The following is a 69,384-nucleotide window of genomic DNA, read 5'->3' as shown; positions in this document are numbered from 1 at the left end:
CACAGCTCCACTTCTGGGGTTTTTTTGATGATTAATTAGAGATGAGAGTCTCGTGGATTTTCCTTGCCAGACTGGCTCTAAACTACGATGCTCAGATCTCAACCTCCTGAGTAGCTGGGATTACAGGTGTGATCCACTGGTGCCTGGCTTTGAATTAAATTTTAACTAGAAGTCTCATATGCTGTGGGTCAACTTTAGTCCTGGCGGGGTGGTGTTGAGGGTTTCAGAAGCAGGGATGAGTGTAGGGAGTAGCTCAACAGAGGAACGGGCAGACCAAAGGCAGAAGGTTGAAAGTCGGGGTGCAGGGAGAGGATGGCTGGTGCTAAGTGGGTTTAGGGAGAAGTTAAGGCCAGTCTGGGAGGGGTTTGGGTTGGCAAATCAGAAGGTACAGATTCTGCTTCAGTTTTCAAATTGTATGAAGAAGAAACAGAATTTTCTAGTTTGATTTTTTCCTGCCTCGGTTTTTAGACTCCTCTTCCCTTAAAAAAAAAAAAAATTCAAGTCCAGCTCGTCATTTCTCACAGGCCATTGTCAAGTTCAATGGTTTGTTTCTTGTGTCTAGTTAGCTGTGTTGGAAATGCAGAGTACTGACCGGTTTTCAGTAAGGGAAAATATTGATGTTCTGTAGACCAGAATGACATATGTGCGTCTCACACAGCCCCGTCCCCTGCCCTGTATGGATCACCGAACCACGGGGCTGGATCAGGGTGGACTCACCTCCTTCGGCAGACGCATAGCCCGGCCCCCTCTGTATCATCAACAGGGCTGGGCTAAGGCTCCCCAGTCCTTCTGCCTATCACACCTGATAAGTCCCTGGAACGCCAGGGATTGCAAGTCCCTGTCCATCTCCTTGTTGTCACCAGTCCCCACCGCCATCTTCTCCGCCACACTGTAGCTGCTCATTAAACAGCATCCAGGTGACAGAAGGAGAGCCAGCCCTCCCCGGGGAGGGGTGGCACCAGAGCTGGGTTACAATGAGACTGGGCAACGTTGGCCCAGTTGTGTCCCTCTCTTGGCCTCTTTCCTCTGGCAGGCACTGACTTTTCCCTTGCTTCCCACAGGCCGTGCACAAGGCTGAGCTGAAGATGGACGAGAAGGGTACAGAGGGGGCTGCAGGCTCTGGAGTACAGACGCTGCCTATGGAGAAGCCTGAAAAAGTCAGGATGAACAGACCTTATGTGCTACTGATCTATGAGAATATCACCCCCTCCTTGATCTTCCTGGGAAAGATTGTTGACCCCAGACACTAATAAAGGGGAAATCTTTGCCTGGGCTGAAAACATGGCATCTACCACGGATAAGGCTTCAGGCTCATTCTGACCAAATCCTGCCCCATCCCCATCTCCCAAGGCTGGGGATGAACCACATAGCTGGTTCCCCTCCCCGTGGAGGAGGGATTTCCATGTGAGGTGCCACACTCCACCCACTTTCCAGTGTGCCCCGCTCCCGTGTCCTGCTCGCCAAATCTGCTGGTGGTGGTGAGCAATTCAGGGAAGGTATACGCCACAGCAAGTACCTGGCATGTGGAGTCACGGAGACCTGGAGACCTGGGCTCACATTCTAGAATCGGAAGGCTGCATGCCTCTCTTAGCCTGTTTCCTTGTTCTGAAAGGAGGACCCCCAGTCTACCCCCTGTGGTTCTAAGGAAGCCAACAACATTGCCTTAGAGAAGCAGGATGAACAGGCATTGCTCAGGGGGCCTGCCTGCGTTCTTAGCTCTGTGTTTTTCTGAGGCTCTTTGAACACATTATCTGACTCTGTGCTTTCGATGACTAGAAGCCAAATGGTCCAGTCCAGCCACTTGGCCTGCATCAGGAGGCCATCTTGGGGTGGGGTGTGGGTGGGAGGAGCTGAGAGCCACTGCAAGTTTTACTGATTGAAGCACGAGAGGATTCCGGGGCTCTTCCAGCTGGTCACTACATGAACCGTTAGCCAATGGGGTCCTTGCAACCCACCCCAGAAAACTGGCCTTGTAGTGTCCGTGTGTGAACACTAGAGGGCACCAGGGGCTCGCAGCGCCACTTACAGGTCACCAGTGTGGGCCAGCAGCTCCTTTTCCTCCGGCAGTGAGTTGGGATGAAGGCATCTGGATGTGTCTGGCCCCGAGAAGTCTGAGCCAGCCGCATTTATGACTCCTGGGTGTGCTCGGTGATCTATGGTTCACTTTGCCTTTGTGTTCTGGACACAACCTCCCTATGGGCAGCCAGAGCGTTCCCGTGACAACAGATGTGAGGCTCACAAGTGCATGGCTCCCTATGGCCACAGGAGCCACAGGCAGCAATGCGTGCATTCAACACTGACCCTGAGCTCAACTGCCCTCCGTGTGCCTTCAGCACGTGAGGCGTCCCCGGGGACCACCTGCTGCATCCTGGGCTCCCCAGGGCCCTGAAGGCCCAGCCCACTAACTGGTGGACAAGGAGGTTTGGGGAAGATTTCCCAGAGGACAACGCCATGTCCCAGACAGGGCACAGCTGCCCACTTCCTCATGCATCTGTCGGTGCCATCCCCGCCTGCTCAGAAGCTCTTCCTACAACCCCTCCTCGCCATTTCCTTCCAGAGCATGACTCAGCCTTCCAGGAAAAGTCAAGTCCTTCTAGAAACTGTCCTTGGCCACATGCTTGTGGACTGGCTGACCTTATGCATTAGTGAGCAAATGGATCAATGGGTTTTGTCCCATGCATTGAAATCATGTCCTGGAAACCTGACGGGAGCTCTTAGTAACCCTAAGGCCTTCCAGCCCCTGGCAGGGAGACCATCCCATGTTACTGATGAGGAAACCGGGGCTGAAGAAACCCACATGACCTGCCCAAAGGCTCACAGTTCATACAAAGAAAGAAAGACAATGGAGCTAGGGCCAAGCGCAAGTCCCCTGTGCACGCTTGGCTTTCATTTACCCAATCATCCATCTGCGTAGCCATTCGTGCATCCATCTTTCCACCCGTGGCACAGAGGCCAGGGATGGTTCTCGTAGCTTGAGATGCGTCAGCACACAGAATCAACCGAGATCCTCGCCCTTGCAGGGGTTTCACGCTACTGGAGAGGCAGGTAAAGAAACAAGAATGGGGCATGGCGCAGGTAGAGGCAGGTGGAAGTGCTGGTGGGAATCCAGGCTGATCACGCTGAGAAGGTGACACATAGCATCAAAACCGCAAACCATTTGGCTTCTAGTCATCGAAACCACGGAGTCAGATAATGTGTTCAAAGAGCCTCAGATAGAAAAATACAGAGCTAAGAACAAAGGCAGGCCCCCTGGGCAATGCCTGTTCATTGGTGTGAACTCAGGCATAGATGTGTATCCAGATCTGGGGAGAGAGGAGCACTGACTGTGCATGGCTGATATCAGGGAGAGGCCTTCTTAATAATTCCCGTGGCCCAACCACAAGCTTCAGAAAGCATTACCACAGTCCTGAGTGGGGGCCAGATGGGCTCTCTAAGTACATGTCTATTCTGGGTCAGCCTCGCCAGACCCCAGTCCCACCTAGGAGGCTCTGGAGAGCACTGCCCATGGCACAGTCCACATGGGGACTGTGGTCCCACCTGAGGAGGATTCTGGCTAAGATGGTACTCAGTTTCAGCCTTGATTCGTCTGGTCTGCTGTCAAGAGAAAGGTGCAGGCTAGAAACCCAGCCCAGATGTCAGAGGCCTTGCCTAGCCAAGCCCAAAGCCCTGGGTTCCATCTCAGGGGAAGAGGATAAGTAAAATGTAACAAGAAATATCAAGACACCAAAGAATTAAAGTGTAGCCAGATTTTAAAAAGGACATGGGTATGAAATCAGAAATGAAGCAAAAGCATAAAGATGTGTGTGGTTAGTAAAACAGTAGTAGGAAGAGAAAATTCTAGAAAGGCTAAGACCTGGCTGTGGCAGAAGAGACTGCACGGAGGGAGTAGACTTCATTGTGCTGAGTCTTGCATGAGCCCAGGGTAATTTGATTCTGGTTTTTGCTGCTCGAGCAGGATTGGACTTAGAGAGGAGGTAAAATGTCTGTGACTGGCTCCAGGCATTTATAAAGGGCATGAGACTCAGGAAGACAGGCAGTTTTGAGCTGGAACTAGTGGGAAGAAAAGGACACTGTCCAGGAAGGCAGGGGCATGGGGAAAGACAGTTCAGGCAGACTGAATGAGAACCACCATGCACAATCGTTGAGAATAGGATAACAAGAAATGACAGCGCTGCCTTTGTTTTACTCATTCATTGAGGGTTTTCTGTTTTGCTATAGTTTGCATAAAACCTATACAGTCTTTCTACTCATGTCTTCTTTTTTTTTCCTTTTTTCATACCACCACCAACCACCCATCAACAAGCCATTCTCTTTTTAACCTGGGATTCCAATTACAGATATGTTACACCACTTAATAGTTTCCTGTGGATCACTGGGCTTTTTTTTCCTTCCTTTGCGCCTCTCCCCGCCCCCCCCCAATGGCACTGGGGTTTGAACTCAGGGCTGCTTGTTAGGCAGATGCTCTACCACCGCTCCAAGCCCGGAGGTTATATCACCTCCTCAGTTTATATTATTGCTACTGATTCCTTTTCAAGACTATTCACCTGGGAGACATGAAGCCTGGGAAATCATGCTGTGAGCTTTGACCACAGCTGGCCCTATGTACTGAATTCCCCTCGGGTCCCTCCCACTCTGTGGATTACATTATTTATTATGATAAATAATATATACACAATCAATAAACAATGTACAGTAAATAATATATTATATATGGATGTTATCAATATATTATAATATCATATAGAATCAAGGGTGACTAGGGTCAGCAGCCACCACCTTGCCCTCCCCTCCGCCTCCTCACCTTCATCGGCACAGGACCCCACGGGCCCTGAAGCACAGTTCATGCATATTTGAGAGACCGGGAGCCAGGATCAGCCCTTGGGAAAACAATCCTTCCCATTTGCTGTGCTCACTTTCATCCTGGCTCCAGGAACCTGCCTGGCCAATATTGACCAGGAACCAGAGGTCCTCTGACTCCATTTCCCGGTGTCGGGAGGCCGCGCAGGCAGAGGAGCCCAGCCCAGCTCCGAGACTTCGCGCTGTGAGCACACACAGGCGCCTGAACTGAAGCCGGCTGCCAGCTCCTCCCCTCTCCTTCCTTCCATCTCTGTCGTCTCTGCCTCTGAGTCTGTCTCTGTCTCTCTCTGCTTTTAGAGGCGGAGATGGGGACAGTGAGCCCCTGAACAACATACTAAATATTGCCTCTGAGTCTTGCCATTGGAACTTCAAGTTTTCACAAACCTATTATGGGCATGCAATCCCAGCTCCCGAGTCTGGACTGCGGCCCTGGCCGGCCAGCCTGCTTTCTACAGTTGCGGTCCCAGCTCCCGAGTCTGGGCTGTGCCCCTGGCCAGTCAGTTTGCTTTTACTTCCCCAATAAATCCATCCTTTTATCATCTTTTTGCTGGAGACTGAGTGGTGGACTCTTGGAGGGATGGGGGACCCCCCCCCCGACCCCATTACATTGTGGTCCCCTCTTGGAGGGACTCCATTACATGTGGCACATTGGCCGGGAAGAGTCCTTAACCAACTTCTTTTTTTGGGGGGGGGGGCGTTGGAGGGGACAGAGACAGAAGATGCCTTGGTGAAGAAAAGAAACCTCCAGATGTGTAGAAGAAACTACCAACACTGAAATGACAATAACAAAATATTAAGATGGAATTGACATGCGACCAACAAGTGATTGACATGCGACAGACATGAGAGTGACATGCACCACACATGCGACGGACATGTGGCAGACGTGATGGACATGTGACTGGCATGTGGTGTACATGTGACTGACATGATCGACATGCGATGGACATGTGACTGACATGCGACAGATATGTGATGGGCATGTGACAGACATGCGACGGACATGCATCCAACATGTGACGGGCATATGACCAAAATGCAACCAGCATGTGATCGACATGTGACTGACATGTGACCAACATGTGACTGACATGCGACTGACATGTGGCCGACATGTGACCGAAATGTGACTGACATGTGACCGACATGTGACTGACATGTGATGGACATGTGACCGACATGCGATGGACATGTGACTGACATGTGATTGGCGTGTGATTGACATGTGACCGACATGTGACAGGCATGTGACCGACATGCGACTGACATGTGACTGACATGCGATTGGCATGTGACCGACATGTGACCGACATGTGATGGGTATGTGACTGACATGTGATGGACATGTGGCCGACATGTGACTGACATGTGGCTGACATGCGGTGGACATGTGACTGCCATGGAATAGCGATGTGATGGGCATGCAACTGGCATGTGACCGACATGTGACTGGCATGTGATGGACATGTGACTGACATGTGACGGACATGTGACCGACATGTGACCGACATGTGATGGACATGTGACCGACATGTGATGAACATGTGACCGACATGTGACTTACATGTGATGGACATGTTACTGACATGTGGCCGACATGTGATGGACATGTGACCGACATGTGATGGACATGTGACTGACATGCGATCGACATGTGATGGACATGTGACGGACATGTGACTGACATGTGATGGACATGTGATGGACGTGTGACTGTCATGCGATGGACATGTGACTGGCATGCGATGGACATGTGACCGACATGTGATGGACATGTGACTGACATGTGCTGGACATGTGATGACATATGACCGACATGTGACTTACAGGTGATGACATGTGACTGACATGTGACTTACATGTGATGGACATGTGACTGACATGCGATCGACATGTGATGGACATGTGACGGACATGTGACTGTCATGCGATGGACATGTGACCGACATGTGATGAACATGTGATGGACATGTGATGAGCATGTGATCGTCATGTGCTGGACATGTGACCGACATGTGACTTACATGTGATGGACATGTGACTGACATGCGATCGACATGTGATGGACATGTGACTTAGATGTGATGGACATGTGACTGACGTGTGACCGACATGTGATGGCCATGTGACTGACATGCGATCGACATGTGACTGACATGCGATCGACATGTGATGGGCACGTGACGGACATGTGATGGACATGTGATGGACATGTGACCGACATGTGACTGTCATGCGATGGACATGTGACTGACATGCGATGGGCATGTGACTGACATGCGACGGACATATGACTGACATGTGATGGACATGTGACTGACATGTCATGGACATGCGACTGACATGTGATGGACACGTGACTGACATGCGATGGACATGTGACTGACATGTGATGGGTATGTGACTGACACGTGACTGACATGTGATGGGCATGTGACTGACACGTGATGGATGTGTGGCCGACTTGCAATGGACATGTGACTGACATGCAATGGCGATGTGATGGGCATGCAACTGGCATGCGACCGACATGAGATGGGCATGTGATTGTCATGTGATGACATGTGACGGACAAGTGACTGACATGCGATGGGCATGTGACTGACATGTGATGGACATGTGACCGACATGTGATGGACATGTGACCGACATGTGACGGACATGTTACTGACATGTGACCGACATGTGATGGACACGTGGCTGACATGTGACTTACATGTGATGGACATGTGACTGACATGCGATGGGCATGTGACTGACATGTGATGGACATGTGACTGACATGTGATGGGCATGTGACCAACACGTGACTGACATGTGATGGGCATGTGACTGACACGTGTTAGACATGTGGTGGACATGTGACTGACATGCAATGGCTATGTGATGGGCATGCAACTGGCATGTGACCGACATGAGATGGGCATGTGATGGTCATGTGATGATATGTGACGGACAAGTGACTGACATGCGATGGACATGTGACTGACATGCAACAGGCATGTGAGTGACATGTAACAGACATTTGACTGACATGTGGCAGACATGTGATGGACATGTGACTGGCACATGGTGTACATGTGACTGACCTGTCATGGACATGACTGACATGCAATGGACATGTGGTCTACATGCAACGAACATGCGACTGACATGTGATGGTCCATGTGACAGACATGTGACTGGCATGTGACAGACATGCGACTGACATGAGAGTGACATGTGACCGACATGCAGTGGTCATGTGACTGACCTGCGATGGACTTGTGACCAAGATGTGTCTGACATCCGACCGATATGCGACTGACATGTGACCAACATGTGACTGTCATGTGACAGACATGTGATAGACATGCGATCAACATGTGATGGATATACGACTGACATGCGACCGGCATGTGGTAGACATGTGATGGACATGTACCAGAATTTGACCAACATATACAGACGTGATGGACAGACATGTGATGGGCAGACGGACATGTGACGGACGGACAGAGGGATGGATTCCCAGCCTGAATTTGCATCCTTCATTTGACTGAATGGCCGAAACTCTTGGATCTCTCATTTGAATAAAGGAGAGTGTCATGACTGGTGCATAAAAAAAAAAAAACAACCTTATTACGGAAAACTGGGCCTTAAGGAACTCGGAGAGAGGAAGTCAGAGTAATGCGAGCAAGAAGACAGAAAAATGGGAGTTGTACAACCCAAAGAAAAATGACAACATTTACTAGGAGTCCCCTTCCGTGAAGAGACACACTTAAAATTCACAGCCAGGGTTTGCATCCAACTCAGTCCCTTACCCACTGTGTGCCCTGACTCCGAGTCTCATCCTCCCCAAGACTGAAGGGATTTATAAGGATGAAGCAAAGATTTCTCCACAGAGGTGTCATCACACTTGGGCAGGGCTGCTCTTCGTGGGATGTGACTTTCCTAGGCGTTTCAAGAACTTCCATGTTTGAGCATCGCCTGGGGAGTGGTCATCACTGTGACCCCCAAACACCCCCACCCCTTCCCCCGCACCTGCCTACAGAGCATCGATGCAAGCCTCCCCCCCAACCCCAGCACTATAAACGACAAACAGAGCATTGTTCACAAGCAGTGCTCTTCATTTCCTTCTTTGATCTTTCTGGAAAAGGAGGTGAGATGATCCTTGCGTGAGGCCTTGGTAGGAGGGGAAGAAAACGTCCATTTTTTCACTGTGCCAGTGCTTTGTAGGTGACATGACATAGAATCCTCACCGGCCCACCCATTTCCCCTTGCGTTTTGTAAAAGGAGACATCGGTTCAAAAATAACAGCAACCAGTCGGCATCTTCTTCGGCAAGCAAACCCCTCTGCGAGTTAGGGTGCTGGCTGCCATGGGGCGGGCCCGTTTCTAAGTGGTTCTGGGTCTCGCACGTTTCCCATGCAGAGCAATCCCTGGCCCAGCCTGGAGCGAGGACGGGGCCTTGGCGAGGGGCCGGGTGCACTTTGCCCCGCTGGCGTGTTTCAACACAGCAGATACGGGGACAACGTTCATCCCCGTGGCAGCGGGCCTTCCCGGGTCGGCTCTGCGTCTCGGCGACCCCGGGGACCATAAGCCAACCTTCCGCAGCTGCCTGTGCCGCTGCCGCCGAGCTTGAAACCGAGCCGGAGGTCATTGATCGGGGCGAAAGGTACAAGAAGGGCTGAGGGTGCTGCTAACGTTTTCAGGAGGACAAGATAATGACAAGGGCCTGCGGCCACCGTGCCTGAGCACCGTGTGGAGCACGGAGCAGGAGGACAGCAGGGTCTGGGAGGACTCAGGCCACGGGGCGGCAGCAGGCTCCCCGTGGGCCACCAAACAGGAGACTGCAGGGGGGCTGGGTGGCGCTACCGCCGATGCCAGGGGCCCCTCTGCTCCCGCATCTTTGTGACATCAATGTGGGTGTGAGGGACTCGACGTTGGTGTGGAGGGGCTGCCTTACCAAGTGCCCCCCACGGTCGGGGGACAATTGACTCACAACCAAGGTGACTCCAGAGCTGATCTGCACCAACACTGGGGAGAAGAATCTGCTGAAGTGCGGCCCCCTGGCTTCAGAGGACTGCTGAGTTTGATCTCTGGCATTTCTTGATTTGTAGAAACGTGGTCTGTTCTTTCTCTTTATGTTTCTATTAACACATGGGTCTACTTTTAAAAAAGTCTTAACTAAATATACATGTAATGACCTTCTTTTCAAGCAAGATCAATTTTCAGGTCCTTAGGCTAGGAGTTCAGTTGATTAACTCGGAGCACACACAATTCAGCCTGTGCGGATGGGGTTTCCAGCTCACTGCGTCAGCGACGACAGAGGTTTCAGTCCTTACACAGGGGAGCGAGCGCCTGCCACAGGGGATAGCACCAGGTGTGGTAGTGCACCCCTGCCATCCCAGCACTTGGGATGCTGCGGATTCCAGACAAGCCTGGGCTGCATAGTGTGACTGACCCTGTCTCAGAGAAGGACGGATTGGCAGAGGTGGGATGGAGACAGAGGTGATCTCCCTCACTCCCCTCTCAGGATCCGTTAGCCCAGGTGTCCTCTTCTACGCAGTCTTTAAGGCCAATGACTGCCCATATCCCAGCTAACGAAATACCGAAAAGCAGAGGACACTCCTGTCTTGCTTAAGAAATAACTGGTATTTTAAAATATCATCCTCTTTCTTCTTCTATCTTTCCTCCCTCCTCCCTCCCTCCCTTCCTTCTTCTTTCTTTATTTTTGTTCCGGTGCTGAGGCTAGACTCCAAGGACTCACACACGATAGGCAAGTGTCCAAGTGTTCTAGCGCTGAGCTACCCCCTCAGTACCCCACCTCTTCCGTTCTCCATAGCCGTGGCTGGGTATCCAAGCATCACGTGTCACGGCATCCAGAACATTCGTTACCCAGCACTCTTCTCCACTTGCAACCCCATGCCTGTTTGTCCATTTCACTGTTACCTGCGGCCTCGGCCTGCGCTTAGGCTCTGCGGTCGGGAGTGACGTTTACTTCTTTTTCCCAGTTGGATGCTCAGGGCTCAGTTCGCTCCTTGAGCCAGACAGATCTTTGGATATTATGCACAATTGAGAGAGTGCTTGAGAAGAAGAAACAAGCAAGAAAACAGAAGGAAGGTGACAAGAAGGGAGGGGGAAGGAGAGAAGGAAGACAGGAGAGAGAGGAGGGAGGGAGGGAGGGAAGAGAGACTGGGCTTTTTACATAGCTCAGAGTCTTTTACTCTACATGTTCTATCACCATGTGGGGCAGATTAGAGGCCTCTGCTCTGATGAAAGCCTCGGACAAAGACTTCTACAGTCCTAACCACCCACCCGCGGGGAGGAAGAAGGTTATTTATGAAGGTGGATGAGTGTTTGCCATCTTGCTTTCAGAGAATGAGTCCAACATGGCCGTGGTTGCTGGGAGCCGGGATCCTGGCCTCTGTCCATTGTCAGCCTTTCCCTGCCCAGGGGGAGAAGAATCTGGGGCACCCCCCGACCCCCCAGCCTGACGCCTCGGAACCACTGCCTGCCTACCTCAAAGTCACACCCACCATCACCAGCTTTGCCTTGCGTTTGTACAAGCAGCTGGCGGCGGGCACCCCGGGAAACATCCTCTTCTCCCCCGTGAGCCTCTCCAGCACCTTGGCCCTGCTTTCCCTTGGGGCCCACGCGGACACCCCAACTCAGATCCTGGAGGGCCTGGGCTTCAACCTCACAGAGACCCCAGCTGCCGACATCCACCGAGGCTTCCAGAGCCTCCTGCGCACCCTGGACCTGCCCAACCCCAAACTGGAGCTGAACGTGGGAAACTCCTTGTTCCTCGACAAGGCCCTCAAGCCCCAGCGGCGCTTCCTGGACAGCAGCCAGGAGCTGTACGGGGCTGTCGCCTTTTCTGCCAACTTCACGGAGCCCGCCACCACGGGGAGGCAGATCAACGGCTTCGTGAGGAAGCAGACGTATGGGCGGGTCTCCGACTGCCTCCAGGAGTTCGGCCGAGACACCGTCCTGGTTCTTGTGAACTTCTTCTTCTTCAAAGGTGAGTGAGGGCCTCAGATGGCAGATTCGGCCAGTGATCGCCGGCAGGCCCTGCCCAGCCGCCTGGGACTCCGTGGGACTGGGGGGGATAAGTAACGCAGCGACACAGCTCAGGGAGGCCGTGATGCTCTTCTCTGTTCCTATGGGTGCCACGACACCCATCTGGGGTTGGGGAGCAAAGGAAAGGCTCCTGGTAACGGAGGCATCGACACGCTGAGTGAGGTGGACAAGCTCGGGCAAAGAGGCTGTGGAAGAGATGAGCGAGGAGGGCTGAGGCCGGGTGAAGGTCTATGAGAAAGAGACACCCTTGCGTGGAGAAAGAACTTGAAGCGATGTTAGTTGGATGGGACATACGACGCGCTAAAAGTTGCTTAGAGAGAATGTCAAGAGTTGAAATATGGGCACACCTAGGGGCCAGGCTGAGGATATCAACAGACCTAAAGAACTTCCCTGTAGACTTAAACCACAGCACGACAGCAGCACATCAACTTTAGAAGGATTGTCACGGTACAGCCTGTAATCTCAGCTACTCGAGGGGATGAATCCTGGACTTTAAACAAAACTATACAATATAGTGAAACCCTGGAGAGAGAGAGAGAGTGGGGGGGGAGGGCAGGGAGGAGATGGAGGGACAGACAAGGAAGGAAGGAAGGAAGGAAGGAAGGAAGGAAGGAAGGAAGGAAGGAAGGAAGGAAGGAAGGAAGGATGGAAGGAAGGAAGGAAAGGAGGGAGGGAGGGGAGGGAGGGAGGGGAGGGAGGGAGGGAGGGAGGAAGGAAGGAAGGAAGGAAGGAAGGAAGGAAGGAAGGAAGGAAGGAAGGAAGGAAGGAAGGAAGGAAGAAAAGGAGGGAGAGAGGGGGAAGGAAGGGAGGGAAGGAGGGAGGAAGGGAGGAAGGAAGGAAGAAAGGAAGTGAGGGAGGGAGGAAGGAAGGAAGGAAGGAAGGAAGGAAGGAAGGAAGGAAGGAAGGAAAGAAGGAAGGAAGGAAGGAAGGAAGGAAGGAAAGAAGGGAGAAAAATCACTCTGTTTACCATCTGGTTTTGAGGGGAGTGAAGGGGGAAAGAGGAGACAGGTTACAGTTTGCTCAAAGTGGTGTGCAAAGTAAGTATAATGGTAGCCCCGAGTGAACCTGAAGCATTTGTCCAGTTGTCTAGAGGTGTCTGGGCAAAGAGAATCTATCTAGCGAGGCTGCCAATATGCCTCAAATTGGGAGGCTGAAGCACATTCACAAAGACTCTATTCCCTCGTCTCTGGTAGGGAGACATGTTGCACAAAGACATGTCGCCTATTAATTTCTGTGACAAGCCAGACTTCATGGCTCACGAGGTGGATGGTTTAGCAGATGGAAATCCTTTCTGTGGCCTCTTATTCAGGAGTTAGTGCTTCCCAAATAGAACAAGTCTGTGGGCTCTGAGAGCTCTGGCCAGTCCCTCCCGGCTCTACCCACGTACTTCTTCCCCTCGTCTCGGAGTCCCCCTCCCCAGCGAGGCTGTTCCCGAGCTGCTCTCGGCCTGGGTGCTCACAGCCCTGTGGCTTCTGTGCCCTCAGCGAAGTGGAAGCATCCTTTCGATGGCTACCAGACCCGGAAGCAGGACAGCTTCCCCGTGGACGGGAAGCCCCCGCTCCGCGTGCCCATGATGCAGCAGAGGGAGATGCACAGGTTCCTCTACGACCAGGAGGTGGCGTGCACCGTCCTCCAGATAGAGTACAGCGGCCCGGCGCTGCTGCTGCTGGTCCTCCCCGACCCTGGGAAGATGCGGCAGGTGGAGGCCGCCATGCGGCCCGAGACCCTGAGGAGGTGGAGCCGACCCTCACGGCCCAGGTGGGTGCCACGTGGAAGGGCGTCCGCCATGTTTGCTCCTGCGCTGGAGCAGGTCCTGATCCGCTCCTGCTCCAAGAGCTCCGCGGGCCGGTGGGCTCGCTGCTCTGCCCTTCACTAGCTCTGTTGCCGGGCGATGTTTCACTTCCTTGAGAGTGTGCAGATAAGGACAGAAGGCTTCCTTAACACACACCTCACCCCCATCTTGCTATACTTCCACCACATTTGCATTTGCATTTCCCTTCTTGTCCTCCCCGTCTTCTGACTCCAATTGTGTCCCCCAAGAGCCCCCTTCAGTAGACAGACTCGAGAGTTGAGCTGGCAGAACTTGCTGATGAATAGGGCAAGCGGCATTTACTTCACACCACAGCATGTGTGTTCGCCCGGTTAATCCCTGTCAATCGACACCTAGCTGGACTCTGCCACCTAGAAAGCCTGCCACGAAGGTGGCTAAGTTGGTGGGGACAGTCGGCTGTGCCCGGAGATGTCTCCGATCCAGCCACGGAACAGGCCATGGAGTTTGGATCAAGGGGGGTTGTGTGTTGTAGTGTGATATTCTGTTGTGGAAGACTGTGGGCGCCCCAGGCTGGCAGCCCTTGCTGTCTCTCCCATGGCACGGGCTGCCCGGCAGACAGAGCACCTGCAGCACGTGTAACCAGACGGAACCTTCCCCGTGTCTGATTTTCTCTCCAGTCTGTTGGATTTGCACTTGCCAAGGTTTTCAATTTCTGGAACCTATAACCTGGAAGAGATCCTTTCCCAGATTGGCCTGAGCAACCTGTTCAGTGTGGGAAGTGACCTGTCAGGAGTCATGGGGCAGCTCAACAAAACCATCTCTCGGGTAAGGCGACGAGTGTGGCTAGAGGGCAAGGGTTGTTCTCTCCCCTCACGGTATGCCGCTGAAGACCACGCTCCCCGCTTGTTCCAGGACACCTCCACGCTACAGTAAAGGACTATGCACAGGGTAGATGCTTATTCTAGATCGTTTGTCGAGATGGAATTTTCCCAGGTATTGGGGTAGGTTTATTTTTGTTCCCAATACTTTCTCCTGGGGCAGCTATGGAGCTCTGTTTTCATTATAGTTGTAGAGGGCTGTGGGGTGTGAGCAGCAAGTGTATCAGTCCGCTTTCCTGAAGTAACAAACATCCCTGAATCTCAGCACATGAAATTATATCCTTCTCATGTTGCATGTCAGGAATAGGTCACTACCATCAGCTGTAAGCGAGCTTCTGGTGACTTCTTCCTGCCTGGATGGAGGTCAAGGGGAAAGCTGCTGTTTGGAACATACCATTCTCAGAGGAGAGGTGGGAAAGCAAGAGAAAATGTACGGAGGCTCTTAACTCGTCTCCCCTGTGGCCTCTGTCATGGCCACTGTCATACGACTGGCTAAAACAAGTCCCACTTTCAAGACAGTCAGCAATGGGGGCATGTAAGTCAAGTGGAATGGGTAAGGACTGATAACCCTCTACCAAGAAGAGAATCGATGGTTGGGGACAATTGAATTATTATTCAATCTTTTATAGGAAGGAAGGCAGCAAAGGTTTGGTTATCTTTCTTATTTGGGGATAGAATTGCTCATTGCCATTGGACTGTTTGCTAGGGACTTTATTCTCTCTTCTCTTTGGAAACGAGCAACTGGGAGTGGAGTGCCTAACCAGGGCCATCATGTGTGTGTATGTGTGCATACACGTGTGTGTGCACATGTGTGTGAGGGTAAGTGCACACACATGCCTGCTCTGTGTGTGCATATGTGTGTGCACTTGTGTGTGAATGCATACATGCCTGCTCTGTGTGTGTGCATATGTGCATATGTGTGTGCACTTGTGTGTGAGTGCATACATGCCTGCTCTGTGTGTGTGTGTGTGCGTGTGTGTGTGTGTGTGTGTGTGTGTGTGTGTGTGTGTAGGGAGGGAGAGGAACAAAGAAAAACTAGGTCAGCTTTTTAAAGACATTTTTTTCCACAGGAGCCTTGGCTGCTACAGTTACCTTTTCACAGAGCCTTTTAGAAAGAAAAGGGGGTGTCAAGGCTCGCTCTTTCAACCTCTTTCAGAGCGTCAGAATCCTTTATCCCCAGGAAGTTGCACGGCCTGACTTCACCAAGCTCATTTAGAACAATCGCTGTAGGTTGGTGAGTCATTTTAAAGGCAACAGGCGTGAGTCAGAGTGAGATCAAATGCAGCTCCTAGGGAAGCCGAGACACACAGGTTCCGGAAAAGGCTCCTGCAGGTGGCTGCTGGGTTTGCCGCCTGAGGAATACTCAGCGCCCCCAGGCTACATTGTCCTCCTGCCCAAGCGCACTCATTACCCCTGGGAGGGAGAGGAAATGGAGAGGTGGAAGAGGAGCACGAGGTAAGGGCTGGGCTTGTGTCCTAGACCGACAGGGCCCACGGGCCCAGATGTGGTTCTGTTCCATCCCCCCCAGTGCAGCAAAGACGTAACCTTTGCCATGGAAGCCCTGGCGTCACCGCAGCCTGTCTGGCTTCTCTCCTAGGTGTCCCACACGGTGGTGATGGACATGAATGAGAAAGGGACGGAGGCGGGGGCGGCCTCCGGCCTCCTCTCCCAGCCCTTGCCTCTGAATGTGACGTGGACACCGCGTGCCCAGTTCAACAGGCCTTTCTTGCTGCTTCTTTGGGAGGTGACCACCCAGAGTCTACTCTTTCTGGGGAAAGTGGTCAACCCTGTTGCAGGGTGACTGTGATGAGGAGCTAGGGGTGTCTTTTCTACCCAACCGAACAGAAAAGCCAGCCCCCGCCTGTGTGGTGGGGACCCTCGGCGGCCAGAGCATCCGTGTGCAGATTCTAATAAAGCCGGCATTGGGGCCTCTGAGCACTGAGAACCTGTGTTTGTGATGCGGAGCTGCTTCCAGCCATTCACCCCCATCACCGCCTCACCTGGTGCTAGATGAGAAAACCTCCTTCAGGTTCAGGCGCCCACCACCAGTGCCACCCCTCTTGTAGATAGTTGCAGAGTGTCCTCTGGGTAGGGGACACGAGGAGGAATGAACGAGTATGCTCCTTCACAGTGATGGCCTGGGCGGACGGCCAAGTGAAGCCTTCCTACGGGGGTCATCACCGAGATGTTGAGAACGGCATGCTGGGAAGAGGGGACCTGGGTCAGGCTAATGCCATCGTAACTCAGCAAAGGCAAACAAGGAAAGAGCACGGGAGCCAAGAGCCACCCCCAGATCACCCCGCCCATCACAACGGTGGAGCATGGCAACGAAGCCTCCTTTAGAAGCCAGAAGCTCAGCACCCCCACATATGCATCTGTAGCGAGTTGGGGGACATGGGGTGTCAACTTAGTCATGTCCCGCATGCCTGCCTCTGACATCGGACTGCATAAATGACCACCAGGGAGCAAAGGGTTGCTAGCTGTGTGCTGGACCTTTCTGCATAAGAAAGTGGTGATTCGATTCAATGAGTATTTAAAAAAAAAAAAAAACAAACCAAAAACCTAGCATGCTCTTGAGATTATAATAGAGCAGAAATCTGGAAGCAGACATATCCTACTCCGACTCAGACCCCAGTCTCTCTAGCAGTGCTCCAGTGCTAATGCATGGAGACTTGGTGTTAAAAGAACATGGGCGACGACGCAGTTTGGTGATTGTAGGCTGTGACTCTGAGCCGAGACCCTTCACGAAACCCTATTCATTTGAGTAGGGCTCCTTGACATGAACCGGGGATTCAAGAACCCAAATATTGGGTCGTAACACTACAGCCAGTAGCCAGTGGGAGATGAAGGGAGGGAAGAAGGGGGAGCTGTGGGAGAAAACAGAAAGAGATTATGGTTACCCCACACCCACCCTGCATGAGCTGTGGCCCAGGTGAGAAAGAAAGCTCCCTCCCAAGGTGAGCACGTGGGATGGAGCCGGCTTCCAGGGTTCTAGCCAGACAGTCCCACTACTGCAGCCATACACTATGTCAGGGAGCAATCAGGCAACAGAACTCCCACTTTAACTCTCCAGGTCTGCAAACTTCCCAAACCAGAGTTCCCATCACAGCTGTGGGCCAGTAGTATGACCATCTGTAAATGATGAAGTAATACCGGAGTAGTCTGGGCTGGGAAGTGCCTTGGCTTCCGGTGTGTCTGTCTACAGTGTTTAAATGAAGCAACATTGAGCCCCGGACTCTGCCATCTGCCTGCCCAGCCTCATATCCAAGAGGAAGCATGCTTCTCGTGGCCACTTGAATCCCTCAGATAACAGGAACCCGCAGCTGTCTTTTACCACACAACTCTTACCTGGAGAGAAGCCACGAGAGGAGATGTTGCCCATCCTGGAAGGCAGGCGCCCCCTTCTGGGTACTGAAGGGCATGGACATACTTGGCATGGACTGGGTTTTTTTTTAAGTTAATTAATTGTCTAAGTGATGCTCCAAGGGGTTACAGTTTCATATGTAAAGCAGTGAGTACATTTCTTCTTACCAAACTTGTTACCTCCTCCCTTATTTTCCTCCCCACTACCCCTCTCCCCACCCCAGCCCCAGTTGTACAGTTGGTTTACAGTATATTGTCTTCTAAGTATTGCTGTTGCATTGGTTCGCCTTTTAGCCTTTGTCTCTTCATTTTGATGCTCCTCTTCCCTTCCCTCATTCTGATAAACGTATATACAATATGCAGGGTACCAAAATCAGTTACAGTGACATCAGGGGTAAAACCATGGAGAAGAAAGACAAAAGAAAAACGCATAATTTCACATGGTATGTTGAAAATAATAACAAAGATAAGCCACTTATTTCCATAACTTTGAGTTCATTTCACTTAGCATCATCTTACGTGTTCATATGTACACAGCTATTGAGCTATTGTGATCTTCTTCTGGTACTATCCTAGATGTGTACTAATTATTACCAATGAGAGAAACCATAGAGTTTATGTTTATTTGGGTCTGGCTCACTTCACTTAGTATGAGTTTTTCCAAGTCTTTCCATTTCTTTATGAATGGGGCAATGTTGTTCTTTCTGATATTCCATTGTGTATATGTACCACATTTTCTTGATCCATTCATCTACTGAGGGACATCTGGGTTGGTTTCATATTTCAGCGATAGTAAACTATGCTGCGATGAACATAGTTGTGCTGGTGGCTTGAGTGTGGTCTTGTAATAGAGTTTGAAATTTGGTATTGATATTTCTCCAGCACTGTTCTTCCTGTTTAGGATTGTTTTTTGCTATTCGGGATCTTTAGTTGTTTGGACTGAATTTTAAAAAGGTTAGAACATCCAGATAAAACACAAGGTACTGTAACTCTAGCTACCACCCAGGAGGCTGAGATCTGAGGATCACGGTTTGAAGCCAGCCCAGGAATGAAAGTCCATGAGGCTCTTATCTCAAAAAAAAACAAAACTACTCAGCAAAAAGCTCAAAGTGGGGCTGGGAATATGGCCTAGTGGTAGAATGCTTTCCTCGTATGCATGAAGCCCTGGGTTCAATTCCTCAGCACCACATATATAGAAAAATCTGGAAGTGGTGCTGTGGTTCAAGTGGTAGAGTTCTAGCCTTGAGTAAAAAGAAGCCAGGAACAGTGCTCAGGCCCTGAGTTCAAGGCCCTCCACTGCCAAAAAGCAAATGAAAAAGCTGGAAGTTGAGTTGTGGCTCAAGTGGTAGAGCACTAGCCTTGAACATAAAGCTCAGGGACAGTGCCCAGGTCCTGAGTTCAAGCTCTAGGACCACACACACACACACACACACACACACACACACACTCACTCACTCACACACTCACACGTATGGATCTTGGTGAAGGTAATCCACTCATTGTCCCACCCCCCTGGAAGGGGAGAGAAGAATCAGGTCTCCAGTTCAGCATCAACTTAGTGGCTTCATGGTGGTTCTAGGAGCCAAAAGTTCCTCAGGCTGGCTCAGTCATGGAGGGTGCGCTGTAAGGACCAGACCATCTCAAAGAGGGCAGCTTTTCAACTCGCTCTACAAAATCAGCTCCTATTCAGGTTTACATAGCAACAAAGAGTAGTGAAAACTTACAAGAATGGACATCAGAACACTGACAACAGCACACACAGGCAATGTGAGTGAGGTCACCGTTTCCAGTGGGATGCGAACGGATACAGCCACCTCAGAGACAGGCTGGCAACCAGCAGGATTCCTGAGAGACCAGGCAGAGCTTGTGGTGTGTGTGGCTCTGGGGAATCAAGTCCGAGACTCCATGCATGCTAAGATATCCTCTACCACTGAGCTACACACCCCGCCCTGGGGTTGCCACTTTCACAGCAGGGCATATTTTATTTATTTTACCTTTTGTTTTATGTTCCAATACTCTCAATAGAGGGCTCAGGAGGGTCCTTCACGGAGTAGATGATTACTTCCAATATCCTGGAATTAAAGAAAAAGAAAAACGGCCTGTAGGTTGTGAAAATTATATGAAGAATGAAGATTCCAATGGCTTTTCCTCCAGTTCTAACAATTTGGGAAGTAGTTGGAAGTAACTCGGAACCACTAAGATTTCTGGGCAACACATTACTTCAACTTCTCAATTTCCGCCTTGTGACTTGCAGAGCGCAGCAATGATTTGGGGCATAACTCTAACTGTGGTCTTTATTTCTCATTAGTTTGAGTCCCACGGAAGCGCTTACCACAGGCCGGGTGTGCATGGGGGCTGTTCTCCGGAAAGCTGACTGTCACACACTCGTCAGCCTGAGACAGCTCCTCTATGCCCTTCAACATCCTCTGACTTTCTCTAATATGAGCTTGTATCACTAAGTCTACCAGTTAGAAACAGCAGAAATCTATCTACCATCCATCCATCTATCCATCCACCCAACCATCTATCTAACTATCTGTCAGTTAAATCCCATTTCCACTACTCACTAGTTGACTTAGTGAATTATGTAAACTAAGCCTGTGCAAAATGGGGCTATGAATACCCTTGTTTCGTCAGTGATCTGTATCCCTGTCTCCTGAGAATGCTCACTGTGTGTCAAGTGCTTCACAAACACTTTGCACACACCAACCCACTGAGCCACACCATAGTCTCTGACACATTTGCAATCAGCACCTTTCTTCCACACCGAAGCTCAGAGCCATTTAAGGACTTATTGCTGTGATTTGAGCTCTTGAAAACCCCACTCTGAGATTTTTCATGCAAACAGGCTGTTAGGGAATGCTCTCTGGAACTGTTGTGAAGCAGCTAGCAAACCGGTGTGGACAGATAAAGAATTTCAATGCAAACTACAATGGCCGAATACCCGGCCCCGCGAGGAGGTTCAACCAGGAAAATGGAAGTCACTGATTTCTGGAGAAATCAGTTTATTCCTTCCCAGCCATTTCACTGTGATTTAATTACTACCTGCCTGTCTTTAAAATAAGCTTGACAGGCTGACGGAAAGGGATATGATATTTGTTAAGTCATTTGTTAAGTCGGGGGTCCCACATCCTGTCCACAGGAGAACGACTCACTTCCAACCCCAAGGTCTCAGTGGTCTCGGCACTGATCGGGGAGGTGTTCTATGTCTCTGTCTCCACTGCAGTCAGAGAAGGAGAGGGAAGGCCCAGAGGGGAGAGAGAGCCACTCCTTTGCCAATTAAGCATACTACTGCGCCATATACCTATCATTTCACCCAAGAGAAAAGAAAATACTCCTTCAAACAAAGACTTGGGAGCTTAATTCAGACTAGCCCAAATGAGAACCAACCCGGCCGCCCATCGGTGGAACACCGGATGTAGGAGCCCACACATACATCAGGCCTGAGAAAAAGCAGAGGGAATTTTGATGCATTCAGCCATTACGTGCGTGAGCCACAAGAGCACCACGCGGAGTGAAGCTGCCCGACAGAAAAAGCACATGCGGCCGACCAGCCATCTCGTATGTGTTTAGTAAGTGGCACAGCCACTATTTGGGGAGAAACCTCCGTACAGAAGGTACAGACACGGGGTGTTCCCTGTCTTACTCAGCGTGCTGGTGCACCAATGTAGAAACCCACTGGACGTCGCGATTAGGATTTGGACCCCTACCTCATGTACACCTAAGTGAAGATGAAGCACTAAGAAGTTAGGGCAGGGGAGCGATGCTGGCGTGGAGGGCCGTGGCGGGAGTATGTGTGGAGAGACACGGGGCTTCCAGGGTGCTGATCTTCTATGGCCCCTGGGCACTCAGCCGCCCAGCAGAGGTGCTAAGTCCTCTTTGCAGAGCTGTGTACACAGATTGGCCAAGAGGGTGCCTGGAAGCAAACCACATATAGGTTGCTTTTTCTGGGAATAGGTGGGGCAGGGAGGTCAAGGTGAGAGGCTGGGCCCTGGCCGGGGGTGGAGGAGGGAGGGGGGGAGGGGCTCAAGGGACCACCAAGATTGGGGGGCAAGGCAGGCCAGGGCGATGCAGTGGGGGCCTCTGGTCACTGCAGCTCAGCCTTCCTTCTGTTCCTCCACCAGAAACTGTTCCGGTAGTACTAGGCGTGGGCCTCTCTCCAGCCTTCTCTTCCAGCTCAAATCAAAGACTTTGGTTTGTTTCTTTTAAAACCTTTTTTGTTGGGTTTTAGTCTCACTGTAAACCCTGCAGTCAGATCACCGGCAGTCTAGGAATGTAGCCACAAAGCCTGGTTAGAATGTCCCTCCACCCCTTCTTATCAGCCTTGTGGTGGCCTCATGCTCACTGCTTGACCCCTAAAGGCCTTTCTTGATTCAGCTGATCACCAAAGCACCATGTGAGGAGAACAGTGAACCCGTGTCACACACTCAGAGTCAAATATAGCAGGTGCCACGTGCTCAGGGATTGTCAGCCGTCACCGTCAGTATCAGAAGCCGTGTGTGCATCAAAGATGGAGGAAGGGAGGGAGGTGAGGACCCAGGCGGACACGGTCAGCAATGTGCTAACTCACTGGGCCTCTGGGTCTCACTCCTTCGAAGGGCTTACGTCAAGGTGAAAATGGATGTAAAGGGGTTAGGAGAGTAAGGGATTGTGTCTGGCACTGAAGAAGCCAGCAGGAGCTCCCTTCTGCACGATCTCACACCTTGAGAGGTCTGAAAAGGCCTGGACAGCCATGCGCGCGACTCCAGCCAGGGGTGGGTGCCAGCCTCTTACCACTGCACCTGTATCCCTTTTTCCTGCCCCAGAGAACGTTCCTTTTCCACAAAGGCCCGTGTCCCCCTTCATCTTGTGGAGCTCAGCCCATTTCCAACTCCCAGTCTCCCACGAGTCCTGTGCCCCCCCCCCCCCCCCTGCTCCCAGGAGGCTCTCTTTTTAGCCTCCCAAGCTTATTGGTGTGTGTGGCGTGCCAGAGAAACACCCTCTTGGGCAATTTGTACCTGGGCCCGGATGAGTCGATCCACCTCACTCCTTTAGAACCTGGCAGGCAGTACGTGTTCTGGAAGAGTCTGTGAGGGTGGGAGAGATGACACCTATTTCAGAGTGCATCGAAGGATGTGTGTGGGAAATGACAGCAGTGGAGGATTCCGCCAAGCCAAGCAAACAGAAGCGCTCCGGTAAACATGAGAAAGTCAACAGGGCCGATGGACCCACCTCCTGCCAGCCTGTGAGCTGGGCAAGTTCCGGGAAGCACCGCTCTGTGCTGTAAGCCACCTCCGCAGGGGCTGAGCTGTGGGACAACAAGGCCCCGAGGCCTGTGGCCTGCCCTCTTTCTTCTCCACAGGATGTCACTGCCCCATGTCCTGGGACAGGAGAGGTCATGGGTGGGTGTGGGCAGTGTCATTGATGGCGGGGAGTCAGCAGAAACCCCCACAGGTGGAACAGGACAACGCGACTAACTGTCCAGAAAGTTCATCCTGGGTATAGTGAAATGGGACAAGGTGAATCTTAAAATGCACCAGATCCATGATCTCCATCGTGGCCCAGAATATTAAAAGAGCTGAGATAAAGTAAGGCACAAAGAAGGGCAATGGCAACCTGTGATTCGCGTCCCCACGGCAGAAGGGAGCAGAGCTAAGTGTTGGTGTCCCCTGCATCTGCAGTGCACCCACACCCTTTCTTTGCTCTAGCTGGGGAAGGATGGGCGGTGACATGACCATGAGTAGCCAAATTGTTCCAGAAAAAGCAGGAACTGTCCCCCACACAGGAAGCCACCCCAGAGGTTACCCACAACCAGGATGTTGCAAAGGGAGGATTGGCAAGACCCTCCTAGGAGGGAATAACATGGTGCCACACGAGTCATCTCCCAGAAGACAGAGCCTGGGAGAGCAAGCTCGAGAAAGGGGACAGGATGGCGGCAATGCCAATGTCACAGGCTGTGTGGGGAACCTCTCCGGGGCCCTCTCTCCCTCCACCTCACAACCGTGTGAGAAAGGAGCCCATTGCTTACTGCCTTACAGATGGGGAAGGTAAACCACAGAGAGGGCAAAGCAAGATCGGAGTAGCCGAGGGTGCCATGGGTCCCCTCCCCGGTTCCTCACAGGAGCTCAGAAAGATCAAATGGGCACGAGTGCCATTTTGGAGAAGCAGAACCTTGATCTGAGGAGCTGCCTCTGGGGAGTGAGTGCAGCCCCTCAGCTGTGACAGATATCACTGTCCTGGGATCCATCACCCACCTAGGCCACAGGTGGTTAGCAAGACTGCCAGCCGTCGCGGGCCAGAGGCTGCCTGAATCCATGCCACCCAGCACCTCGTTTGCTCCTCGCCATCCCAGAACAAGTGTGGCCCCGGTGGCCCCCTAGTCACAGAAGGGACACTGTAACAGGGAGAGTTTAGGTGGCTTGACTAAGAGCTCACAAGAAAGGTAGTGGAGTGGGACTTGAACCCAGGATCCTCAGCCACTGAAGAGAGCTGTGCGGGCATGGTCTATGTGTGCGTGATACTCTCCCAGGGCAGCCTCCCTGGGGCCCCCGGAGCAGGGTCCCGCACACGGCCCACCCCTCTGCCCTTCCTGTCGCCACGTCACAGCCTGTGCCCGGCACTGTCACCTCACACCACGTGGCTCCCATCTGTAGGCAGAGGCGGGTCCCCCAGGTGGCCTGTGTTCATCACCAGCCTGAGCCGTGGGATGGGGCCCGGATGCGTTCACTGTGGGAAGTCAGCCCAGATGACACAATAGACCATGGCAGAAAGTAACTAGCGGCAAGCTCTCCCCAGTGAGGCCTGGTTTTTATTGGGGGGGGGCAACCCCTAATGTATGGGCCCGTCACTTGTGCCTCCCACCACATCTTGCATCCTTGCTCGTTTTTCCCGGATCCTCAGAGCCCTCGATGGGTCCAGAGGGAGTGAACGCTGCGCATGGGGCCCTACATCTTCACAGGCTGACCCAACGCCTGGTCCTTCCCAGGCCCCAGTTGCTCTGACTCTCTGTTCTTCCCACTCCCCATGCCGCAGCGCCAACCTGTGGCCCTTTCTGCACTCAGCCGGGGCCCGCCTGGAACACACAGCCCCTCCCCAGCTGCAGGGGCTCTACGGGGCCCCACCGGGCAAGGCCGTCCTCTTCTCCCCACAGCGGGCCTGGAAACCTTACCAAGGAGCCGGGCGGGGTTCTGCGCCCCCGGGGGACAGCTCCTCTTAGGAGTTGGTGTGGGCAGCCGTCCTGGGTCACACAGCGGAGACAGGGCAGGTCCTGAGGGTGGCCCAGAGGACTGCCAGGGCCGGGAAGGGCTGGTTTCCTGTCTACCTGGCAGCGTGAGGCCCCTTCCTGTCACAGCTCCCCGCCCCTCCTGGACCAAGTCCCTGGGCCTTACCGGTACAAGAGGAAGCTGGGAGCCCGGGTGGCACACAGCCCTCACTGCGGCCTGCGAGCGCCGATCTGATCTGCCAAGCTCTGAGGAGGGTGCCTCGGCTACAGGTGGACACCGAGAGTCCCCAGGATTTCCAGGTAGGGGCATCTTCCACCTCCCCTCGGCCCCCACCTACCTGAAGGGGGGAAACAGGAAACACAGCTCACCCATGGCTGCCCACCTAGCACAGAGGGGCAGCTGGGGGGCTGGGAAGGGGGAGGCAGGCCTTAACCCAGCCACAGCCCGGCTCTGCGTGCCCAAGTGGATGTAGAGACAGAGCCGAGACAAAGACTGGAAGCCAGGAACGGGGGCCACAGGGGAGGAAGAACAAGGAGAGCAGCTGGGGTTGGCCTCCCCTTTCCTGCAAGGGCAGTGGGGTGCAGAATCTCCCACAGTGTCCCTGGGAGACACCCACAGAGAGTCCACCTGGAGGGGGCCCTTGTACCCCACCACCAGGTACCGTCACCAAGGGCTGCCTGGGCATGCCGGGCCCCAGACCCTGGGTGTCCCTTGAACTCTGCATCCAGGTCTCCCACAGACCACCAGGGTCCATTCTGCCATGGTCCCCGCTTTACAGACGGGAAGACTGAGGCACAGCAAGGTCTCAGAATTACATAGGGGCTCACGCACAATGAGTGAGTCCTCATCAGGGAAGTGGACAGCCCCGTGGGTCCCCGTGGCAGAGCTCACAGTGGAGGGGTGGCCATGGTGGGGGGGGGGAGAGAGAGAGAGAGAGAGAGAGAGAGAGGTGTGAAAGGCTTCCAGCCAGGCATTCACGCCATATCTACCTGCACAGCCACCCTGGGCGTGGGCCAGCCTGGGGCTGCTCAGGAGAGATGGGCTAGCAGCCAGGATTTACACTAGCCTTGACCTTGTCCTGTAAAACCACTGGCCCTGCCCAGGAGGGGGCCTTGCGCTTGGGCAAAGTTCAGGTGGCTGATGGACCTCACTGGGCTTCAGGAGACAGAAACAGGACGCAGAAGCTCCCCCTGCTCAGAGCCGCTGGGGAGTCGGGTGGACGAGCCCAGGGCCAGGCACTGCCCCGGGGGTGTCAGCAGCGTGGGAGGGCAGGTGGCACAGCACCTAGCTGTGGACTTAGTCCCTTCATCTGTTTACTCCTCTGCTACGTGGGTTGACCCAGGTTAATATTCACTAGCCGCCTCCCCGGGGTCCCTCTTCATCCCTTGCTTAAATACAGACGAGGACAGTGCTGCGCCTCTTCAGCCTCTGTCCCCACGACACCCCTGGTGCAGTGAGTCGTAAGTATGCCCGCCCTCGGGGAGAGCTGAATGGGCTCCTGGGTCCCGGGGGGGGGGACCCCCAGCAGGCAGCAGGCCTGGGGTCCCAGGGAGGCAGAGGGGCTAGGGCTGGCAGCGACCAGGCTCTGTCGCCACGGTAACACAGACCCTGTGGTCCTGCCCTGCTCCCAGGCCTCTCCCCGCTCCTGGGCAGTCGCGGTCCCCAGGCTGAGGAGCCCAGACTGGGCCACAGTGGTGCAGGGAGTGTGCGCAGCTCTGCCACTGCCGACCCCCCCACACACACACACTGCTGGGGTTGGGGGCCCTTGCTCTGTGTACAGATAGGGTAAGGAAGACGGGGTGGCCCAGGGCCCAGGCTCACCCCCATCTCCTCAGGAAGACTCTCACAGGGCCTCCGCCTGTGGCCTCCACGGCCTCTCATTTCTGCCACAGCGACCCTGTCGTTCTTCGTGGACCCGGGCCACCCCCGAACCTTACCCTCCACGTCTTCTGACTTCACCTTCACGTACAGAGAAGGTGACATGCCAGGTGACATGGCAGGTTCTAGAACTAAATTTCTAGGACACCGTCCTGGCTTTCCAAGCCACTGGCTCTGGAGTGAGTGTGTGGCCCTGCCTGGGCCTCGGGGCTTCCTCCTGGAAGATGGCACCATGAGAACTTGGACGTGCCAGGCAGAGCCATGAGGGCAGGAGGAAGGCGGGCCCAGACACAGGTGCTCCGGGATGGTGATGGTGGCCGCGCCCCACGTGTGCTTGGCGTGGGGGCGGGAGGCAGGCAGGAAACGCACAGGAACTTGGAGAAAGAGTGGGGAACACTTCCGGCTTATTGGCGGTCCTGGGCTCAGCAGGAGCAGGGTTGTGACCATGGGGAGTGGGGCAGGTGACCAGGAAGCGATGGACCCGTTCTCAGGCGAGGGTCCGTGCACCCGGATAGGGGCCTCCGTCCCTGTCTGAGCCTGGTCTGTGCCTGGCCGAGATCTTGTTTGGGCTGCAGCTCTTCCTTCAGAGGTTCTCCTCCTCCCACAGTGTGTCAGGAAGCGAGGCTCGGGGAGGCTCAGCCCAGGGCCCAGCAGGGAGAGGCAGGATGGGGTCCACATCGGCACTTGTTGAGTGTGAGGTGCATCCTGCCAATCCTGCCCCCTCCCCCCGGTCTGGGGTCAAGGGCAGGACAGACCAGGCTTTGTCTACCTTTGTCCCTGGCTCTCTCTGGGCCTCAGACCTCTCACTGAAAATAGAGGACAGCAGATGGGATGGGACTGGACCCTGGGGAGGTGGGAAGGGGTACCGTCACCCCAGCTGGGACCCTTCTCCACCCCCACTCAGGCCAGCCAGCCCGGCAGGGGCCGCCACACCTCAGATCCTTAAAGCTTTCCGCTCCAGCAAGCCGAGATACCCCCACTTCACACGCAAGGACCTAGGTCAGTTAGGCGCCTCTCTGGCTCCACATCTGCAGCTGCTAAGGAGAGGGAGGACCGAGGACAGTGCTAACTAAGAGCCTGGTGGACAGCACTGGCCCAGTCCAGGTTAGAAGCCAGGGCCACTCAAGGGGTCTTGTCCCCACCTGGGGTATTTATTTAAGTTCCCTGTGGCGGCTGAGCCCTGGGAAGGGAGGAACTTTCCACCGAGCCACGCCAAAGTGCAGGCGGGCAGTGACAGAAATCTGAGAGAGAGATGGAAAAACACAGAAGTAAATTTAGCACCATCTCCGCTGGCTAATTTAAGAGAACTCTCAAAATGCATTATGTAATATGTGGTCAGTTCTTTAGGGATTATTTACAGACTTGAAGGCCAGCAAAAAAAGAAAGAAAGAAAGAAAGTGCTGGGAAGAAAGCAGCTCTGTGCCAGGAGCATTTGTAGTATTCCGTATTAGAGGCTGGGAATGTGGCCTAGTGGTAGAATGTTTGCCTTGCATGCATGAAGCCCTGGGTTCGATTCCTCAGCACCACATACAGAGAAAAAGCTGGAAGTGGCGCTGTGGCACAAGAGGTAGAGTGCTGGCCTTGAGCCAAAAGAAAACAGGGACAGTGCTCAGGCCCTGAGTCCTAGGCCTCTGGACTTGCAAAAAAAAAAAAAAAAAAAAAAAAAAGATGAGGGTTTCAGTTGTGTGAAAATAGTAAACTGTGGGCCACAGGCAGTTCTCTGCCACTTTTACCTCCATTTCTCCATCTGTAAAGAATGCAGGTTGTAGCCAGGCAGTGGCGGCTGGTGCTTGCAAACTGAGAACCTAGGAATCCCAGTTCAAGACTATCCCAGGCAGGAAAATCCCTGACACGTTCGTTTATCTCCAAATTAACCACCAAAAACTTCTAGAAGTGGAGCTGTGGATCAGGTGGTAAGAGCATCAGAATACGGCAAATACAATAAATAAATAAACAAATAAGCTAAGGGACATCGCCCAGGCATTACGTTTAAGCAACAGCACCAGTACCAATAATAATAATAATAATAATAATAATAATAATAATAATAATAATAATGAGTGCATGTGTGTGTGTGTGTAAAGAGAGAGCGCCAGTGCACGCGCGCACACACTCACATATATGAGTGCAGTCTGTGATGGAGGACGTGTTTGCATCTGAAGCAGAGGGAGACAAGCTGAGACTGCTCCTGATGTGACCTTGACTGTGACCTTCCCGAGGCAGAGTTGAGAGGCTGAAGGAGGACCGGGGAGTGCACCGGGAGCTCCTGTGTGAGGGGGAGCCAGAGCTTGACAGGCGGCACCACAGCAGCTTGTCCATAGTTTCCCTCGTCTTTGTTCACTGGTGATAACACAGCCAAGTGTGAGACCCAGGCGGGCCCCGTCCAGCATCTGACACACTGAATTGCTCTCGCACGGTGTCAAGGGGATGATGGGGTGAGTCCGTCCCTTTCTCTGTCCTGCAGGACAATGCCGTCCTCTGTCTCATGGGGCCTCCTGCTGCTGGCCGGCCTTTGCTGCTTGCTCCCGGGACTCCAGGCTGAAGATGCTCAGGAGACAGGTGCTCCCCAGCAGGAGCAAGAGCCCCCGGCCTTTCACAGGATTGCCCCACACCTGGCCGAGTTTGCCTTCAGCCTGTACCGGGAACTGGCCCGCCAGTCCAACACCAGCAATATTGTCTTCTCGCCCGTGAACATTGCCACAGCGCTGGCCATGCTGTCCTTGGGGACCCAGGGCGCCACCCACTCCGAGATCCTGGAGGGCCTGGCCTTCAACCTCACAGAGACACAGGAGGCAGACATCCACGCGGGCTTCCAGAACCTCCTCCACACCCTCAACAAGCCCAGCAACCAGCTCCAGCTGACCACCGGCAGCAGCCTGTTCGTCGACAAGAGCCTGAAGCTCCTGGATGCGTTCTCACAGGACGTCAAGAACCTGTACCACGCGGAAGCCTTCTCCGTCGACTTCACCGACCCGGAGGAGGCCAAGAAGCAGATCAACAAATACGTGGAAAAGGGAACCGAGGGGAAAATTGTGGATTTGGTGAAAGCACTGGACAAAGACACCGTGTTAGCCCTGGTGAATTACATTCTCTTTAAAGGTAAGGTTGCCCAATCAGTCCAGCTGGTTCCCAGGGAAACGCTCCAGTCTGTACCCCCAAAGGGCTGAGAGGCTGATTCTCAAAGGAGAGGAGCCCCAATGAGCAGGCGCCAAGATGTGACGGGTACCCCAAACTATCATTTGTAATGCCCCTCTTAGTAATCACATATGCGGATGCAGGTGCTCACTGCTCAGCCAGGAGGGCAGCCTCCCCGAGTGACTTAGACATTCCGGGCCTTCTCGCATCACGGAGTCCGCAGGGCGGCCAGGACAGCCGAACCCAGGTCTCCTGTGCCTGAAGCAGCTGAGCTCCAAGTCTCCCCCACAGACCCCGGGGTCTCCTGCTTCCCCTGCCCTCCCTAACCCTAAGGCCAGCCACCCATGTCCACCTCCAATCCAGGCAAGTGGGAGAAACCTTTCGACCCGGAGCAGACGACTGAGGGGGACTTCCACGTGGACGAGGCCACCGTGGTGAGGGTGCCCACAATGCACCGGCTGGGCATGTTCCGGGTGTACTACTGCAACACGCTGTCCAGCTGGGTGCTGCTGATGGATTACCAGGGCAATGCCACTGCCATGTTCTTCCTGCCAGACCCCGGCAAGATGTCACACCTGGAGGCCACACTCAACCTACAGATCATCTGCAAGTTCCTGTACAAAGAGAAGAAGAGGTGACACCTCAGCCAGGGACTGGCCCCAAGGGCCCAGACCTCTGAGCCCTGTCAGGGCTGAGCCGTCAGGACAGGATGGGGGGGAGGGGGGCAGCCCTCGGCCCTGGCTAAGGGTGTGACCTTGTCCTGAAAGACACAGCCAGTGCTCAGTTCAGGGAGAAGCAGCCAGGGCCTGGGAAGAGACAGTGCTCAGAGTGGGGAGCATTAAAAACCAGAACAGGAAGGGCCAGCACCAGAGTGCTGTGCTCTCAGGCAGGAGGCGGTGTATCCACTCCCTAGGTGTCCGTCACCCTAGAGCCCGGCCCCTGGCTCAGGGCACTGGTGCATCAGCAGAACGGAAACCCAGCAGACAGGAGGCCAACCTGAGAGCAGAGGTGTCACCACTCCAGCCCGGCTGGCTCCTCCTGGGGCCAGCACCCAGGCTGGGCACAGGGCACAAGGCCAGGCTGAGGCGGGAGCCCCTCAGGCCCTGTGATGGGCCTCACAGAAGCCCAGCCTCTGGGATCCGGGATCGTTTTCTCCCCTTGATGAGAGGTGGACTCCGGGCGCTCGCTCCTCATCTGCTCAGGGCCAGAGGCAGGGACAGGTCAGCCTCAGCGATACTAGAGTTACTGGCACTGGGCGTAGAGGACACAGACTGCCACCCACCAAGGAGCTGCCAGCCTGCGGTGGGCAGAGCCTGGGCATGGGGGCCAGAAAAAGCCAGAAAAGCTCGCATGGCACTGCTGGCACCTCGGGAGAAATCCTAAAACCCTCCCTTGTGATTTTCCCTCACCACAGCTCTGCACAAGTATCCTTCCCCAAGCTGTCCATCTCCGGGACCTACGACCTGAAGACAGTCTTGAGTGCGTTGGGCATCAGCACGGTCTTCAGCAATGGCGCTGACCTCTCCAAGGTCACAAAGGATGCCCCACTGAAGCTCTCCAAGGTGAGGTCACCAGAGGAGGACGTTCGGGGCGTTGAGTGGATCAGGGGGTTCACAGCGCGGGCATGAGGGTAAGGAAGGGGCCAAGGGTCACCACTGAGATCCGGGCTGCGCTCTAACTGATGGCATTCTGTGCGGATGGGGGCAGGAGACTCGGTGGTAAAGGTGGCCTCCCACTTGGCTCGTATGGTGGGGAACTTCTCTCATGTGTCTCTCAGGCCCTTGCTCTCTTCTTTATCCAGAGCCCCAGAATCGAATTACTGACCCCAAAGAACGTTCTAGAATTTTCCACCCATGTCACTTGGAAGGGCTCTTTCGCTACCAAATCTAATTGGGAACATCAGCTCTCCCAAAGGCATTGGTTCATGTCGGTGAAAATGTCCAAGGACATCGGTGCGGCATGTCTGCACCGCGTGGGGACAGGGTCCTTGTGAAGGTCACCTTCCGAGTCCTGTCCGAGGACTCCAGGCTCACACGGACGGGGGAGCCACGTGCAGAGACATGGAGTGCAGGGCGTCTCCACCCTGAGCAGGGGGGCAACCGGGTCAGGCTAGGGTTGGGCAGACAGAGCCTGTGTGGCCAGCCGTCGGGGGATGGGCAGCAGGACTTTCCCGGGGAGACGCCCTGGAGAGGCGGTCCCTGGAGCAGGCTGCAGCGTGGGTCTGGGGGGTGTGCAGAGGGTCAGAGCACGGGGCAGAACCGGTCTCCACATCTCTCCTGCAGGCTGTGCACAAGGCTGTGCTGACCATGGACGAGAAAGGAACCGAGGCGGCGGGGGCCACCGCTCTGGAAGCCATTCCCATGTCTCTTCCCCCCGAGGTTAATTTCAACCACCCGTTCGTTATCATAATCATTGATAATAAGACTCAGAGTCCCCTCTTTGTAAGCAAAGTGGTGAACCCCACAGAGCAGTGACCGCTCTGGGCAGGTGCCCTCCTTGATGGCATTAAACACGGGCCAAGCTGGCCCAGGCCTCACTCGGGGTCACCTTCCAGTCTGTTGGCATGTGGTCTCCGTGTCGTCCTTTGCACCGCGAGCGTGCGTGGGGAGTCCAGGTCCCCGCGTCCCTTGCTGTCCTTCATATTCACGAGGTCCCTGTGCGGGGCAGGCAGGAGCTGGCACAGGACCATGGCCCTGAATCCACCTGAACCCCATAAATGCACTTAGTCTGGGAATTCTAGGGGGGGTCATAAGGCTCACACACCAGTGTGAGGAGGATCCACCACGCCCCCAAGTCCCTGTGGGAGTGCTCCCCCGTGCCCAGCCCCTGTGGCTGACACCACAGATATGACCGTGCCCCCCCAATGCCACCCTCCCACTGCCCCCAGGACCCCCAGCCCAGCCCTGGCACTCAGAGGCCTGTCCAGCCCTTGAGTCAGTGGCTGCCTCTCCTTCCCTGATGGCAGAGGGTGCGTCCCTCCTCCTCTCCTGTGCCAGCTCTGGCCTGGCCTGGACTCCACATCTGCCTGAGATTTGCCCAGCATGGAACCTTCCTCCATGGACAGCTGGGGACACTCAGCTCCGTCCTTGTCATCCAGCTGGGGACACTCAGCTCTGTCCTGTGATCCAGCTGGGGACACTCAGCTCTGTCCTTGTCATCCAGCTGGGGACACTCAGCTCTGTCCTGTGATCCAGCTGGGGACACTCAGCTCCGTCCTTGTCATCCAGCTGGGGACACTCAGCTCTGTCCTGTGATCCAGCCCAGCCCACCCCTCCCCCTCCCACTGAGCAGGAAGACTAGATCTCCACCCTGCTCCTCAATCTCTACCACCACACACTTACCATGCGTCTCCTCTTCTCTGGTGTGGGGAACATGGTGTTGCCCTTTGTGCTTCTGGAAGGTCATTCCAAGGACTCCTGGGCTATGGGAGAGGAGAGCCTGCAGCTGAGGCCCTTCTCTGGGCAGAGCCACCCTGGGCAGCTGCCCCTGACTTTCTCCATGGCCCTCCTCATGGCCTTCAGGACAACCCGGGTTTTGTGTCATGGCAGGAGGCTGTCCTGGAGCAGCCCTTGTCACGGGGCCAGGCGGGGCCTCCAGCAGCAATGAGCCTGGGTGGGGTCAGCACGTCCAACACGCGCCCCACGCAGACCCCTGAGTGACAACCGACAAACGCCCATGACTTCCCGTCTCCACACACCTGCAGCAGGAGCTCTGTCCCTGCCTCCCGCTCTCCCGCGAGGGCGCAGGACACGGGTGCGGGGCCCGGCTCGCCCCCTCTGCCGGTGTCCGCCAGGAGGAATGAGGAGCTGAGGCTCGGGTGGGAAGGAGGAACGAGGAAAGGGCAGGAGTGGAGGCCTCCTGCTGCACAGAGCCTGGCCCACCCGCCTGCCCCTCTGCCACACAGTGAGCTCCGAGAAGACGGAGCCTCTGGGCTGCGGGCAGAGCTGTGTCCTCCTCAGCTCAACTCCCCCACTAGCTGCTTGGAGCCACTTCTGGCCCTCTGTGAGAAGACCACAGGGCCACGAGAGCTTTCCCACAACCCAAGCCCACCCTTGCCCCCCAGAGCTCCAGGGCGGGAGTTTGGGTTCACCTGAAGCTGCAGGAGAGGCCCCAGGGTGCGTGATGGCGCGCCCTCTGGTGGTTGCACACCGAACTGCAGGCCCTGACCCAGCCCTTGCTGGGGGTTGGGGGAAGGGGGTGCTCCTTCAGGACAGGTTCCTGGAGCACCCCTCCCACCCCTGCCACCCCTGCCACGGTTCTGCACCAGGAGAACCACTCAGAAAGCCTGTGATTCTCCCCTCCTCTCAAGACCCTCTTCCGGGACACTCCAGGGCCCTACTTGGAAGAACACTGGCTTCTGGCAAAAAGCATGCGAATCCTTCCTTGTCCCCGCCCCCGTGAGACCTCCGGGGGCCGTCCTGTGTGCACAGGTGCGCATAGGCGTGGCACGGGTGTGCACAGGCCAGAGAGCAGCTTGGAGACGGGAGCAGTAGCATCATGGGGACGGCAGCTCATCACTCGGCAGCCGGGCCTGAATGCTGACCCTGGGAGGGCCGAGGCGGGCGGTGGAGCCCCGCTGACCCCGCCAGCCTGGACTGCTGCGGGCCGCCCTCCCCACTGCCCGCCCTCCCCGCCCCCCCCCCCCCCCCGTGCCAGGCTGGACTGCTGCAGGCCGCCCTCCCCACCGCCCCCCCCCCCCCGCCAGCCTGGACTGCTGCAGGCCTCCCTCCCCGCCGCCCCCACCAGCCTGGACTGCTGCTGGCCGCCCTCCCCACCGCCCCCCCCCCCCCGCCAGCCTGGACTGCTACGGGCCGCCCTCCCCCCCCCCCCCCGCCAGCCTGGACTGCTGCAGGCCGCCCTCCCCACTGCCCCTGCCAGCCTGGACTGCTGCAGGCCGCCCTCCCCACTGCCCACCTTCCCCCACTGCCCGCGCCCTCCTGCGCTCCCGCTGTGTTCAGAGCCCGCGCTGCCCCCTGGAGCAGAGCCTCGGGTCTCCTCACCCACCGTTGCCGCTGGGCGGCTTCTCCAGGCCGGGCCGTCCTGACACGGGGCGCAGGGCTGGTGAGCACAGCACTCCTCTTCCCCTGCGGCCCCTGGTGATGACAGCGAAGTCATGGCTTGGCAAATGTGCCACGGAGGCCTCGGCTGGGAGGAGGCGGGGGCAGCAGCCAGGCTGGGGGCAGCGCCAAGCCCCAAGGAGCCCGGAGCTCAGCCCCATCATCCAGGACCATGGCCAGCTCCTCTTCCTCCTTCCCCCTCTTCCTCCTCTTCTTCCTCCCCTCCTCCTCTTGCTGCTTTCCTCCTCCTGCTTTGTTACCTCTCCTCGTCCAGGATGACAGGCAGCCACAGGCCAAATCTGAAGACCCCTCCATGCTAGGGGAGGACGTAACTGCCTGGCATGCAGGGCCCACTCACGGGACATCGCCGGGCTCCGGAATGTCCCTCCCTGTGGGCTCCTGGGCGAGGTGAGGACAGCCCAGCCTCCCATGTGAATCTCTTCCTCCAAGCAGGCTGTGCACACCGTGGTGGTAGCGAGCGTGGGCCCTTTCTCGTCCAGATAAGGATGACATGATACTCACGCGACACTTATTATTCCAGTGCCCTTCTGAGCCCCTCGCGGTACCAACCACCTGAGCCTCCTGTGTCCCCTGCGTCCCCTGCAGTCGGTAGTTTAACCACCAAGCTTCAGGGTGCACCCTGGCCGCCTGGGCCCTGCAGGGAAGAATGATGCCCATGTGCCCGCGGGGCTCGGCACACCCGTGCCCTCCCGCCTGCCGTTCGCGGACACAGGAAGAGGAGGATCGGTGGCCTCGGCGAGCGAGCGCAGGGCATTGTCCCCAGGAGCTGTCTGGGTCCGCTCCACAGCTTTCCCCTGCGGTCTGTTATGGTGTGTGTGCAGCCTAGGTTGACAGCAGGCTCTGCAGCACGGGAGGGTGTGTGCGGAGGAGTGGACCGCATTTGCCTGCCTGTCCCGTGTGTGTTTCTGTGTGCCTGGCTTGGGTGGCTCTAGACTCATGGAGCCGTGGCCTTCATCCTCTCCCTCACCGCTTCTCCTTGCTGGAGTGGCGAGGCTCCGTCCTCTCTCCGTACAGTGACGCCTCACTCGGCTCTTATCTCCCCTCTACACCAAGAACAATGAGCTCTGGTGTTCAATTAGCACCGACTGCAGCTCCTGGTAGGGTTGCCTGTAAGGTGGGGACAACGCAGACACACGCTCACCAGTGGTGACTGTTGCCGGAGCAGGCAGTGACTTCGTGTGGATAAAACCACGGCCTCCCCTAGCAGCCTGCGAGGTTGGCTGGGTGGCCGCAAGGATTCCGCCCTCCCCGCTTCCAGATGGCTGGGCACCGGCTGGCCCCGCGGGCTGCAACCACTTCAGAGAACAGCCAGGCCCTTAGGGGCCGCAGCATCAGTTCTCACGCATCAGTGCACCGGGCAGAGGGGCCAACCCCACGCGACGGAGAGGGGAAGGGTGGGCAAATCCAGTCGTAATCCACCATGGGCCCGAGTGAAAAAGGGAGCCGAGGAACTTGAGGGAGAACGGTGGGAGGGGTCCACACCGGTCAGGATGCGTTCTACTGGCGAACTGGCATGTTCAGTTGAAACCCCTTTGTTACAACCACGCAAAGATAATTTTAAAAATAATTAATGAAGACATGCACAAGAGAATAGCCTCGCTCAGGCTGCAGTGCTGCCTTCCTGTCAGGCTTCCTTCCTCGACGATATGAAACCCAGGCCCCGTGGTCTTTCGTGCCCTGGGATGGTGGTATGGACTTCAGGCCACTGGGTGACTCCGTGTCCCCTGGATGCGTGTGGGCTGGGATGTTTCCTACATCTGTGGGTCTGTGTGTTGTGTTGTGACTGTGGGTTGTGTCTGTGACTGTGGTGTGTGTGTCTGTCTGTCTGTCTGTGTTGGAGTCTGTTCCTATGTCACTGTGTGTGGTTATGTATATATGGATGAGTTTATCCTTGGATATGCATGTGTGTGTGTATCCTACACCTGTCCTTAGTGTCTTCTTTATGCATGCCTGCGTGTGTGTGTATATATGTGTGTGTGCCCTCACGCCTGAGTGTGCCCTTCTGTGTCAGATGTGTGTGCTCTGTGAAGCAGAGGCAGGAGGATGGTGAGTCTTCATGCTGCTTTACTCCCAAAGAAAGCGCCCGCTTGCTCAATGGGAGAGAATCTTCATCTCAGTACAACACGACCCCTTGTTTGGTCCTGGCATTGGGCCATGATCTCCCCTCTGTCCTGAGACAACCAGGCGGTGGGGTGCACACATCACATCCCGGCTCCCCACATTCTGGCTCCCCAGGTGAAGCTTCTAGGGCAGAGACCACGGAGGAAAACTCTCACTGTCCTCACACAGGTGACCAGGATAGTATGGCCCCACAGGGCAGCCACAGCCTCTCTGAGGTAGTGTAGTGCTGGGGTGTGCACCAATCTCCTACCCCAAGCCCTCCCCCCACCCCAGATGGCCTGGAAACACGTGATTCCATTGGACTAGGCCGCTCAGGGAAGGACAGCCTGGTCCCCTGGCCGCTCGTTCTGCCTGGCCGCCTGTCAGGCGCGGGTGTCTGAAGCTCACCCCCAGCACTGACTCTGGACACAGAGGAAGGGAGCATTCCCATCCGGTACACGTTCCCCGAGTCCCAGGGCACCAGAGCCGGGCGGCATCACTGCTACACATCAAGCCTGCGAGCCTCTCAGTACCTCAGTGGCATCCGCTCGGTAAGTCCTTCTCTCTACCTGCCCTCTCCTGGCCGTCAGGGAGGGTCCTGCGAACACCCCTACCTGCTCGGCACAGCACTCCGTGTAGCTGCTCCCTCTGTGGGCACAGCCAGGGGTTTCTCGTAGGCTGCGGGGTTTGTAATTTTACTCTCGCCACACCAGGGCGGGGGTTGGGGTGGGGGTCAGGGGGCAGCCCAACATTCTTGATCCTGCTGAGGGAAAAATGGAGGCTTGATTAACCAGGAGACCTAGCGAGGGGTGGCAAGGTTGGTGAGGGCAAAGGAAAGAGCGCTGTCAAGACAGGACCAGTGGGTCGGCTCAAGAGCAAGTGCCTGGAGGTCATTAGAGTGCAAGGGGTTATTGGGGTTCGGCCTGTGCGCCATTCCCTCCTCGGCACACTGGATGGGAAGATTTTGGAGCCTAGGGCTGCTCAGCCAGCAGTGTGGCTGCCAGCATTCTCTCTTTTCTGGGGGCCCAGGGGCAGACATGGTGCGGGCCACCAGCGTTTGTGTCACCAGGGGTGGCTCCCAGAGTGGTTTGGATGCCTCTAGGGGGCAGCGCTCAGCCAGGCTGCTCTTCATTTGCTGCCCACTCCGTGTATCACCATAGGCAGAGCCAGGAGAGGGAGGAGGGGGACTCGCTCTGCTGTCCCACACACCGTGGGGCTGAAGTGACCTAAGGAGCAAACACCTGCCCAATCCCCGCTGCGCAGCTTGATCCGCCGTCTGGCCTTGAGCCAGTCACCAGAACCCTGAGCCTCACTTTTCCCATCCTGCCAGCAGAGGCTGAGACCCCCCTGGAAACTAAAGCTGAGGACTGTAATGCCTCAGGCGCCAGGGTGGTTTTGAGGTTCCTTTGTCATGAGCAGCAGTCACCAGACCTCAAATGTCACCAACTCCAACAGCAGTTCTCGCTCAGGTGGCCTTCCAGGGGAAGGCAGGGGTGGCGGGAGGAGGAGGAGATGCCTGAGCTGTCTCAGACCCAGACTGGGGTCATCGCCGCCGCTGTTTGCTTGTTTCGGGGCACCAGATCCGGCCTGCCTTCGGTGGCTGGCTGCTCTTTGCCTAGTTAACAATGCCTTTTCTAAACCTTCTGGGTCCTTCCTGATCTTTGTCTAACCCACTTGTTCGGCAACCATGGTGACTCTCTGATTCTTCCTGTGCCTCCGTTTCCTCTTTGTAACAAGGGTTACTTCCGCTGCTCCACTTGCTCACTGACCTTGAACGTGGGCCTTCACCCCCCCCCCCCCCCCGCCCCGTGCCCTGGCTTCCTCCTCCGAGTGTGGAGGATAACGGCAGTTCCCCATAGGAGAGTGACAGGAAAGCCAGGCCTTCAGACATGGGGGTGGGCGGGAAGGGGCTGGGCAGCTGGAAGCCCCCGGCACACCTTTCTGTCTCTCTCAGTGTGGGCGCGGGACGGGCATGGAGCTGAGGCTCTATATGTGGTGGTGGCTTTGGCTGCCTGTCACAAAGAGAGTCATCACGACCATGTTTTGCAGGGCAATCCCTTCCTGTGTGTCCTGGGGTCTCCTCCTGCAGGCAGGCCTGTGCTGCCTGCTCTCTGGCTCCCCAAAAGATCCCCCAAAGACTGACGAATCCAACCGTGAACACAAATCACGGGAGCATCTGGGCCGCCAGAAAATGATTGGGAACCTCACTGACATCTCCTTGTACTTCCTGCAAGGGACAGCCCACTGGTCAAACCCCATCGACAGCCTCTTGTCTCCAATGAGTATCACAGCCGCCTTTGCAATGCTGTCCCTGGAGACCAGGGGTGACACTCGCACCCAGATCCTGGAAGGGCTGAGGCTCAACCTCGCAGAGACGCCCCCAGGATAAGATCCACAAATGTTTCCATCACCTCCTGCACACCCGCCACCCACCGAACCACCAGCCCTGGCTGACCACAGGCAGCAGCCTGTCCACTGACGCGCATCTGAGGCTGGTGGACATGTTTGTGCAGGGCGTCCGGGCGCTGTACCACTCCAAGACCGTCTCCATCGACTTCAGGGGCACCACGGGGGCCAAGCCAGAGATCGACAAGCACGAGGAGAAGATGTCCCACCGGAACACAGTGGATGTGATCAGGGCTCTGGATGCAGGCACGGCTCTGGTGCTGGTGACTTCCACTTCCTTCCATGGTAAGAGCGAAGCACCCATCTGCGCAGGCCCAGCCCGCAGTGCAGACACGGCCCCTCACTTCCATAGCTTTACCTTTGCTTGACAGCGCGGACTGGAGCGGGGCAGGGCGTCTGACATGGGCTCCTCACTTCTCCACCCTGAAGCATCTCCACAATTCCCATGAGCAAGGAGGTCTGGGGAATGAAGAGTTAAAGCCAGACAAGCCATCTTCCTCTCTCTGGGCCTTCTGAGCTTTGATTTCTCTCGTGTCTGTTGGCAATCCTGCAGGGGAGAAGCATAGGATGTGTAAGGCCCCCTTCGATGAGGGTTGGGAAATGCAAACCCCTGCAGAAGGTGGGAGGGGTAGACAGACTATGATCTGGAACCTTCTGGACTCGTAGAAGAGCACCACCTGCGGCCTATGCACGCCCTCTGTTGCATTCCGGCCTCCTCCACCTCGTGTGGCCTCGTGACACTGGGCACGCCCCTGTGTCTCTGTGAGACTGTGGTTCCTCATTTTGTCACAGGCAGAATACCATTGCTGTCAGAGGCCAAGGAGAAGAGGAATCATGCCGCACCCAGGGACGGGAACAATGCCCAGAGTGCAGTCATCCTTGCCCCTCAGCCTGCCTTGCTCCTTCTGAACTGTTAGAACATAGGGAACCCCTGGACCCCACTTTGTAAGGCAGCTCTGGACCCACAGGAAATGGCCTTGTGGTGGTGAGTGGGGTCAAGGCTGGGCGCTCTGTCACACCGAACTCCCTCTCCAGGGACAGAGCCCTACAGGATAGTGACACTAAGTGACAGTCCCCACAACCAAGGTCCCAGTGCAGCTGTGACGGAGGGCAGCTCTCAACCTCTCCCAGCTTTGTCACCCCATCCTGTCCAGTGAGGAGGTGCCCACGGGGTCCCATGAGGCTCCTATCCACTCTCACAGCCTTACGGCGAGCATAAGGAGGCTGCCCGGGCACCAGCCCTCACCCCTGGGCCTAAAGGAAAGGAACCACGGAAGTTTGTCCTGAATGCAGACTGAACCACAGAAAGGAATAGGAAACCTGTAGCAGCGAAGGGCCCAGGTTTGGCTGTCATTGCCAGTTTTCCTTAAGAGTTCTCAAGTTATAGGCCTGAGTTGCACCTCGTTGATATATTGTATGCTTGTCCTACGGGAGGCCCTGGGTTCAGGTCCCGGCCCTCCTGGCTTGCTTTCTCTCTCTCTCTCTCTCTCTCTCTCTCTCTCTCTCTCTCTCTCTCTCTCTCTCTCTCTCTCTCACACACACACACACACACACACACACACACCTACAAAACTTTTATATCCAAATGAAAAGACTTCCAGCCTGACACAGTGGTTCCAAAACCTGCTAGCCTCAAGGGAACCTCCCCACCGCGCCCCCCGCCCCCATCTAGAGCTTCAGCAGCTCCGTGTGGTTCCACCCAAATCCCATTCTCAGCAGACAAAGCTGAGGCTCCGAAAGGAATGTCCGTACCCACACTCTGACCTCCACCCTGGCTGATGTCACCCTTCCTTCTCTCCAGGGAAACTGAATGAAGGAGTCAATCCTGGGTACTGTAAGGAAGAGAACTTCCATGTGCGCACGAAGGAGCATCTTCGGGGGTAGGCTTTACCCGCACTGAAGGAGCAAGACCTTGTCCAGCTGGGTGCCGGTCCAGCGCTCTGTGGGTGACGTCATTGCCTCCTTCATCATGCCGGTCCTGGGGAAGATGCAGCGCGTGGAGCAAACACTCAGCCCCGAGCACCTGGACCTCATCCGGGGGCACGGTGACATAACGTGAGTCCCCGCCCCAACCAAAGCACCCAGCGGCTGATCTCCCTCCCCACACCCCACCCGCAGTGCTAGGTGTCAGGATGGCCCCCGCAGCGTGTGCTACGACTACACCAAGAACGAGGAGCTAACTTCGAGAGAAAGTTGTAGGACAGTAGTGCGCGTGGGTGAGCCCGACGCAAACGACCATGGGGGGAATCGCCACACGGTCTTGAGTTTGGAGGGATGGAGAACATTTACTTTATGCTTGTCAGAGGGCACAGTCAGGGATCGCGCGGCGAGGGCAAGCGACGAGGCCGAGGGGGGGCACGTGGCCTGTTCTGTGTGGACACGCAGTTCGTGGGTCTTGAAGAAGCCGGGCAGAGAGGGCGGCGCCAGCTCGTTGGTGGAGGAGCCGTTGCCGAGAAAGTGTTCTGTCTGGAGAATCTTGTCTGAGTTGCTGCCGTTTTAAGTTCCACGAATAATGAACTTGGCTTTAAAATCCAGGTGTACATGGAAGGCCTCCAAAGCCTGAGAAGCCTTCAGAGTAAGAGGGACCTTCTGTGGCCCTGGCACCTCCCTCAATAGGGACTTGTAGGCCAGCAGAATCCCCCCTTTATGACACCCTGGCTCCATTTTCCTATAGGTGTAAAAAGAATACACTCATCCTGGTGAGACCTGGGGCTTTCAGGGCGTGTCTTTAGGAGGAACCCCTGCTTTGTCATCTGAGGGTGGGTTCTGAGGTCCGGAGGAGCCGTCAGCCCTTGAGCTCGGCCCTCAGGGTAGCACATGAGTGATGTCGGCTGAGCCCAGGCCCTGCTGCCCTGGCGAGCGGTGGACACTGGAGGGCAAGGGAGTGCAGCAGATGTGAAACAGATGTGAACTGAGGCTCCCCATCCCTGGGCTGAGAACAGACAGCAAGACCTGACAGAGCCTGAAGCGGGTCACAGAGCCTGAGGGACACCTGTCCCCCCAGCACAGACCACAAGGCCTCAGCTTTCCACACCCCCACCCCCGAAAACAAGAGATGAGGCTCTTCTCTCCTTCGTGGATCAGTCAACTGCGTGGGGCAAGTCCCCCCCCACCCCCTCAGGCCCCTCAGGCGTCAAGAGGCCCAGGTAGTCAACTCCCCAGAGCTGCTCCCCGGAAGGCTGCCCGAGGAGGGCCTTGTTTGGGCCTCTCGGGATAAAGTAATGCTGCGGATAAAACCCCAACACAGAAAGACAGCTTCTGATCCCGCTGTGGGAGGGAGCTGGGCAACGGGGTCCGGAGGAGGTGGGGGCTACAATACCAAGAGAAACACGCCCACAACCTTGGGCAGCCCACGCCCAGTAGCACCTGATAACCATTCTGGAACTGCCTTCTCCTCCCTTATGCCAGATTGGCCGAGGTACATTTCCCCAGACTCTGTCTCTCTCGGCAACCTACGACCTGAAGGAAGTTCTGAGCTCCGTGGGCATCGTCCATCGTCTTCACCGATGGAGCCGATCTCTCGGGGATCACAGAAGAGGCTCCCCTGAGGCTCTCCAAGGTGAGCTCACCTGAGGATGGTTGTTCCAGGTCTCTACAGGGCAGGACAATGGGGGGCACAGCCCAAGGATGAGGCTGAGAAAAGCCAAGGACACAGTGGAAGTCGAGGCTGAGGGCTCCCTGGGACCCCTGGGAGCCACCTGGACCAAAGGTCCCCTGAGCACAGTGCCTAGAGGTGGCTCCCCCTGCTGGAGGGTCCTGGAGCTCCCCCGAGGACCTCCGGCTACCTCAGGGCTTAGGCTCACGGGCTTCTGAGCGTGTGTTTTAGAGTCTTCCATCTGTGATATTCAGAGCCGCTGAATCTAAATCGGGGCCATTTGTGTGGGGGAAGTGAAAAGAGAACCAGAACAAAGGCAGCCCTCCGTGAGCCTGCCAGCGTGGGTACAGTGAAGGTCACCCCGGGGCCACGGCCACGGCAGACCAGCCGCGTGCAGGACGGTGAAGCTGCGGTTGCATCTGAGAGCACGAGGGAGGGAGAGGGAGGGCTGCGGGGATGGGAGGAGAGAGCGAGCCCGGCTTGAGACAGTGGGGAATCTTTGTTGGGCTCGACAAGGAGGGGCTGTGGGTGGCGGGGCTGAGTGGATGACCTTTGAAAGGTCCCCGAAGGAGGTTTCTATGGAAGCTTCACTGCAGCCTGTGGTGGGGGGGGGGGGGGAAGCACATGGCCAAACCCACCTCTGCTTTGCTTTGTGTTTTTTTCCCTCGAGGCTGTGCTGACTCTCAAGGGGGAGATGATAGAAGACAATGAGGTCACCAATGTTTGGACATATATCCGGGGTAAAATCCCAATTGTCAGATTCAACCCACCCTTCCTAGCCTTCATCAAGGACGAGTTCACCAGCATTCCCCTCTTGGTGGGCAGCGTTGTGAATCCCAAGCAAATTTAACCTCTCTCGAGCCTCAGTCTCTCTCCCGTGCAGGGACTGTCCCCTCCCTGGATGAAAGCAAGCGCAGGCCGGCTCAGCCCGGGCCTCCGTGGGAACTCCAACCCTTCACCCTGTGCCCTCTGTGTCCCGAGCTCTCTCGGTGTCTGCTGCATCCATAGTCATGAGGTCTCAGCGCTGGGCAGGGGCACCGTGGCTGACACCACATCCCACAACTCCCGACCCATCTGCTTCCCATAACCCCCTGCCGTCTGGGAATCCTACAGAAATCTGTGGCTGACAGCCACAAACCCAAAGACCCAGGATCTACCATGTCTCCATGCCCCTCCCTGGCCACGGCCCCTCCCTGGCTGTCCCCACCCCCCCCATGACCTTACAGGGATGGTTATGTCCGCCCAGTGCTACCCTCCTGCGGTGCTCAGAATGTCCAGCTTTGGCCCTGGGATCCATCTGCCGAATCTCCAGCCACCAAAAAGAGAGGACATGTCTCCTTCTCCTCACACATTGTCCTCCGGCCGGCCTGGGCTCTGAGAATGGCTGGAGGATATTGTGCATGGAGTCCCCTTCCCTGGGCGTCCTGGATCCTGAGCACTCATCTTCCATCCACCCTTGTCCCAGAGCCACCCCCCCCCGCCCCCCCTCCCCGCAGGTCTCTTCTTAGAGGCTGACTCTTCTCCTCGCTAACCAGAGGGGGCCCTGGATCCTGACCTAAACTCCCCCAAATAACCAGGAGTCAAGGGCGGCACTTATCCTGACTCTTCTCGTTCTTGCTCATGAGGCCATGGTGCCATGGATGGTTCTCGGAGGTCAGGACAGGGCTCTGAACTGTGTGAGAGTAAAGATAGCCCCCTGTGGGCCTGGGTTAATGCGAGGTCTCCAGTGAGGATCTGATTGCTCCCTGCAGAGGCTGAGGCGGCTGCCCAGGGCCGGGCCTGGCCCCTCCTCTTCCCCTGCATGCACCCAGCTCCAGGTTCCTTTGTCCTGAGTTCTCAGTCCCTTTGGAGCTCAGCCGGAGCCACTGAGCCAAGCCTTGGGTCATGGGTCCTTTACCCTCTCTCTATTTCCTTGAGGAGACAGAGGGGCCCTGTTAACTCCAGCCCCTGAGTGCTTGTTGCCCAGAATTCTGGAGGTCAGTCTATGAGAGTTCCTTCTGCTTGTTTGCCTCACTCACCTGACCTTGAGAACCTGGGACCTGGTCCCTGCTACCTCCTCCTGGCCTGCACGGGGGAGGTGTGTTCATTAACTCCTCCGATAACCCTGCTGCCCCTCTGTGCCCTCCTCCCTTGTTCTTATCTGGGTTCCCGCCCTAGACTCCCTTGCAGTCCCTCCCTGTCCGCAAGGCTACCAAAGTCTGCAAACCTCACCACCTTCCTCCCCCGCAAGCCGAACTCTCAGATCGTTACTGGTGGGCTGGGGGCGGGGGACGGGGACATTTTGATGTGCACATTTATTGCCTTCAAGTCTCTAACATTTTACTTTAAAAATAAGGCTTGGAGAATATTATTTACTGTGCATCCTAAGGTGTTACACAGCCCAGATTAGAGCCCAAGTCTCTCTTCCCTCGAACCTGTCGCTGAACCACACTGAACCTCATTATTCCCCATCCTGTAAAACAGTGACCGAGGCACCTGGTGATCAAAGTTGAGGGCTGTGGCTACCGCAGGCACTGCGGCTGGCTGCTGGCTTCTTTATCAACAACAGCCCGTCACAGGCGCCAAGGAAAATCTAATTCACATCAAGTGACCCTCCCGAAGCGTGGGCTGTGAACGTTGAGAGGAGACACATGAAGTGAGTGCCCAGTCTGGAAAAGGGCAGGCTAGGGTCCTCACAGCCGCTCTGGGCTTTGGGCTCTGCCTCACCCAAAGATGGTGACCATTCCCCATTGGGACTATCAGAAGAAAGCAAGGACTCCATCGTGCAAGGAAAGTGCTAGGTTGGTAGCATGCCACCATGATGAATTACTGTCTTGAATTTGGATCTGGGAGTGTTTAGCATAGCCTGGACACACGGCAAATGCTCAGTGAACTGATGTTATCCCATGATGTCAGTCATTGTTTAGTGGGCTTTAACTCAGAGATCGGGTTTTCTTCTCTGCCCTGCAAGGCAATACCATCTTCTAGTTCTCAGAGGCTTCTCTTGCTGATAGGCCTGTGTTATCTTGATCGCTGCTCCCAGGCTGAGGATCGCTAAGAACAAGATGCAATCCACCCCACCTTCCAGCCCTGGGGGCATCCAGAATATCTCAGATGATACTACCCACCCCTCCTTTGCCTTCCTTTGAGAGTTACCCCATTGCTCAAAACCCACCATCATCTTCTTGTCCCCAGGGAATATCAGCACTGCCTAGGCAATGCTGTCCCTGGGGCCCAAGGGAGACTCACGTCCAGGTCCTGAAGCAGCTGAGGCTTGGACCCACAAAATCCTTCCAGCACCCCCTCCACACTTCCTCCTGCCCCAGCTGACCCCGGGCAGCAGCCTGGTCACTGAGCCGTGTTGGAGCTGATGGACACACATGTGCAGATTGTCCAGGAGCTATGCCACTTAGAAGCTGTCTCTACTATCTTCAGGCACCTCGAGGGAGGTGGGCAGCAGAGCAATCACCATGTGCAGAAGGAATTCCAGGGTAAGGGAAAGCACCAGCCTGCGCTGGGCCTAGTCAATAATGTAAACGTGTGTTCCAACTCCCACTGCTGCATCTTTCTGACCTCACAAACAGGAGTAGGGCTGGGCATCGCAAGCTGGGCCTCTTCGATGCTTTCCTCAAATGTAACTGAATGATTATCATGAATCATTACTGTTGAGAAGTGGTTAAGTTAAGGCCACTCAGGCACCGAGGCCCATGCTTGACATCCAGCTATTGGGGGAGCTGAAATAGAAAGGATCAAGGCTCTGGGCGAGCACAGGAAATAACAACTTGAGGACTCCAATTCAGCAAGAAGCTGGGTGTGATATTGTGTGCCTCTCCCTCCAAGGATGGCAGGATACCCAGAATAGGACGACTGAGGTCCAGACCCTGACCGGGGCAAAAGCTGAGGCTCCGTTTCAAAGTGACGAGTGCAAGAAAAGCACTCGAGGTCTGACTCCTCCGTAGCACAGCATCTGCTAAGCAAGCATGAGGAGTTCACACCATAGTGCAGGGGGGAAAGTCAAATCCCCCTCCTTCTGTGCCAAGACCAACAAGTCCTTCCCTATCTTAATGCTCATTGGACATCACTAAAAGGAAAGCAATACAAAATGCAGCATTTCTAAACTGTGCGAATGATAGCAGAGTAAAGAAAAGGAGGTTTTTACTGGATGTATTTAGAAAGGCCATCCTCAAGAAAGAGTGTCAGGGGCTGGGAATATGGCCTAGTGGGCAAGAGTGCTTGCCTCACATACATGAAGCCCTGGGTTCCATTCCCCAGCACCACATCTATAGAAAACGGCCAGAAGTGGCACTGTGGCTCAAGTGGTAGAGTGCTAGCCTTGAGCAAAAAGAAGCCAGGGACAGTGCTCAGGCCCTGAGTCCAAGGCCCAGGACTAGCAAATAAATAAATAAACAAACAAATAAATAAATGTGTCAGGTTGGAGTCTGGACGCTTGGTCTCTGTCATCTCCCTTTCTGCACATTGAGTGAGCCAGCTCCCTTCTTTTGGGTCACTGTCCTGGCTTTCTGTAGCCAGAGCTATACCCTTGCTGCCACATTATGAAAGAATCCAGTCAGCCATAGGACTGGGTGTGGCCATATTGCTTAGCTAGCCTGCTAGCCTGGATCCTTAGCCAGCCTTGCAAGCCTGAGTACCTAGATTCAAGGTCAGGCTGACATGTTCCACCTGGGCCATCTGAGAGTTGTTTTCTAACCATAGGGAAGTGACTCTGTGGTGTTTGTGTGGTCTAGCATGAAAGAAGTTTGCACCTGGCTCTGTGTGTGTGTGTGTGTGTGTGTGTGTGTGTGTGTATACACCTCACCCTGTGAGCTGTGATTCTCCACGTGCCTGAGCATGTGTGTTTCTGCGTGTTCCAGTGTATTGGCAAACATCTGTATATCTTGATGCCTCTAAGTGGGTTATATAGTGTGGACCAGGTGTAGCTGTAGGAGTTAGAGGAATCTTTGCTCTTTAGTTAAAGTGACTGGAGTGAAGAGAATCTGTCTTTGCACAGTACAGTGTGGAACTTGCCTCCTGGCTGTGGTCTCCCTACTGCACCAAGACAAATGGGCTCTGGAGCCCACACTGCACAGATTCCAGCTCTGGGTATGAGGCCAGGCACGTGGAAAACACATGCTTGCTGTCATCAGCCAGGGGCAGCTACTAAAGAACATCACGGAGCACACACAGTGCCAGGCTCTTGACGTGTGTGACTCCATTGCTTCCTCGCGCAGCTCTCTGAGGTGGGCAGGGTTGGCCACAAGACTCCTTCTCCTGATTCCGGATGGCATGTCCTTGGCTAGATCCCTGAGACTAAGCCAGAGCTGGAAAGGACAGTGAGGCCTTCAGGTGGCAGCAGCCCATCACACACCATGATGCTTGAACTTGATTGTCACCTTGGACTGATTGAGAGTTTCTGGAGTTTAGAAAAGCACATCTCTGGATATGTATGTGAAGGCATTTACAGAGAAAATTAACTCAGGAAAGCTCTGCCCGAGAGAATGATTTAATGTACCACTGGACTCCAAATTTGAAAGGATAATTGGGCAGTTGTCTAACTGGGAAGTGGAGCTTGGGTAGAGTAGATCACTGACAGCACATCCTTGGGGGGGTCTAACATGTCCTGGCTTGTTCTGCTGCAGTTCCCTTTTCTTTCCTGCCCACCGTGATGTGAGCTGCTGGCTCTTGGCTTTCTGCCCACCATGAGGTGAGCATTCTCCTCCTCCACAGATTACTAAGGCGATACCACTTAGGACTGAACCCTCTAAAACTATGGGCCAGAGTAAATCTTTCCCGCCTGAACATGCTTCTGTCAGGTGTGCGGGTGACAGTCATGAGAAGAGTACCTAATAGAAAAAATGTTAGCAGAGAATTGGGGTGATTCCTGCGACTAAAGCTTCCGTTCAGACTCATGTGGCTCTTCAGCCTTTGGTTTGCAGAAGGAACTTGGAAGAGTACAGTGGGGCAGGCTAGAGAAGTTCTGGAATGCTGTGAGCAGAGCTTGTGATCAATGGTAGTGGGATCTCAGAAGTCCAGAGTGTCAACAGCAACGCAGACCACATCCGTGAGGCTTCCAATGGAAACGAAAACTCTATCCAGAACTGCACAGAAGCCATTGGTATTACATTCTGCCAAAGAGTTTATCTAGCCATAAGGTTTTCAGTAGGGCTGAACATGAGAGTAATGAACTAATTAATTTGAGGGAGAAAATTTGAAGACAGCCTAGAATTCAGGCTGGGTCATGGTTATTGCTGGCTGCTATTAGCTAAGTAAACAATAAAAAATTAGGAGCAATATTTAGAGCACCAAGACTTGAAAATTATTTTGCAGCTTAGTCAGAAAAGCTCAAGTAAAGTTAAGGCTAAAGAAGGTATGTCTTCTGAAGAGATTCTTAAAAAAAAAAAAAAAAAAAAAGACAAACATTTGGCTCCAGAAAATAGGAATGATGCATTGAAGGTATCCAAGACATTGGCCACATCCACTGTGGGTACAAAAGGGCAGACCCATCTGAAAGACTGTCCCTCAAGAAGACAGTGGGGTCCCAGAGAAGGGCTTCTTCAATGTTCCTTTCACTGTGCTCAGACACCCGGCTCTCAGAGGCCACTGTAGCCATAGTTCAATAAGGCCTAGCTATCGCTGGAGCTGCTGGCTGAGTTTGGAGTCATCGACATGACATTGGTTTTGCAGGAGTACAGAAAGCAAGTGTTGTCAGAGCACAGAGGCTATCCCTGGGAGGCCAGCAAGGGGGGTCAGGGTCGGCATCTCTGCAAGGAGCCCCAGAGAGGATGGCCCAGGGCGACGTGATGGAAAAGCCGAAGCCTGAAATGTAATGGAGATCCCTGCATAGGTCAATGGAGATGCCAGGAAAGTGGACTCTCTGCCAAGGGAAGCCAGGGGCAGTGAGTGTAGCCAGCCCACAAGAAGGCTATAGTTATAGTACGTAATCCAGCAAGCCCATCGAAGGGGGTTTCCCAACCCATGGGAGCTCAGACCACCACAGCAAGTGCTCAAGATGCCAGGTACAGAGCTATAGGAGTTAAGTTTTGCCCCCACTACGTTTCAGTCCTGCCTTGGTCTGACGCTTCCTTCTTGTCTATCCGTTCCTTCCTTTCAGAGCGAGACAGTGTCCCCTGGGCCACTCACTGTACATTGGAAGGATGAAATTTTCTTTTGGGTTTTACGTGTGCTTAGAGCTAAGAGTTTGCCCTGAGTCTCAGAGAAGATTTTGAATTTGGATTTTTGAATAGTGTTGGCACTGTTACTGTTACACAGACTCTTGAAGTTGGATGGAATGTATTTTGTATTATGAGATGGACATGGGCATCTTCAGATCTAGGAGTGGAACGTGGCAGTTTAAAGTGGTATGTTTGAGTACCATGTGATCTTGATGGTGGTTTTGATCGTGTTAAGAAACACCTAGGAGCTTCACACCTCTAGGTGTGTCTGTGAAGATGTTTCCAGGTACAATTGGGTCCTGAAGGTTCCAGGGATTTTGACTGGATGAATGGCTTAATTCGATGGTAGATTGGACATTTGAACAGACTGTGGAGACTCCGTGCAACTGCAGAAGGTGGAGCCAGGTTGGAGGAAGTAGGTCACGTGGGGGTGTGGCCTTGGGAATGATCATCTGTTCCAGTTATAATTTGCTCTTGATGCTCTCCCCTCCTTCCTGTCCACCATGGTGCAAGCTGCTGCACTGCAACCCTCACCCCTTCTGTGATGGACGAAACCACAAGAAACAGTGAATTAAGTCAAAGCAAATCCTCCCTTTGATTTGCTTCTCCCAAGTTTTCTGTCATGGTGAAGATAAGACAGACTAATAGTCAAACAGACATTTCGCCGGGTTTGGAAGGAGCCTGGGGGGCGGGGGGAGGCCTTTCCAGTTCACAGCATCCCTGGGCACCTAGGGACTGAGGAACTGAGTGTCCTCATGACCTTTAGGTAGCATATAAGGCCTGAAGGCGTGAGAGCTGAAGGGAAGGTGCTGTGGGCTCCCTCTCTGGCTGAGCATCCATTCCACAGAAGAGAAACCAAAGCACCTCACCGCCGTTCCTATGGATAGAGCTCCGGATGGAGCCCAGGTTAACTGGGTCTTGGCCAGCTCGCTAGGCAGAGCTGAAGGCAGAGAAGGGCCTCACTCTGCACCCCCCACCATGCAGTAACAGGGTGAGCAGTGGGCGTGGATGAGCCAGCGTGCCTACTTCTTCTTGTCGTGACCTCCCAGGCCTCAGTTGGCACGAGGCCTCCTGCCTTCATCTGCTCCTGCAGTGACCAGCACTGACCTTGAGCAGCTCCTGCTCTTTTCCCCCCAGCATGGAGTCGGCCTTTCTCTTCCTATTCAGGTCCTTTGGAACTTGAGTGCCTACCACCCACCCAAGCCTTGTTTTTTAGATGCAAAGAAAACCCCTCTTAGGGATAAAGTGGGGGGTCCTTACAGTGCTGGCTCATCAAAACCTACTTCCCAGAATTCCACAGCATGGCCTAGAGCCCTTCCTTTTTCTTCTCTTGGCCTCACTCTCCTGCCCCCAGAGACCCTCAGCTTTTGATCTCTTGACTGGAATTCCTGACACCCCCCCCTCCCCAAGGGAGAGGTATATTCATTAACTCCTCCGATAACCTGGCTGCCCCCTGCCCTCCTCCTTCTTTCTTTCTTATCTGGGTTCATGACCCTACCGTTTACCTACTGGTACCTCACCCCTATGACCCCTGCCCTTCAGCTCACCTAATGCGAAGAGTAGTTATCACAGTCACTGGGATTGCCTGTGATAGGAGAGGCAGGAATGGCAGGAAAGAAACTCTCCAGAGGAGTCTGTGCCTTGGGTGGGACCACGCAGAGGTGAGACTACTCAAGGTTAAATTCAAAGCAAACAGTGTTCTTTGGACCTCTAGAAGTATCAAGCATTAAAATATAGAAAACATAAAAGTTTCTAAAGAAAGCATGGGCTAATTTCTGAACAAGACAATAAAAAACAAGTCAGAAAAATAAGAATTGATGTATTTGCTTTCACAAAAATGTAAATGGCCTAGAAAAGGTGTCATTCAACTTACCAAGAAGAAATAACAATTATAAATATACGTGCACCAAACATCAGAGCTCCTAAATACGTGAAGCAAACACAATGATAAGTTGATAGCAAGGAAACTGATTCTAATAGCAGAACAATTTACTACCCTGCTTTAGATCAAGAGAAGATCACAGTTTAGTTGGACCCAGACTGAGTTGGGGCACATGCCTAAACAGCAGCATTGTACACGTTCTCTACATGCACGTGGGCTATTCTTCAAGACAGTTCACAAAACAAGGCTTTACACACTTAAAAAGACACAGATCATCTAAGAAAGCTCTCCTGATTGCACATGAATTAAATTAAAAATCAAGAGCAGAAAAAAAACAACAAATACATACAAGCTGTTCTCTTGAACTGCTAATGAGACAAAGAAAATACCAGCACAAAAGGCAGAAAATTCCTGACACGATCAGAGCATAATAGATGCAGCAAAAGCAGTGCTAAGAACAATTATCCACAGACCAAAGTCTAACAAACACTCAAAATTAGACAAAAAGAGGATAAACTCAACCCAAATCTCACAGACAGAATGAAATTGAAAATTAGAGCGAAGATCTACAAAATAGATGATTTTTCACAGAGAATGTCAAGAATAGAAGATGATTAGAAGACAATGGAGACTAGCATTAAAAACTAATAAAAATCAAGTTATTCTTTCTAAAGAAGATTGGCAAACCATTTGCTAGATTGAACAAGACAAAAGGAAAATAATTTGTGCCAATCCTCCTTAAGCTCTTCCAAAAATTAAAGAGAAGTGAACAATTTCTACCTTATTCTATGAAACCCTGATTACTCTGATAGCAAAATCAAAGACATAAGAAACCTAGATATTAATGTGAGTACTGGGGAACCTGAGACTAGAGGATGGTGAGTTCAAGGCCAGCCTGGGCTACATAGTGAGACTCTATCCCCCCTCTAGAAAAGACCCAAATGAGAATATGATTCATGATCTAGGAAAGGAGTGACTTTGACACCTAGGGGACATCTAGTGATGAATGGAGACGTAGACATATCTTGTTACAACAGGGCGGAGGACGGACTCCTGCTGACATCTGGTAGATAGCATTCCGAATGAGGCCCTACTGCCTGTAACATGGAGAAATGTCCTGCACAGGTCAGCCCCATGCACACAAAAAAAGAACACTGTGGCCTGTAATGTATCAGGGTTGAGAAGACAAGGCCAAGACAGAGGATCAAGGAGGGGGCGGGGGATGTGGATGATAGATAGATGAGCAGATGGATGGATGGTTGGATGGAGGGGTAAGTAGATGAGTAGAAGGGTAAGTGCGTGGATGATGGATGGGAGTTTCTTTAAAATACTGAAATACCATTTCCTCCAATGATTCAATTTCCAGTCTTTACTGCGGGACTTCTGGCACCTTTTTACGTAGTACCATGCAAGTAGAAGAAAGAGGATGCAATGTTTTGATCATGGAGCCCGTCTGTTCACAAACCATCTGTCACATACAACTGAATACACCCTGCCAATGCTGTTGTGGGTGAAGAAGCTCTTAAAAGGAGAAAGGGGGGTGGGCAGATTCAAAGATAGGTGGCTTGCTCTTGTAGGGATGAGGGGAATCTGCTGGAGGGGTGGGGGCAAGATCAGGCACAGGCAACTGCAGCGATTACTTTTCCATCATGCACATGTTGCCCTTCTGAACCGGCATGCCTTTGCCCTCAAAGCAGTGACGCAGATGGCCTCCGTTGTACACCTGAGACTCCGTGGCATGTACTGAAAAGATGCTCGTGTGGCAATGTAGAGTCGCAGATATTTGCTCAACAGCGGCCTAACCACAGCAGGTGGTAGGACCGTTTCCCAGAGTTCCAGACTATTTTCTTCCTTCCTGGGCATTAGTCAGAAAAAAAAAAAACTGAGGTGCAAGAGGTGGATTGTGGGGAGAGGTGGCCAGACTCGCGATTGCACAAGCCCACATCACCTTGGGCCTGTTAATATTAACTCATCCTTCAGCTAGGGAAAGCATCAGCCCCAGAGTCACTGTCCCAACAAGTTGTTTTGCTCATCTTGTTGATAAGACCAACAAGGCTTCTCACCTGGGACCCGAACAGGGCCTTCATCAATACAGCTTTCATCTCTGTCACTCCATGTGGTGAAGATGGTTCACTGGGAGGGCGGGAACTGCTAGAAAACCGAGAGGGAACAGAAATGCAGCCAAAACATGAGTTGTCAAACCATGGCTTCCAAATGGCCACCATCTTGAGTCATCTCAAGAACTGAGCCCTAAAAACATATTCTAGTAATGTGTTTATTCCTCGTGGGCATTCCTGTATGAGGGGTCTAGAGATGTTCAACCAATCAATCATCAGTGCAACCATCTTAGAGTAAGTGAACTTTTACTCACCAACCGTCTTACATTATGTGCCCCCATTCCATTTCAGGGCTACTCATTGTGTTATATGTGGGTTCCCTATAAGTTCAGTGGGCAATTTTAAATTAGATGCTTCTTTGTAAAGGAACCAGGCAGCGACTTGGTGGATAGGTACTCTGTTGTTTAGTTGCTTATTCTGAGGATTGTCAGAGTGTCAGTGTGGAGAATGGAATAGGTTTGCGTAACATGTGTTATTGTTTTACATTCTTAGCACAGAGATGCCAGCCATCTAGAGCCTGGGACAAGCAGTAAAATGTGAACGGTAGAATCCATGTGGTATACTCAATGTGTCTGCTGGAAAAATATTTAAACTTAGCCAGGTGTTTAAATGTTTTTCCAGATTCTGGAGGATGGGGAGGGCTCAACATCTCTTGTCAGGTCACAAATGGGCTTAGATTTTCTCCTAAGGGATTTTCTCCTTCCAAATTCATATGTTGAAATCTTAACTCTAATAGCTCAGAATGTGACCATATACTGTGGAGGTAGTGTCCTCGTGGAGATAATCAAACTCAAATAGGATGATTAGGCTGATAGCCTTACACACAGGAGAAATTTGGACAGAAAGACACAAACGTGGAGGAGCAATAGGAGAAGACGAAGACATTGGGTACACCCAATGTGGAAGGTGTTCCACAAGCCAAGGAGAGTGGCCTGGAATAAGTCCTTCATTCAGACCTCTCAGAAGGAACCAACTCTGTCAACAGAACTTCTTGCCTTCTAAATTTCTAGATAATACATTCTGGTGGTTTAAGTTTGTGGCATTCAATCTGGACTAGTATTAGCACTAGTAAACGAGTACAGAGTAATTGTGCAAAAGAAGGCATAGGAGGACTCAAGGTGTCCTGATCACACCCTTGAGCTTGAACTTGAGTACTTCCTGTAAGGAAGACTTCTGGCAGAGTTTTGGTAGAGAGTGCCCATTGCCATTAGGAGTGTGGCACACAAGCTCATGGAAATGAACAGGGACTAATGTTTGCCTTTGGAAAAAGTGAGTGAATGGGAGGAGTGGTTGTTCATTGGGACCTAAAGCCCAGCTAAACGTCCAACAATCAAACGATAAACATGGTATTTTGCCATTGTTGACTTAATTCTCAATGAAGTTTCCTGAGTGCAATGTCAGATAAGATCATTTTAAACCCCAACAATCTGGCACAGCAAGCAACTTGTTGGAGTTTGGGTTCTACTCCACTAACAATCCATCACGAATCAACTCCGTTAAGCCCTTGAATTCTGCTTTTTCTCATGCACAAAGCATGGGTAATTGTCACTTGTTTCTAAGATTGTTGGGAGGATTAAATAAGGTGATAAGCTCCAAGGACACAGTAGTTGCTCAAGAAATGGAAACCCCAATCCTGAATCTGGACTGGATAAGCTTCCTACGGATTAGTAAACAGGCTCAAAGGCTTGTTTGTTCAATAAACAGGTCGCCAATGGTGAAGGTCAGAATCAATCAATATTCAGCTGATAGCAGGTGTTTATCTCCATGGACACTGTGAAATCATAAGGAACAAGACCTGGGATTCTGATTCTCACTCTGCTTCAGCTAGGTAGCCCTTGGTAAACCCTCTGTAGTTTCTTGAAACCTCTCCTTCCTAAAAGGAGTGTTAGACACCACGAAAAATAGCAAGGGCCTGGCCTGTGTAGCATTCCTTCTGTTTGGACTACAACAGTCATTACTAATTGTGGGGGAAAGCAATCTCTTTTGCCAAACTAAATGTCCCAGTGCTCAGTGCTGATGTTTTCTGGAATTCTCTGGAATTCTCTGCTTCTTGACTTCAGTTGTAACTATCATCTGTGTTGTTTGTAATCAGCCAGCCAAGTCAAGGGTATGAGTCCTTACAAATAGAGTTAAAGAGTAGCTACACACACACACACACACACACACACACACACACACACACACACACACAACTGAGCGTGAGCTTTCCACTGACTTTACCTATCTCTTCCAACGGTAACCATCAGATGCCCTGTTCCTAGCCAGCAATGAGAGGAAAAATGTGCACCTTTGCCTCCAAAAGGACAGCCTCCCCCCAACTCCTACCAAGTAGGAGCTTTTTACTAAAAGTTAGAGTGCTAACTTCTTCGGATTACCTTATCAACCTGGTAATCAATTGTAAAAAAGAAACAAATGTGAGCCTGACTCCTTAGCAAGAAAAAGAGACATTGTCACCCTTTGGGTTAGGACGAAAACGGAGCAGACCACTCTGCTTGGTGTGCCTGCCTAGCTCCCAGAAGAGCGGCAGATCACCCTCCTGACAGAAGCAAAATGCCTTGGTGAAATCTCCTAGCTCCTGTGTGTCTGTTCTTTGGCTGACACTGGAGCGTCTGTGTGTGTTTCCAACATAATCACCATGATTCTATTTCCGTCTTTGCTCAAACAGTTTCAGAGGCCCCAAGAGAATGACTCGGGAATCACTATAAAAGATCCACGAGGGCAGCCTAGATGGAAGCCATTCGCCATCGTGTTTCACAGGAACTCTGCAAGGATGTCTAGGTCCTAGGTTTCCTGAGTCTGATCTTTTTCTTGGTAGAAACTGACTTCCATTTTAATTTTCCAAGGGTTTTCATGTGGTAAACATGTGGGCTCTTTTACTCTATAGGCTCCTACATCATGAATTGTCCTAGTGTTCCAAACCCCCTTCTCCACCCGAAATGGAGAAAGTGTCTGTATTGTTAAAGATCATAGACTTCATAAGCTGTGTAAAGTAGAAAAATATTCATCATCGTGAATGTCAAAATGTATACTGTGAAATATATATAATAACTTAACCCCCTAAAAAGAAAAGAAATGTAAAAAAAAAAAAAAGAAAAGAAATGTACCTGCCTTACATATGAAACTGTAACCCTTCTGTACTTCATTTTGACAATAAAGAAGGGGGGAAAAAAAACCCAAACACCCTCTCCTAGAGAGATTTCCATGATCCTCACTAGGACCCTGGGCCTGGATTTTGATAACTTCATTTCTTAAGTAGCACCACCTCTATCTCTGGAGCAGCTTGAGCATACTCAAACAGAAGCTGAGCCCCTACTACCTCATGGCCACGGCATTAAGAAGGGGAAAACTAGACCCAACAATGGTGCTGGAAGGTGCAGACTCTGGAAAGTGACTAGGTTTAGACAAGGTCCTTAGGAAGGAGGCCTCACGACATCCCCAGGTCTGGCGAGAAAGAGAGACTAGTCACACCAACGGACATGTATGATCCCTGTGTCTCGCCATGTAATGTCGTGAGCTCCCTTAGGACTCTGACAGCGAGGAGGATATGGTCAGAACTGAGCCAATGTCAACACCATGCCCTCGAGCCTCTTCTTTATTATTACTACCCTGCTTCAAGTAATTCCTCGTAGTCACAAGTCTCTGTACAACATGCCAGAACAGGATTAACCCGTATCACTTACAAGTCATTTCATTGTTTCCTCTGCCCATTCCCCCGCAGTCATCGTTAATCGACAAAGACAAAGAATCTCAAACACTTCCTCAACCTGTTCTCCCAGGTAGTTCCTACTAATTGCTTGGCATTGATGTATTAGTTAAAAATTAGGCCAGGTCATGTCAAGAAAGGTATCTGCGGTCCGTCGAAAGACTGATGTTCTGAGTGTCACACCACCCAGCATATCAAGCTTGTCTCATAGAGATGAGCTATCACTTTGGAACAAATTTCTCAGCCTTTGTTGGGTTTACCTGCTAACTACAATTAGTACTTCCTCATGGGGTAGTGTTAACACATAGCACACATTCTACTATCTGGACAATGCTCAACAAACATATTACAGTAGCTGTTCTCGCTACACATATTCTGACTCTCTTTATTAGTCCTGGGACTGTGAGTGCTTGGATGTTTGCACAAGGAAATCAAACACTGTTTTCTGTGTCTGGAATTATGAGAAGGGAGCCCAGATGACGGCCTGGAGGAATATGGCATGAACATCATGAAGCTGTGAGTCCTTGAGGACATGACCCAGAGTTGCTGAGCCAGTATTGCCTGTCCTTTCTCACTGTGAATATCCTGTCCCTCCTTGGGGGCCATCAAGCCCACCCCCCTTTCAGGAATTGCCACGAAGCACTAATTGCTCTTTGTCTTTGTGAATTCCAATTAAATTTTGTTAGTTCAGCAGAACCTTGTCAGCACAGGATTCTTTCAGGCGTCTTCCATTTCAGAGATTTTTCCTGTGCTGTATCTCTACTCCTGTGCTTGAAGATGGACACAATAGGTACCAAGGGCTTCAGTTGAGACCTAGGTGCTGAAGGGAATTATCAGAGGTGCTCTTGCATAATCCCTCATTAATGCCCACCCATAGTCACACTTACTTCTGGAGTAGATAGATGGGTTGAGTGGATGGATGATGGATGATGGATGGTGGATGGATGATGGATAGTGGATGGATGGAGGATGGTGGATGGATGGAGGATGGTGGATGGATGGAGGATGAATGAATAATAAATGATGGATGATAAATGATGGATGATAGATGGATCTGTAGATAGATCATAGATAGATGAGTGGGTGAATGGGAGGAGGGGAGGAAATAGGGAAGATGGGAAATCACTTCCCTAACCAAGGATGCTCCTCTCCTTGCTCTTCTCAGCTTGATTGACAGTATGATGTGACCCCTCCCCATGCCACAGCTAGGCCAGCTTGGAGGTCTCTGTTCCTCAGTGTCTTCCTGTATCACTGAGCACCACACACTGCTGGAACATTTGCCTGTGGAGGGAACAAGCTGGCCTTCCCACATGACTGAGCCCCGGGACTGGCAGGTGTGTTGATGCCACTCACTTCTCAACCCAGAACAGCTTCCCATGGAGGCCAGTTTTCAAGGTGCATCAGACTCTGGACACACAGCAGGTAAGTACAACTTACCTGCCTCTGGCTTCTGGGCTGGGCCCCCGGACTCCATTTGCCCCTGCAGACGGTGGACAATGAGGGTGGGAAACTACTGAGTTCCCTGGCCCTTCAGGACAGCATACCCTACAGAACAGGAGGTCATGTGCATGTAGACTAGATTGTGAGGGGGCACCTTACTCTGAAATAGGGAGCTGATGCTAGATAAAATCAAGCCCCGTCTTTGGAGGCAGCAGTCTCAGGCTAGAATCCTGACTTAGCCACTGGCTGGCCATTGACCTTGAATTGGCCTCTTCCCTTACCTGGGACTGAGTCGTTGTTTTTTGGAGAGATGGGTTGTGGGCCCCTCCCCCAATGGTTTAAGGGACAGGACTTTAAGGAAGAGAATGCATAGGGAGATGTAGAAGGTATGAAGGGTAAAACACACAGAGGAGACAGACACCCAGGGTGTCACACAGAAGGCCAAAGCAAGGAGTGTCCCTAAGCAGGAGAAGCAAAGAAAATTTAGAGGAAGCTGGAGCGGGGCAGGGTGGACTTATGGTCAAGACATGCAGAGGTGTGAAGCTGGAGCAGCTGGGGCCTGGGACAAACACCTGGCTTCTCTCCTTCCTCCAGGACTTCCGCTAGCAAGGCGGAGAGGAAGCTGGTGGGCAGGACAGCCCGGCAGTACAGACCAACGCGCAGGGTACAGGGGGGACCTGGACAGGGCACTGGCAGCCAGGTCAGGTGAGCAGATGAGCGACTGGACCTTGACTTTATACTGTACATATATGAGGACTCTAAACAGAGCATGCCAGCACATGGAGCGCAACCTAAAGACGCCTGCAGGGTGGCAGGAGAGCGCTGCTTTCCTGACATCTGTGGTGGGCATTTTCCCCTTTGCTCTAGACAAGTAACTTCTTTGATTTCTCTTTTTTTAAAATCTTTAACTGGTTGTACAGAGGAGTTGTCATTTGATCAGTTCCCTTTTCATCATTCTCCCTCCCTTTTCCCTTACTTAATTTTGTAGCGCATACAATGAATTTTTATCGCCTTCTCTGCACACCTGTCACATTCCATTCAGAATGTTCTCCCAGCAGTCCTCAGGCATTGACCAGCAAGAGGTGGCCCTACCTCCATTCATACCTGACACTACCATCCTGCCTGGTTCAGAATCAGGCCTCCAGCCCAGGTCTGCCTGACTCTAAACCCCAGTGTATCCAAATACTCGCTGCTCCCCAATTAAGCTAACTCTATGGGCCCTTGATGGAAGGGCAGAGCAGCAAGAAGCCTTTGGGGGGAACAGGCCTTGCTGTGTGGTGTGGCCGAGCCAGGCAATGGTACCGTTTCTTTGCCCCATTCTGCCCCTCGGGCTGCTGATGGCCAGTCTGGATCTGCATGTTTGTGGCCAAGGGATCCCTGACTGGGAAAATTCTCCAGCACCAGACAGCCAGGCAGCTGCCTCCTCCCTGAGCAACTGGAGCTTTGCCTTCAGCCTGTACATCCAGCTGGTCATCTCCAACCAGGGCAGGAACGTGGTCTTCACCCCATTCAGTTTCTCCACCCCCCTCACGCTGCTGGCCCTACAGGCCGAGCCAGGGGCCCGTGATCACACCCTGCAGAGTCTGGGATTCAATTTCACCCAGGTCCCCAAGGCCTGGGTCTACACGCACCGACGGGCAGCTCCTGCAAGCCCTGCTGCTGCCCCCTGGGAAGTGTCAGACAGACACAGGCAGTGTGATGTTTGTGAACAACAATCAAAACCTGGTGTAGAAGTTTGTTCAGACGGCCCGGAGACTATCCCACACCAAGGTCATCCTTGCCTCCCTGGGGAACACGCAGATGGCCAAGGGACAGATCGACTTGGCCATGCAGGAGAAAACCCATGGCAAGATCCAGAACCTTCTCCTGGACCTGGAGTCGCATTCTGTCTTGGTCCTGGCTAATTATATTTTCTTTAAAGGTAAGTAGCCCTCTCCTGGTTACACGGAGACCCATCCTCTTTCACACGTGTATTGTCCAAGCCGAAAATTCCTTTCCTCACCCTGCATTGCAGTTCCTGGGCCTCTTCAAGACTCCATTCTATGGATTACGTTCTCTTCCCTCTTCCTTAAGCCTCTCCTCTTCTAGAACTTTCCTCCGAACACCCAAACACTAGTTTCCCCTTAGAGCCATAATCCCTGGTCTCCCCTTTCTGATACAGCTGAAGTTTTAGAAAGCAGAACCTTCACCGGGTACCAGCTGCACAACTGGCAAGGCCAAGTGGCAGATGAATAGGTGGGTCTCTTCGTCCCCCACGAACTGCAGAGCCGTGACCACATAACAGCAAACCTCCTGCAGATCACGGGGAGACCACCTGGGTCATTTCATCCTTGGAGTCAGCCCTGCCCACGTGAGCTGGGCCACTCTACCTCCCAGTCCACAGCGCATGAGTCTCCCGGCTGGTCCCACTGCTAACTGGCCCCACATTGTTTGACCAAGTACCCCCCACTCGCTGCACCGAAGACCCTCGTGACTGAGCTGGGACCTCATCCTGCCACACGCGTCGTGCCTGGTGGAACGCGGCCGTGGGGTTGACACGCCTCCCAGATGCTCCACTCTCCCGGGGCCCCTGGGGCCTTCTGCCCACCCTCCCCCATCCCAGTCTTTCCCTCCTCTCATGCAGCTCTCCCCGTATTTACATTCTGTAGAGCTCTTCCTGAGCCTACTTTTCGCAGGAAGCTGGGACACTCTGGAAGCCTCTCACCTCCCAAGTGGAGCCTCCAACTCTGTGTACTCCCCATACCCCACAGTCAGCCGGTCACCTCCTACATGAAGTATCCCAAGGTTAGCATGTTTCAAGCCCAAAGAGTTTCTTCCTTCTATCTCCTCTACCCTTTAAAGTTGTCTCTTCTTGCTCCTCTTCCTCCAAATCTCAGTACACAACCCCAGATTTCAGCCCACTCCAGTACCTCAAAGCCTGCCCTATGCACACACACCCCCTCCAACTAACTGGTCAGGCCTACAGTGCCTCCTCACACCACAGGCCTAAAGACAGTCTCCATGCCATGCCCTTCACCTGTCTAACATTCCTTCCCACTGACCATTGACCCATCCCACGCCACTATTCTAGTCCAAATTCTGTTATCTCTCACCAAAACCATCGCGACTGCTACTTGGCAGGCCTTTCTGTCTGAGGCTTGCCTCCTCCCCAGTACCCCTAACCCGGTCTCCTTGCTCAATCCAGGGTGACTGTTCTCTTTGACCTCGTACCTCAGCTTAGAACCTCCCAGTGGTCCTGTTCCCCATGTCATCCTTGGAAAGTCTTGCCATCTCTAAGAGGGACCACAGGGCCTGAAAATGGCCTGGTGGCCCGTCACCTATGTCTCTCGTGACTTCCTCTACCTCCACTCTACCTCCCTCTACCGAGAAGTGTGATAGGCCAGCTTCGTAAAGCAAGAGACCCGCCCTGAGCTGTGGGAGCCCTGTCTCCTCTTGGCTGTAACATGCCACTCCCATTGGTTGATGTTCCCTAGGCTCTCCACTTCCTCCAGCCAGAAAGGACTGGTCCTTCAGAGCCAGCTCAGAAGACAGCGCCTCCAGGGAGGTCCTCCTAACCAGCTCCTCTGAAAGAGGAGGCTGCCAGCTTTGGGAATATACAAAACAATGCCAGCAAAATGAGGCATCATGATATTCCACAGTGATTGTGTCTCTGCCCTCAGGTTTAACTGGAAACCCTCTCTTCCATCTGCGAAGCCTTCCCATTGCAGTTTGGGGCACGCTCCTGAACAGTCAGGTGGAGGTGGCCAGACAGCCAGTGGGAGGTGGGCCTGGGCAGAGAGAGCCAGGGGCCTTCAGTGGACAGGCCAGTCTCAGACTACTGGTGGGGATCAGCAGGCCTCTCCTGTGTTCTTCCTCCTCTGGGGACACACAGCATTGTGATGTTCTGAATGCCGTCACAAGCCCAGAGGCTCAGTTGTCCAGGAGAGCATGTGGTTTTGTGTAACACTTGCCTTTGCTGCAGCTGGCCACTGTGAAGATGCAAAGCTCAGGAAATCTGCTTCCTGGCTGGTTCTCCTCAGCACTTCCTGCACTCGCCGGAGCTCAGAGCTCCAACCCTGCCACCCTGCAAGGCCCACCAGATGTCCCTGAAGATCCAGACATCCCACCCAGTTCCTGCCTAGAATCTCAGCCAGCTGGGTGCAAAGGCAAGAACCTGGCTCCTGGGAGACAGATGGGGCTCACCACTTCCTGCCACCTCACAGGACTGCCTTCTAGCTTCTCCACAGGATGCCGAGAAGGGGCCACTAGCTTACATTGGGTAGAGTTGCACTGAGTACAATGATAAGAAAATTAATAGTGAATATAATTCTTCAGCAATTGCTGTGTGCCAGTATTGTTCAAGAAGGTTCTGCTCACTGTACTTTATGGAATACTCACAAGTATTCTGATGGAGTCTTTCTTACTCTTGCCTTACCTGCTACTCTCTACCTGCTACCCCACATACTACCACTGGGCCTTTGACATTCTCTGACATTCTCTCTCTCTCTCTCTCTCTCTCTCTCTCTCTCTCTCTCTCTCTCCCCCCCCTCTCTCTGGGATATTCTTATTCTAGATACACCATTGCTCATTCTCGCAAGCTGTTTTTAACTCCGTATCAACCTTCTAAGAAGCCTTCACATGAAATAAGAACTCTTCCTTCATGCTTCTTATCTCCCTTAGCTTTCTTTCTTTTTAAACATATTTTATCATGTCCCATTACGTGTGCACATATGTGTAATACTTGTTTATTTATTTTGATCATTCATTGTGTTTACTTGTAGATTTATAGGCACATTCTAGTTACCACAAATGAAGGAAACCATGCAACCTGTGTTTCTTTGACTCTGGCCTACTTCACTTAATATAAAGCAGTATGGGGGTTCCTCAAAAGACTAAACATAAAGCTTCCCTGTAACCCAGCAATCCCACTCCTAGGTATTTACCCAATGGCCCACAAACGGGGCCACACTAAAGCCATCAGCACAACCATGTTCATTGCAGCACTGTTTACCATAGCCAAGATATGGAATCAACCCAGATCCCCCTCAGTGGACAAATGGATCGAGAAAATTTGGTATAGGTACACAATGGAATTCTACTCATCCATCAGAAAGAATGGTATTGTATCATTTGTCAGGAAATGGAAAGACTTGGAAACATTATATTAAGTGGAGTAACCTAGCATTATTTCTATTCATGGCAGACATAATCCTCTCACTGTTGTCTCCTTGTTTACCCTGCTCCTTGCATTCCCCTGGTCTCTCATGTATGCCTGTACTTGAGGACACAAGAGTGGTGCCTGTAAGCTGGCAGCCTGAGCATCTGTCTCCCTTCTGGTTTCAGGGAAATGGAAACATCACTTTGACCCAAAGCTCACCGAGATCATACCTTTCCTGGTGAGTGAGGGGCTCACAATACAAGTGCCCACCATGCAGCAGCTGGGCTGGTTCCAGCTCCAGCACCTCTCCAGCCTGCACAGCCATGTCCTGCGGCTGCCTTACACCTACAGTCTCACTACAGTCTTCATCCTTCCTGACATGGGGAGAACCAGGGAGGTGGAGGAGGCACTGGTGGAAGAGAGTTTTGACACATGGACCCAGCCCTTCCCACTGAGGTAAGACCCCAGTTACCTCCTTGGCAAGTGGAATTCTCCCCACAGTCCCCCAGCCCTGTGTCTGAGCTAGGACATTTATGGATGAGATCACACATTAATAACTAGGCAGGATTCAGGCACCCGGTTCTCCTCGAGACAGGAGAGATTTGGGTGAGCCAGCTCCACAAAGCCAGCCCCATCCAAATTAGCTGCATCCCATCTCTCAGGTTCTCCCATCTACAAGTCGCCAACTTAAACTGTTGGCACCTAGAAAGCTAAGACTCAGCACCATAGGCAGGATTTGAACTGGCCCATGCTGTGAGGAGGACATCTGAATAAACGACAACTGGTGTGATAGCGGTGTGCAGGGCCATCCTGAAGCAACTCAGCTCCGCCACACTCCCAGGTCAACTTGCTTGTCTTCCTCAAGTGTTAGAGGTCTTTGCCCCTCAAAAGCTGACCTGCAAGATTATCTTTATCTGGGAGTTTGCCCCAGATTTAAGATCTTAGTTTCCATCTCACCCTTACAAATCCAAGTTTTCTTATTTCATCAGAACCCAGGTGATTCATGTGTACAGGAAAGACTGAGAAGCCAAGCTGGGCACCAGTGGCTCACGCCTGGAAGCCTGGCTACTCAGGAGGCCGAGAGCGGGGGAACTGCTATTCCAGGCCAGCCCTAGGTAGAAAAGCTCAGGGGATTCTGTCTCAAGGTAAGAACTTGGGCACGGTGACAAGCACCTGTCATCCTAGCTTTAGTGGAAAGCTTAACATAGGTGGATCACAGTCCAGGCACACACCTGGGCAGGAAATGAGAGCTTATCAAAAAATAAACATTGCAAAAAGAGCTGGAGGTGTGGATCAATACTAGACCACCTGCCTAGCAGGCACAAGGCACCAAACACAAAAACGGACAAATCTTGATCCAGACACCAGGTAAACACTGTGGCTTCTGGACGGACCATCCAGTTCCCTATCTCTACAAACCACCAAGTGTTGAGCTGGGTGCTTTCTTTTCCACATCCAGCCCCAGCCACCATCCTGGCCTTGTCTTCTCAACTTTGAGCAGGGCTTTCTGTGTGTTACAGGAAGTTTGGCCACATTCTGTATGCTATCTATAAGATGTCAGCCTTCCAGCCTTATGGTGACAAAGTCTGTCCCCAGTCACTGCCAGATGTCTCCTGGGGCATCAAATCCACTCCTTTTCTAGAGGAAGGGTCCCATAGTGATACCTGGAAAGTGGAATCAGGCACTGCGCTCAGCCTTGCGGCTTCCCAGTTCCCCAAATACCTGTGTGAAAAGACATGGAATTGAGACTCCTAGCTTACAGCTAAGAGTCGAGCTCATCCTTGGAGAATTTTCTCATGCCCCCAAGGCCCCTGCTAGGCCTGTGGTGTGGCTCTCTGTTGCTCAGTTTATGCAGTTCTGTACATGGAACCATGAAGTGGCTCCAGCTGGGTGGGCCACCAGAGGAAGGAAGAATGCACACTTCCTTATGGCTGAAGCAGTTGAAAAACTAAAGCTGGAACCCTGTGCACACCGCCACCACCCAGCTGCTATGCAAGGAGGGTCTCCAAGTCAACTTGGGCTTTGCCAGTGTGTGTGTGTGTGTGTGTGTGTGTGTGTGTGTGTGTGTGTGTGTACATGCCAGTACTGGGGCTTGAACTCAGGGCCTCATGCTCTTATCCGGCAGTTTTACTCAAGGCTATCAGTACTATCACTTGAGGCAACCTCCATTTCTGGCTTTTTGCTGGTTAATTGGAGATGAGTCTCCTAGATTTGTCCATCTTGGCTGACTTCAAGCCACAATTCCCATGCCTCCATCTCTTGAGTAGCTAGGATTACAGGTGTGAGCCACCAGCTCCTTGCTTATGCTTTGGAGGAGTAAACTTGGAAAGGCAACCACAGGAGCGAGCAGGAAAAATATGGCGTGCAGTCGGCCTTGGGGCCCTCAAGACGCTTTGGAGCGAAAAAAATGGGAAAAGATGGACAGTCAAACTGGCATTCGGACTTTCTACAACCCCTCTGAAAAACAGCAGCACTGCTTAAGAACCAGCTGCAGTTCTGAGTCAGCATTTTGAGAAATGGTGTGACTTGCGGAAAACTCTTGGCCTCCTCCTGCCCTGTCTATTCTCTCGTTTGCAAAGTAGACACTGTGGGCAACTGTCCCCAGAGCTCCCGGACGAGAGAGGCAGTTGGCTGGGGACACTGCTGACGGTGGGCTTAGAGTCGACACAGTGCCATCCATTCCACTCCACTCATCCGCACAGAGATTGCTGAAAACGGCATGGAAGCCATTTTCTCCTCTCTTCCCTCGGAGTAGCAGGAGGAAGCTGTATTTCCCTAAATTCTCCTTTTGGGGGAGAATGCAACCGGAACGCTGTGTACGGCTGGCTGACATCTTGGATATTTTCAGTGACCGCGCAGGCCTCTCCGGAATCTCGGTGCAGGCCGAGCCTATGGAGGGCTCCAGGGTAAGTTCAAAGGCCGTGGATCCCACGCTGTTTATAAGGGTGGGTGTATTTTTTTTTGCCTTTCTGATTTTGAGCATACCCCAACTTCTACCTTAAGTGAGGATGCCAAGAGGTGATGAGCCTTAGGCTGGGGTACCTGAGCAGTCCCACTCTCCGGCCCAGAGATGGGAACCACGTGGTTACACAACTCCGTGAGGAGAGTTGCATGGGGATAGATGGGCTGACAAAGTAAGTTGCCTAGGGTGGAGGCAGCAGGCAGGGGAGGGTGGGAGAGGAGGGGGTTACATTACACAAGACTGGGGTAGAATCTTCCCCACAGAAGGAATCTTGACATTTTAATGGTAAAGAGCAGAAGGAGAAAGTGGCCCCATGTACTGGTTGGCTTTGGGAAAAAGCAAGCTACAGGGGAGGGCGTGAGTGATCAGGGGAAGGGGCAGGGCCACCGGCACAGCTCGAGGGCCAAGCTGAGGTGCTCAGCAGGTCTCGTGCAACCTGTGAGTGAGGAAGCAGGCTCCTAGTGGGATTCGAGCACTAGCGTCCCAGGCCTGGGAGGGACCGCTGCCCGAGCTGCCAAGGCCAGCACAGGACAAGCTGGCGAGGGACCCTAAAGGCAGGCCCCAGAGAGAAGCAGGGGGCTGAAAGAGGGACTGGGAAACAATGGGTTTTAGAAGGTAGAATGCCAACACTTGGCAGCTTGCAGGAGTGTGTGGGGTGAATAGAAAGGAAAGGAATTTTCTGGAAGGCAGGGAATGTAGTGCAAGCTGCCAGGGCATCACAGGAGCATGGTGAGCCCTTCCTCAGGCACCCACGCTGCCACTGGGCCAGAAAGTAGGAGACCCGGCAGGCATGGAGCCTGAGGGCATCTATATCCTGGAGGCGGGAGGCTCCAGTTCCTGCCTCTAGTCCAGACAGCACCAGGACTGGATTTTGAGTTTCCTGGGCTAGAACCACACTGAGGGCCGGAGGGGAAGAGGGAGCAAGGCGGTGCACAGGGCCAAGCTGACTGTGGATGAAGGGGGAGAAGAAGAGGAAGATATCAAGGACCTCTGCTTTTTTCCCAGGCAGTTCATCCCTGCCTTCCACTTCAACAGGCCCTTCCTGCGGCTGACCATTGCGGAAGCCAGCCACAACAACCTTCTCTTCATGGGGAAGGTGATAAATCCCAATGTGACTTTGTAGGTGACAAGAGAGCATGCTTTCTGATCCCCAAACCCCAATCCCCAATGGACTCCTGAAGGAAAAGAAAGAACAAGAAGAGCTCTCACTGTGCACCTGGCCCAGTTCACAGGTCCGTCTTCTGATCTTAGCTCAAAGCCACATCTAGGGATTGTCCCACTTTACAGGTGATCGAACCAAGGTCCAAAACACAGCCTTGTGCCACCAAAAGCTAAGGTCACTCCCGCATTCCCTTCCTGTGATGACCTGTCTTGTCACTCTCCAAGCCTTTACCAGCATCGTGTTCTCCTTTGGCGTCTCAGCTTTTCCTTCACTTCTGATTTCCTCAGACCCTCATCCCTCAGATTGTAGTATCGCTACCTCTCTTCACAGGATCAGCTGAATGAAGCAAGCGGCAACTTTGTAAGGGGTGTGATGGTGCTAGTGGACAGGTGTACCCCTGGAAGGACATATAAGCCACACTGAGAGTGCCTGGGGGTGCATTTGTGAGATTAGAGGGAACAAGATTATTCATCACGGCTGCCCACTGGTGCCTGACAGGTGCAGAA

General features: G+C 53.3%; 4 protein-coding genes across 5 annotated transcripts in view; all 4 read left to right on the top strand.

The window, feature by feature from the left end:
- Serpina12 (serpin family A member 12) overlaps positions 1–1,261 on the top strand; it is an 11,775-nt gene extending 10,514 nt beyond the window's left edge. Inside the window, exon 5 of the mRNA XM_048362272.1 lies at positions 1,062–1,261. Within this exon, the coding sequence (XP_048218229.1) occupies positions 1,062–1,250 (189 nt within the window). The 3' untranslated portion in view covers positions 1,251–1,261. The remainder of the gene's footprint in view (positions 1–1,061) is intronic.
- A 9,958-nt stretch (positions 1,262–11,219) lies between these two features.
- Serpina11 (serpin family A member 11) lies at positions 11,220–16,371 on the top strand. The gene is made up of 4 exons (XM_048362530.1): positions 11,220–11,862; positions 13,406–13,679; positions 14,370–14,517; positions 16,168–16,371. Exons 1-4 carry the CDS (start codon positions 11,220–11,222, stop codon positions 16,369–16,371), a joined length of 1,269 nt encoding a protein of 422 aa, XP_048218487.1.
- Positions 16,372–25,328: 8,957 nt separating this feature from the next.
- Serpina1 (serpin family A member 1) lies at positions 25,329–32,706 on the top strand. Of its 2 annotated transcripts, none has more exons than XM_048362532.1 (5): positions 25,329–25,434; positions 29,478–30,112; positions 30,512–30,782; positions 31,563–31,710; positions 32,431–32,706. In XM_048362532.1, the coding sequence occupies exons 2-5, from the start codon at positions 29,482–29,484 to the stop codon at positions 32,620–32,622; spliced, it is 1,242 nt and encodes a 413-aa protein (XP_048218489.1). In that variant the 5' UTR covers positions 25,329–25,434; positions 29,478–29,481; the 3' UTR covers positions 32,623–32,706. The 2 variants fall into 2 exon arrangements, with proteins under 2 accessions (XP_048218489.1, XP_048218490.1); XM_048362533.1 differs by lacking the exon at positions 25,329–25,434 and adding an exon at positions 26,518–26,595.
- Positions 32,707–41,701: 8,995 nt separating this feature from the next.
- LOC125363041 (alpha-1-antitrypsin-like) lies at positions 41,702–68,839 on the top strand. Its single transcript, XM_048362016.1, has 10 exons — positions 41,702–41,787; positions 41,851–41,948; positions 42,268–42,307; positions 42,407–42,431; positions 43,141–43,291; positions 60,989–61,263; positions 61,349–61,538; positions 64,940–65,210; positions 67,510–67,660; positions 68,606–68,839. Exons 1-10 carry the CDS (start codon positions 41,702–41,704, stop codon positions 68,837–68,839), a joined length of 1,521 nt encoding a protein of 506 aa, XP_048217973.1.
- The last annotated feature ends 545 nt before the right edge of the window (positions 68,840–69,384 follow it).

This window comes from Perognathus longimembris, chromosome 14 (genome assembly GCF_023159225.1).
Source record: "Perognathus longimembris pacificus isolate PPM17 chromosome 14, ASM2315922v1, whole genome shotgun sequence".
Lineage (NCBI taxonomy): Eukaryota > Metazoa > Chordata > Mammalia > Rodentia > Heteromyidae > Perognathus > Perognathus longimembris.
Note: the sequence above shows the minus strand (reverse complement) of the source record. Positions and strands in the feature narration are given on the sequence as shown.

What these genes read in the sequence shown, in the direction of transcription:
- Serpina11 (XM_048362530.1), top strand. Translation starts at nt 11,220, where the DNA reads ATGAGTCCAACATGGCCGTGGTTGCTGGGAGCCGGGATCCTGGCCTCT. An exon ending in GAACTTCTTCTTCTTCAAAG is followed by an intron (nt 11,863 to 13,405) that starts GTGAGTGAGGGC and finishes CTGTGCCCTCAG; the next exon opens with CGAAGTGGAAGCATCCTTTC. An exon ending in AGCCGACCCTCACGGCCCAG is followed by an intron (nt 13,680 to 14,369) that starts GTGGGTGCCACG and finishes TTTTCTCTCCAG; the next exon opens with TCTGTTGGATTTGCACTTGC.
- Serpina1 (XM_048362532.1), top strand. Translation starts at nt 29,482, where the DNA reads ATGCCGTCCTCTGTCTCATGGGGCCTCCTGCTGCTGGCCGGCCTTTGC. An exon ending in GAATTACATTCTCTTTAAAG is followed by an intron (nt 30,113 to 30,511) that starts GTAAGGTTGCCC and finishes CCTCCAATCCAG; the next exon opens with GCAAGTGGGAGAAACCTTTC. An exon ending in CTGTACAAAGAGAAGAAGAG is followed by an intron (nt 30,783 to 31,562) that starts GTGACACCTCAG and finishes CCCTCACCACAG; the next exon opens with CTCTGCACAAGTATCCTTCC.
- LOC125363041 (XM_048362016.1), top strand. Translation starts at nt 41,702, where the DNA reads ATGCCGGTCCTGGGGAAGATGCAGCGCGTGGAGCAAACACTCAGCCCC. An exon ending in AAGCCTGAGAAGCCTTCAGA is followed by an intron (nt 42,308 to 42,406) that starts GTAAGAGGGACC and finishes ATTTTCCTATAG; the next exon opens with GTGTAAAAAGAATACACTCA. An exon ending in CTCCCCTGAGGCTCTCCAAG is followed by an intron (nt 43,292 to 60,988) that starts GTGAGCTCACCT and finishes TTTGTGGCCAAG; the next exon opens with GGATCCCTGACTGGGAAAAT.